Genomic DNA, 72,089 nt, shown 5'->3' with positions numbered 1-72,089 from the left:
AAATCATAAATGGTTTGAAACTGTAACAGATTTTAGATTCATGCTACAGAGATTACTTTTATTGTCCAACTGATCATTGAAGCTGTTTTCTTTCTACACATCTGTTTTTATTCTGTTCATAATTTTGTTAATATGTAGTGCCATGTTTAGTAATCTTTTACTCTACAGTTTCTAATCTACACCATTGTTATTGTTTTAATTTCAGATATTACAGTTTTTATGAGCAGAAATTCCTTTTGGTTATCTTCTATATTTTTCATTTCTCATCTCTTTGTTCATGTCTTTGTATAAATAAATGTTTATAGTAATAATGACAGTTTTAATTTTTGTGTCTTCTGATTCTGTCACATGTATAATTTCTAAGTCTGATTCTATTTTTTTCAGTATTTTATTTTTTGAAAGTAATCTCTCAATCCACCATGGGGCTTGAATTTACAACCCCGAGATAAAGAGTCACATGCTGTACTGATGGAGCTAGCCAGATACACCTAAGCGTGTTTTTTAAAAATTGTTTTTATTCTTTTTTTTTTTTTATTTCTAAGAGAGAGAGAGACAGCGTGAGCAGGGGAGGGTCAGAGAGAGAGGGAGACACAGACTCCGAAATAGGCTCCACGCTCTGAGCTGGCAGTCAGCACAGAGCCTGACGCGGGGCTCGAACCCACAAACTGCGAGATCATGACCTAAGCAAAAGTCGGACTCTCAACCGACTAAGCCACCCAAGCGCCCCAAAATTGTTTTTATTCTTATTACAGATCACATTTTCCTGCTTCTTTGCATACCTACTACCTTTTTACTTGATGATGGGCATTGTGTAATTGACACTGTTAAATATTTTGATTTTGGTACTTTTCTTTAAAGAGTATTTGGTTTTTATCTGAATAAGCAATAAAATTAGCTTACACTTAAGTTTTCTAGATTTGTCTTGTCTTAAAAAGGTTTATTTGGAAAGTTCTAGAATAGTTTTTACTCTAGATAGTTGAGCTCCTATACTAGTATTTGACACTTATTTAATCTCTAATGAATACTTTGATATTGAGCACACTCTTGCTTATGGTTACTTGCAAAATTACCAACTATTTGTGAATTCTTGGGTTTGGTTAGCTCATAGCTCCCCGCTTATGTTTTACTCAGTCTTAGTAATTTTTTCTATATGTATGCACATCGCTATACTCTACAAAGACTCAAAAGTAGCCTTAAGCAAATTTCTGGAGCCATTATTATTATTATTTGATTGATTTATATTGATTGCTGGCATTGTTCCTTCCTCTCTGAGTTTCTGCCTTGCAACTTCTGTATTTCTCAGACTTCTTTCTAGTCTATCAAATCTAAAATCAATTTCATCCCTTGCAGCCAAAGCAACTGCTGTGCTCTGTTTGGGATTTTCAACTCTGCTCAGACATCCATAATGTGCCTCCAGGCAGAAGGAATGGAGTATCACAGGATTATATCATTTGTTTCACTCTCTCACGGGCCATAGTACTACGCTGTCTGTTGTACAATGATAAAAGCATTATTTCATACCTTTTGTGTAGTTTACTCACTGTTCAAAAAAATAAGTAATTCTGCAATAGTTCAAAACTTGGCAATCTTTTTAGAAATCAATTTTGAACAACAAATTTTTTTTTCACTAAAATGTATACATAAAAAGGAAGATGACTAGTTTGTCAAAGATAGAATTTAGCTTATTTATTTAAAGAAAATGTTTTTGGATATTTAGATTATGTAATATTGATTCGAAGGACATCTATTTAATCTAATATCTCCCATGAATACTTCACAGCTTTGGCAAAGGCTGAGATTAGTAATTAACTTTTGCCTCTTACTGGAGAAAACATCATCATAAAGGCTCAGAATCTTCATAAGTATAGTATAGAGGAAAAGGATTACATGTGGACAATTTTTATAGTCTTGATATGGTTTTCAAACTAGAGTAAAATAGGGGCATCTGGGTGGCTCAGTTGGTTAATCATCCAACTTCAGCTCAGGTCATGGGATCTCCACAGTCCGTGGGTTTGATCCCTGCACTGGCTCTGCACTGACAGACAGCTTAGAGCCTGGAGCCTGTTTCAGATTCTGTGTCTACCTCTCTCTCTGCCCCTCCCCCACTTGCACTTTGTCTCTGTCTCTCCCTCTCTCAAAAATAAATAAACGCTAATTTTTTTTAAACTAGAACCAAGAAAGATTCTTGGATGCTGAGAACAAATTGAGGGCTTGGGGTGGGGAGTGGGGAAGGGGGGTGATGAGCATAGATGAGGGCACTTGTTGGGATGAGCACTGGGTGTTATATGTAAACCAGCTTGACAATAAACTATTTAAGGAAAAAAACTAGATCAAGATACAGGAAGGAAAGAATAAGCTTATACTTGGGATTTTTAAATTCAACTTATTTGATATATCTTGAGAAAAACAGTAGCATAAAATATGTACAGTCACCACAAAAATGTCAGAATCTAGCTTATTGAAATATGTTAGGAGATATTTAAGAAAGACAAAACACATCAATTAAGCCAGTTTCATGTTTTAAACTTCCTGACACGACAAAGTTAGGAGAAAGGAATGTTATTACACACTCAGAACAATTTTCTGACCAAGCAAGAGAAAGCTTACTATCTGTTTGAAGTAAGACATAAAATTATTCCTATTGTGAATTTAGAAAAAAGAATTTCTACAAATGAATGTGCTGTATTTTATTATAAGAAGTATTTTATGTTATTATATTTTATATAATATATAAATATATTTAATAATATGTAACTATATTATATTCATATATTTAATTATATATAATATATAATCTTTTATATAATATATTTTAATATCTAAAATATATTTTACAAGAAACTATATGCTTAATTAATTTTAATGAGTGGGAGTTTTTAATCCTTGTAATAGCTACCTTAAAGAACAAAGAAGCAATTATATATTTAAGATTTGTCCAAAGTGTAGGTTGGTGATTCTGGAACTCAAAGGGAATAACTGGAATGTGCTCTATTGAAGCAACACATTTACTATTTTAGATCTTACAGGCTAGTGTCATGCAATTGTCCCATTTTGACACCATAGAAAAAAAGACTGAAGGCAAAAGGGAAATGAGGAGAAGTTTTATTCAAATTTATCTTGAAAGTCGGTGCTGATCTATTTATATAGGGCTTCAATATGATCCTACTCTCAACAGTGGCTGCAAGTCATGATACAATACACTCGGTCAAAATTTTTTGCTGACAATCATGACTGGAAACTAAAGAAATACCATTACGTTCTGGGCTCCCAGAAATCAAATTCTTTGTAGAGAACTTCCACTCCATCGACTTCAGATTCCTTAAAATCTTAGATTATAGGGTATGTATTGTAGTATTACTATGATATTTAACTGTATAATTTGTTCTCTTAACACACACTGGGGTCTGTTAACAGAAACTTTTGAGGGAATTCAGTCAGATATATTTGGAAAGGGCTGTATAACTCAGTGATTTCTATAAAATCCATATTGATTTTCATGTCGCTCACTTGGAAAGAAGTATAACTGTAATTATCAAAACTTATGATGAGTATTAATTATTATTGAAAAATTCCTGGCTATAAAATTAGTTTAGAAATGAGACAGAGTAACTATAACTTTAGACAATCTCCTTAATCTTGGAAATTTTTTCCAAGTAGGGAAACCCAGTGCTTGGAGTCCCTGTGATGTCACCTTCTGTGATCCACATCAGACAAAGATGTATGTCTCAGATTCTGTAAATCAGCTTCTTCATTCACTTCACTACAAACATACATTCTGGAGAAGACTTTTTAAATTATACAATATAAGCAATTTCTGCTTTTCTTTTCTGAAGGTATCCTGAGATGGATTTCTATAGTAATTCTACTTTATTTATGTATATATATTTAATTATAATAAAGTTGTATAAATGATAATTGCTAATGTGATAACATGAATAACATATCATTTGTATATTTCAGTAATAGCTGGAAATTCTCTTTTGAAAAGGGTAAAAGAATTGATAATTTGAATAAATTTTGTGTTAAAGAAGCTTCTTAAAACTAATCTTAGAATTTTTGATATGCTACTGTGTGATAGAGTTCAAAGAAGGGTTGTAGTTTACTAATTACTTGAACATATTTGAAACATAAGTATTTCACTAACCAACTAAAATCCTTCAGGATATTCATTTTCATTAACAGGGATTGGCAAAATGGGGCCAAGGTTATTTTTGTTTTTTAATTTAATTTAATTTTTATAGATTTTATTTATTTACTATAATGTTTATTTTTTAGAGAGAGGGAGAGACAGAGTGTGATGAAGAAGGGAGCAGAGAGAGGGGGAGACACAGAATCTGAAGCAGGCTCCAGGCTCTGAGCTGTCAGCACAGAGCCCAACTTGGGGCTTAAACCCATGAACTAAAAGATCATGACCTGAGCCAAACTCTGGCGCTTAAGAGATTGAGCCGTCCAGGCACCCCAAGGTTATTTTTGTAAATAAAGTTTTATTAGAACATAGTTACACACATTTTTATTAAGTGCATTATTTTCTGTGGCTGTTTTTGTACTATAACACAGTTGCTATGGAAACTGTATGCCTCACAAAATAGAATATATAAACCATTTGACCATTTACAGAAAAAGTAAATTAATGATCCCTATTTATGTGAACAGTTTGGGTCATCATATTTATATGAACTTTTTAAAATACTTCAAATTATTAAATGATTATATAATCTGAATAAGACTATTAGCATATGTGACCTTGGGGAAGGCTTGAGAGGTACTTGAAAATTAGCATTCATTGACTATGGGTTATTTGTATATACTCTACTATTCAGTTAATTTTTATGAATCTGGGCCACATTCTTTTTTTAATGGAGTCGTTTTTAATGTTTATTTATTTTTTAGAGAGAAGGACAAAGAGCACAAGCAAGAGAAGGTCAGAAAGAGAGGGACAGAGGTTCTGAAGCAGTCTCTGCACTGCCAGTAGAAAGCCTGATGCGGGGCTCGACCTCACAAACTGAGAAATCACGACCTGAGCCAAAGTCAGAGCCTTCACCAAAGGAGTCCTCAGGCACCCTCTGGACTCTATTTTTATCTTCTTGGTATTATAGAGAAGAAAAAAGGTAGTTGATACTTTTTCTTCTAGTATCAACTACCTTTTTTCTTCTCTAAAAAAAATTTAATTCAGTAGGACTGAAAAGTGCTGCATTATTTGCATAAAATCATGTAATAAATGAGTCCGAATGGAGGGTTCATTTCTTTTCAAAGACCACTTAAAGCTTGCATATTCCATTAAAATGGGATAGATTAGATAGTTACTTTTGTCACTTTTCTTTTTTGTGAGACATATATAGATTCTAAGCACAATGGGCTTTAATAATCAAATTCTTTGATCTATCTGCAGGCAAACTATAGACAGAATCATGCTATTCAGCTTCCTATAGATCTCACTCACTATTTTAATTAAATACCCATGTCTATAAACCGCATTCCATTTGACTGGGAAGGAAAGACAGTAATAAAATAAAATATGTTAAGACTGAACATGTCCAGTCCAAGCTCTGACTTGTATGCTGATGAAGTACATTTCTCTGCTACCAAGTTTTACACATAAGTCGGTTTATAAAACATTTTATTTCAAATGCTTTGAGATCATTCCCTTCAGGGGCTCAGAATAAAGTATTTATTTAGAAGTAAGCAATGATTTTAACGTAGTAACTATTTGGGGTTAGCTTGCCTTTTAAATTCTGCCTACACCATTAATTTGAAAACATTTATCAGTGCCCTTCCTTTAGGCATTAAACTTTGGAAGTTTTTTTTTTTTTCTCCCTTTGACCTGTCTTGCCACTCAGGGAAATTATTCTGAAATAATTATCCCAACAGAACTTAGTGATCAGTACATCAGCAGACTTGTTTGTCTTGGGAGCAAAATCAGCAAATTAAAAGGGCATTTTATGAAGAACAGGTCATTTAGGCTAGTTCAACTCCTGAACCTGCAAGAAAAACAATAACACAGAGATATTTTCTTAATGTCCTTGAGTATACTAGAACAAACTCTTCTCAAGTGTTTTACACCAAGAGCTCTGTTCATAAGAAATTAGGTCAAACTATTAAACTTACCTCTGTTTGATGTAAAATAAAACTGCTTATTGCAGATCTAACAAAACACTTGGTGTCCTATTAGGTTGCCTTCAAAGAATGTCCCAGATAACCTTACGGTAACTTAAAGCACAAGCTAACTTCAATCCGTCTTGTAGACTCTAGGTCTCCAGCACATTAGAATATACTTGAAAATGCAATCTTGCAAAAACAAAATAATTTCTTGCTGATTATAGGTTTCTTTTCAACTGGTCACCTCTGCTTTAATTTCTCTGTATTTCACATATAACAAAGAACATTAAGAAAATTAAAGGCAAGATAGAAGAACTAGGTTAACTAGTCTTAAAATGATGAGGCTCTGAAATATGGATAACTTTGTATAAAAACTCATTTCCTTTTTGTGTGATATAAACAACTCCTTCCAATCTTCCTCCTCATTCTTCCCTTCACTTGACAGTGTATTATAATATGGTGTACATTATGTAGAAACTATATTTTCCCCTTTCATTTCCTAAACTTATAGAATAGGGCAACTTTAATCTCTATTTTATACCAAAAATCTTATGAATACTCTATTTTAAGTCTTTAATAATCAGAGCTAAACTTATGGTGTTTAGTTGCACCTTCAAACAAGATCATTTGAGAATATATGTGTGTTGATTCGGTATACTGTACTCTACATTTCTTTGTCTATAAGACAGGTAAAGATACATTAAGCGAACTAGAACACTTCTGTGCTTTCCATAGAAAAGCCGCAACAGCCTTTTACATATATTTTAGAAATACCTATAAACTATTAATCGGTATGTTTCTATTAAAATATCTGACAACCTAACAGTGCCTGTTAAGTTTTGCTGTATGACAAAAAAACCCAGATATATTGGTTTGCATGTTATTTTCATTTGTGAATGATCTGGATAGTTTTTTTCTTCTTGGTCAAGTTCAGTTAATTTCTGCGGGGCTCACTCATGGACTTTTTACAGTTGGCAGGTTAGCTGGAGATTAACATGTATAGAATGGCCTAATTTGCGTGTTTGGTATTTCCCGGATTTGGGCTGGGGTAATAGAGGCTAAGGTTGTCATCAGGCAGGAGGCTATCCTGGACTTGTTCACATGGCAGGTAGATTCAAACAGCAGTAAGAGGGTAGGCCTCACAGTCCTTAAACTTGAAACATTTTGTTTGTGTTAAAGTGGCTACTTTCCTACCAGCCAAAGTAAATGACAAGGCTTTCCCACATTCAAGGGCTGGAAAAGTTTCCTCATTTTGATAAAAAGCACTATAAATCTCATTGCAAGATTAAAAATATATGAAACCAAAGAATTCGTGGCCATTTGCATATTCTATTAAAATAGAATGCTATATTTGAAATATTTTCTTTATTTGAAAATCAAAACCAACGGTTAGGAATTAAAAAGGAATTAAAACTGTAACTCAAATTATGATTTATATTACAGATATCACAGAGTGTCATGTTAAGTAGACGAAATAATTTTGTTCAGTCAATTTTGATTAATTGTCAAATAGCCAATTATTGAGAGTTAGAGCTGCAATAATCAAATAGTCATTGCTGTTAATTAGAGTTTGATATTTCTCTTTCTTTAGTTGTGCTTTTTCATTTCCATAAATACAAAGAACTGACATAAGTGGACTTAAATTTCTAATAGATAAAAATAAACTTAAATGAAAGAAACAGAATTCTTGATATTTTATCACAACTCATCTCCAAGGATGTCTCTTCCTTCCCCACCCCACTCCCCATCTCAGTAATTACCACACCTGTGCTTCTTAGATATTCAAGCCAAATACTCAGAACTATACTTGAGCCCATACTTTTTCTCTTGACATCCAAACCTTTAGCAAGTCTTATTATCTGTATTGACAAAACATATTGAGTTCAACCACTTCTTTTCGTCTTCTCAAAGAATTTTTTAGTGAAAACCGTCATCTCTTACCTAAAGTGCTAAAAGCCATTCTGAAAAATCTTCTTGCATGTACTTTAACCTTCTTAATATGTCACCTATTTAGCACCTAGAAAGCTTCATTAAACATAATAACGCAAATCACATTTTTGTTTTGTTTTTGTTTTTCAATTTAAAACAATTCTATTTATTTTTGAGAGAGAGAGAGACAGAGACAGAGACAGAAACAGAGTGCAAGGGGGGAGTTCCGAAGGAGAGGGAATCACAGAACTCCAAGTAGGTTCCAGGCTCTAACCTGTTAACACAGCACCCAACACAGGGCTCGAACCCACGAGCGTGAGATCATGATCTGAAGTCATACGTTTAACTGACTGAGAGACCCAGGTCCCCCAACAAATCATGTTATCTTATATCTCAACAGCTCCCATTATCTTCCTATCATGTGTAAAATAAAAATCTAAATTCTTTATTCAGGCCTCAGAAACCTGCTTAGTCTGGCTTTGTTGGCTGCTATAAACCCAGGTTTCCTTGTTCATGGTTCTTTTCGTACCACTCTCACCAGGCTCTTGTCTTCTTCAAGGTCTTTCCTTGCCCTGGTTTCGATGTTCATACAACTAGCTTTACCTCATTATTTATACCTTAGATCATAGACTAGACTGCCTTAAAAAAAAATGAATAAACGTCTTCTCAGACCAAGCTAGAGAACCTAAGGACTCAGCTCTCAGATATTTACTCTCTTATATGTTATTTTTTTATTCCTTTGCTGCACTTATCAGTAGTTTAAATTGTGTTATCTAGCTATTGGTTTATTATTCAATTTATGTCTTTTTATGACAGTATAGAGACAAGTTGTGTGCTGTAATTCTACTTAGTGCCTAGAGTAGTGCTTGACAAATCCATAAAAAGTTCTGTATACTTCTTGAGTGATAACTGGTGAATGAAAAGAAAATAATGACTTTTTCTTTTCTTTTTGGGAACAGATTGGCTAAATTTCCCTTAAATCACTTTTTTAGAGGGTTGCCATGCAAAAACACTTAGGTCTAAAGACATTTGTGTAAATATTTTTTATATGGAGAAAGAATGAGCTCTGAAATTCTCTTTGCTTAGAGCTGAAAGAATAATCTTACCTTGAAAATACAGTATATATAACATTCATCTGACACTTCACACTTATATTTTCAATTTTTCTTCAGTAAATGACCAATACCTAATCAGTCCTTACTAATAGCTTTCTGATCAACACCATACAGTATTTCCCATAGTAATTTTAGCTGTCAAGAGATGTTTGTATGCACATAAACCAATAATAAATTAATTTTAGTTCATTTTCCAAGTATATTTATATATTCTTTTAAATGGAGAAAATTATAGAAAATAGACGTTTTTGCATATGAAAGTTTTCAAGTAATAGCCTAATGATAAAATGATTATGTTTTCAAGCACCTGGGTGGCTCAGTCGGCTAAGCTTCTGACTTTAGCTCAGGTCGTGATCTCACAGTTCATGGGTTCAAGCTCTGCATTGAGTTTTGTGTTGACAGCTCAGAGCCTGGAGCCTATTTCATATTCTTTGTCTCCCTCTCAGCCCCTCCCCTGCTCGCACTCTGTCTCCTTCTGTCTCAAAAATAAACATTAAAAAATAAAAATAAATAAAAATAAAATAATCATGTTTTGAAAATTTCCTGTGTCTCAGGTGATACCATGAAAAAGAATAGAAATATTGCTTAACTAGTTTAAGGTCAGTGTTGTTTAATACATTAAATGATATAATCCCAATTTAATGTTTAATGAGATGGTAATGGTTCATGATTAATGGTCAGAATTGTCAAACAATTAATGTCAAACATTTTAAGGGTCAAACTGTTAAATGAATTTTTATAGTTTGACATAATATAAAGAAATTCTGTTTATTTATGAAACAGCTTTTTCAGCTTCCAATTGTTGGTGACCTTAGGAAAGTCACAATATTTCTGAATTTAATTTCCATGTTGCTGAAATGGGGGTACAAATTATGTTTTTTTATAGCTATCTTCATGCCTACCATTTTGTTTTTAATTTATGATACCTCTTCTCCTGCATTATTTATTTTTGCCCTTCATATGATAAATTTTTTCTTCTGGCACTGACAATTGTGCTCCAGCTATCTGTGTCATACATTTAATAGGGGGTTTGAATTTTTATTTTGTCTGTATTCCTTGCATAGATTTTCATCACAGCTTGCATGTCCTGACATTTTCTTTTTTTTTAAGTTTATTTATTTATTTTGAAAGAGAAGGGGTAGGGAGGGGCAGAGAGAGAGGGTGAGTGAGAATCCCAAGCAGGTTCTGGGCTGACAGCACAGAGCCTGATGCAGGGCTTGAACTCACAAAGCGTGAGATCATGAGTTGAGCCATAACGAAGAGTCAAATGCTTTACCGACTGAGCCACCCAGATGCCTCGCAAACTTCTCTCATCATTCAGCATGGAACACTGAAGTTTCATAAAATGAAAGTGTTTTGCTTTATGTTATCATGTACTTATTATTTGAAATAAGAATATAAAATTATCACTATTTGGAATGTTGGGAAATCAGAAAAAATAGTTTTTATGTTAACATATTAGAATTATCCTAAAAATTCTAAACATGAGAGAAAAATCTACCTACATTTTTTATGAAATACATAAATACATGTTTGTTTGTTTTCCTAAAATTATGACAATAAATGCTTCTGCAAATAAAAATAGTTTCAAAAAATATTTTAAGGTATTTTTTAAGCAAATTCAGTTATTTCCCCTAAGGTTATCAGTTGCTTTTGTTTTCGTTTTTCAATCAGGATTTCAAAGAAGTAGCTGCACTCTCATGTTCATTTCAGTATTATTCACAGTAGCCAAGATATGGAAACAACCAAATGTTTATCAACAGAAGAATTGATAAATAAAATTAGCTATATACATACAATAGAATATTAACCTTTAAAAAGAAGAAAATCCTGCATTTGTCATGACATGGATGAACCCATAGGACATTATGCTAAGTCAATAAGTCGGTCGCACAAGGACAAACACTGCATGATTCCACTTACAGGAGGTAATCTGAAGTAGACTTCTAAAAGCAGAGAGTAGAATACTGGTTCCCAGAGACTGAGAGGAGGAGGGAATTGGGAATTGTTGCTTAGAGGATATAGTTTCTGCTATGCGAGAAATTCTAGAGATTTGCTGTACAACATAGAGCCTATAAATAACGATATGGTCTTACACACTTTAATAAATGTTAAGAGAGTAGATCTCAGGTTAAAGGTTCTTATCCCAAACAAGCAAACCACAAAAGAACATAAAACATTTTTTGCAAGTGATTGGTATATTTAGTGTTTTAATTGTTGTGATGGTGTCATGGATGTTTGTCTAGGTCCAGACTCATCAAGATGTATACGTTAAGTGTGCTCAAGGTTTTATATGCCAATTATACCTCAATAATGCTAAGAAAATGAGTTCTCAGGGCATACTATAAATATTCTTAGCTAATACTCAGTTACAAGGTAAACTCTTGACTATGTGAAAGTGCTTATGGATGAAATATTAACATTCCCTAGGTTTCTAATAAGGATTTAATTCTGTGTTTATAAATAATCAGTATCTAACTTCAGCTTAAAAACATTCAATTACTCCTCAGCTTTGAAGTTTTCTCTTTATTCTTCCATTATTTGAGAGACGTGGGACACAATTTCATTAAAGTGTGTGCTCATTCAAACTATACTTGAAAGCCATACACTTGTAGTCAAAACTTAGTTGAAAGACATTGTTAAAATACAAATCATTATTAAAATTGAGGATTATTTAAAATTTTAATATTTCTCACATGCTTAAATTATACATGCTATCATACTACAGAACATTATAAATGATAGGACAAACAAAACAATTATATGTCTAAACTATAAATTATGTATGTGGATGCATTTTTCTTTAAAATTCAATTATAGAAATAACTCAATGCAGAATACTTAACTGATTAAAAACCTATCATCATTTAAAAATATATTAATAAATATAATTTTTAAATATTAAATGTTCATACCATTAAGAAGATACTTTTGGGGCAATACATATATAACTCCTTGTTAAAAGAGGGAGTTTTAATCCAGTTTTGTGTGTCATCTTAGAAAATTAGTTCTTGCTAAAAAGACACGCAATCAATACTTCTAAATCCTTGAAACACCATCACTCATTAAATTACAGACAAAGCAAGAGTACATTGCTGGTGTTGTTCACCATATCCACACACAGATCACTACCACCACCGTAGTGTGACCTTAAGAGTAGTCCATTTGCCCAATATTTAAAAGTTATATTGCAACTGCTAAAATTTTGATTTGATGCTTGTTATGACCACACTAGGAGGCAGAATCACATTAATGATGGTAAGCGATGGAAACAGTTTCTATTGTTTTACATCAAACACTGTATGTAATGTGATTTCCTTCATTATGCAGTACATCTGGGCATACTGATAAAATTGGCAAATAGAAAAATAATCTTACAAAAGAAATGTATTTGTAAGATTAAAATTAATGGCTGATTTAAGAAAAAGTTAAAACAAAATATAATGCTTGCCTAACTAAATCATTTTCTATTGGTTTTATAAAGAGTTTAGCTCTGGCCCTGTGAAAGTCTTCATTTATGTGAAAACTAATTTACAGTGGATTACTAAAAAGTCTCATTATTATATTTTTAATAAATCCATCTTATTTGGCTAAAAAGGACAGTAATGAATTTTGTTTGATAGTTTCCCAGTAAACATACATCTCACAAAAAGCTGGGGAAATAAATAGTAATTACATCATAATAGCCTCCATTTACAAATATAATTTACTTTTCTACTTAAAAAATTTATACCAAGCTTATGAATGTTTAGTGCTTCAGAGAGAGAATGCTATGACCTCATTTAGCAATTAGTTTTCTTTCTATGCTCCATAAAATTGAAGAGATTTACAAAGCAAGTGGAAATACTAACTTTTATAATGTGCCATATGGCATTCAGTTTACTATATTTATGCTTAGGAGAGAGTACAAAATTACAGTTCTTGCATTTTTTACTACACGAGGTTACTACCTCTATTATGCTTACAAATTAACAAGATGAGGATCAGAAAAAGCTTCTGGTTACTTTAAAAAAATAGAGTCTGCAGAAACTTTGTCCTTGAGCCATTTTGATTTATAATAGATATTAATATACTTATAAACACAAAATAGTATGCTTATTAAAAAAGATTGCCCAGGTGAAATCCATGATATGGTTGTTTGGCTTAGGAAACATTTTGCTTCTGGTCAAAATATGCTCTTTAACAGAGACAGGGACATTGACTGTGACCTCCTCCCTACTCTGTATTTCTTCAACTGAGTACACTCAGTTTGGAATGGATATATTTCTACTTGGTGATAGGTTAATCTATAATTCATTGTAAGGGATTGTATATGCCTATAATCAGATAAATTTTCATCTCCAGTTGACATGGAGAGGCAGAGTTATGAATATGAAATGTATTGGATTTAGCTAATAAAAGAATGAGAATTCTACTACACCACTTATTAACTATGTGGTTATGGTAAGCAATTTACATCTGCTTAGGATCAGCTCTTATATCTTAAAGGCGATGGTAAAGAATATAAGTTCTTTTTTCTAATTATGACAGGAAGCCCAAAGAATATTTTAAACAATAATTATTAACTTAGTTTACATAAAATTTGATCCCTTTCACCTCCTGTACATTGGCTGCAAAGGATCCAGAATAATGAAGTGATTCTGGGAGAGCAATGATCAAGTATGTTGGTAATAACACATAAAAAATAGGGCACGTCTCATTTCACCTCAAAAGAGGATGAGGATGGATCAAACTTCTTTTAATATTCAAACAGTCATCAGTTGAGTGGAAACTCATGTTATTGTATTGACACACCCACAGTTTTATTTTATATGTAAATAGACATAATTATTCTATTAACATAACCATGCCAACTTTCTGGGGATGACTAAAACATTTATCACAAGTATGTACATTTTAAAATAATCACCATAGCTTTTGTTTGTGCTGTCTCAGTTATGCATTCTCAATTTAAAAACCATCATATATGTCCTCATCTGAAACAGCAAAAAATAATGAAAAGTCTATAGGTAGAATTATCTTTTCTAGGAAACAGATAAAATATGTATACTAACTATACTTTTAACAGCAATTCAGTGCATTTTTACATTATTTTGGTGGCATACAATCAATATCTCATAATTAGAACCTGTTATTTTGAGTTACCATAGTTGCAAAGTGATACATTACTTCTGCAGTCTTCAGTTCCATGGCATTTTGAGTACTAAATCAAAGTATCATTTTACAACAAGAGTAGTGCTGAGCTCTGATGCTCATGGTCATTGCACTGAATTTAAGATTAAAGACATTATGCTAGGCTCAGAATAAAGAGTATAGACTATCTGGTATTTGCAGCAACACAGAAGGGAGCATAAACTAGGGAAACTTTCTAGTACTATTTTTTTTTCCTAAGTCAGAAAGATTAGCTTTGCTTGCATATAACAATGTGCTATCATTTTGTAATGCGAACAGAAAAGATTAAATCAAAAAATGTAAATGTAATCAGTTTTAAAGCCATCTGAAGACTCATCATCTAAGATATAAATTATAGGCTTTCTATGGCTGCTGAAAACTTAATAGCCTTTATTTCTAGAATACATACTATGTTGAAAGTGCTATGTTTTACATGGCTTAATGAAAATTCAAATCAGAGTATTTCTAAAAGGAAAGTATTGGTTCACACTAGGTCAACCATGATAAAAACCTGTTCCTGCAGCTATCTGAATTACTACACAAATCCATCCTCTTGTCAGTGGTAACTTGTTTCAATTGGCCCCTCATACCTTTTAGATAAAATGTAAATGGGCTGTTGAAGTCCATAAATGGATTAGGTCTTTCATACATAGATAGATCCTGTACATTTCATTTTCAAGAACCGCTATTGTAATGTCAGAATGATCAGACTCATTAACATAACTCACAAAGATCATTTCTAAACTTTTAGAACCCCTACTTGGAAGCATATAAGATTTTTCATTGACTTTGTGCTTTGCTTTATACCAGTTCTAAACTGGCAGTATGAATAACAGTGTAATCTGCCACTCCATTTCCCTCTGTCTTTCAGGAATCATAAAGGTGATCTAGTTTAAAAGATAGGCCTATTGATTCTTCTACTCAATTCATGAAGATAACCTTTCTCCTGCTTGAATTATTTGGAAACATTGCTAAGAAATGTGGCAGGAATGATAAAATATGATTAATACAATCTCAAACTTTAATTAAAATAAATTAATTTTACTTGAATTAGGAACAATCTATAGAAGATCACAGAGCAGCTGAGGGCTTGAGATTCATACTATTGACATTGTATGAATATATTTGTATCCAGTAAAGTTTGGATTCTCAGCATTAGTTTATAATCTGAATGGAAGACAAAAACAAGAAAAGATGTGGTTTGTATACTCTTAAAAATAGTCTTCATCATATGTGTCTACCACACTAGTGAAAACTATTTTTATATATTTAGATGAAAGAGTTCAGGATAAAATCTGGTGTGCAGAGTGAGATCAGGCTGAAAGTAATTTCTTGATAATCACACCTAATGGAATTTAAGGAGACAGGGGTCCCACTAGGGATGGAGAACAGATTCTGTCCAAGCATGAGATGTGTGGATGAGTGGAGATGATATGCATATGCATATCATAACACATTTTGGAAGTAAAGTGACTCATGGTGGAGGATGAGTTGAAGTGAGATGGGAAAAGTTATCTTTATGCGTTTTTTTAGACAATAAATGTTTCACTAAGCTAAAAGGTTTAGAGAAATGTATTGAGAACATACCATAAAGAAAGATATGACAGCACAACTGTATTTTGGCAAAGTCATTGTTTTTAAAGATTATTCTTGAGCAAATTAAATTGTTTATTTTTGTCACTGAGGACAGAAGAGTGTCTCTATACAGTATAACAGATAACTTCTTCGTTTTCAGTTCCTTCATATAAAGTGCTAAATTTTTCACGTATTTGCAGAGGAAGTTTTCTCAGATTTTAACATCAAACTATATAAAACTGTCCTTTATATTTTCAAAGATACTTAAACATCCTTTGATTGAATATTAATTTTAATTTAGTTTTCCGTACTGTAAATATATATTTTCATAGGTAAATAATTTTATGGTTAAAGCACCAGGTAATGTCTGCCGTGTTTCATTTCTTTCAGCTATAATCTATTCTCTCACTTCCAATTAAGCACCATCTTGTTGCTTAAACTGCATGCATGTATGAGGGCATGTATTTGTGTGTGTGTGTGGGGGGGAGATTTCTCATGTGTACACTGGTGCGTGTATTCATAGCACAGACACACAGGTGGGCAATGTGCTTCATCCTCTTCTCTTGATCTCTTCTCTCTGACCACACTTTCATAGTATATTTCTAAGGTCAACTCTAAGGTCAACTTCCTTTAGGTTCTCTTCACAGTGTAGTGAGTGTGTCACATATTTTTTTTTTTTTTACTGGAAACATCATCATGTATCTTCCATGTGTAAGATGATACACTTTCTACTGCTTTTAGTTTAAAATCCAAAGTTTTGAGCAAACCTGTGATACGTTATGTCTGTCATTTGAGCTCTGCTTACATCATCAACCTCCTCCGTCAGCACTCATTTCTCTTCCTTTCAGTACTCTCATAGAACTGTCTTCTAATAGTATAAATATAGAGCATTCTGTTCTGTTCATGACCATTATGTATAGTGTTCCCTCTCCCTATGACATTGTTCTTGAGGTTTATGTGTGGCTAACATCTACTGCACCCTTAGATCTCAAAGGGACTTGAGATCTTCCATTTTGCAGCCTCATAAAAATATTATCTGTTCTATCTCCTCATGGCTGATATGGCCATTTTTCCAGCCTGTTTTTCTCAGTAGCATGGCAGATGACTGAGGAGGGTAGAGACTTGCTATTTCTGTCCTTCACAACATTTCTAGGATTAGTTCATTGACTAGCACATTGTTAAACATTGCCTGAAGGAATAAACACATGACAGGAAGTTATACTTGGTTAGACATAAATTGCCACATTGAATCCCTTTCCCTCATTCTCCTGGTACTGCAATCCAAATGAAATGTTAAATATTGCTAAACTGTCACAGTATCCATGCTTCTGCCCAGTGGCTATTACTCTTAGAACTTCTTATATACTACTGTCTTGAAGTTACTGCCATTTAACTAAACATGCAACTTCAGTATTGCCACTTATTGTCCTTCTGTGGATAGTCCATGGTTTATAATGAGTTTAGCATCAGACTTACAGTTTACATCTTTAACCAGATTCCTGTTATTAGCCTAAGTATATTAATGTTCATCATTGTGGACAAAGTGATTACACACGCTCTTGGTTTTACTTTTTGTCCAGCTTGAATTCTATGATCCAGAATTGTCTTCACTCTTAGGAAATTTCTTCAAACCATTGATATTTTTCCTATTTGCTAAACCTCAATCCTAAATAAATTTATCCATTCTTTTGTGTTAAAGTAGCTTAAGGCCACTGAATAATATTTTATAATCTGGAATTTGTTACATGATAATATTAATAGCTTCACTTACTTTATGCCAAGAAAATAGAGAATCTGCACAATATCCTTTGGATAAATTTTTTTTATCACCATATTCAATGGAATTTTTAATTTCACTTTTTCATGTTGGTGCATTTCTGTATTGAATTCATGTATTCACTATTTGCTACAATGATTTGCATACTATTTTCTTTCATGGACTCCCTGAATCTAAACTCTGCCTCATTACTTTTAGTGGATGACCTCACCTTATCTTTCACTGACTGAATTAAAGCCCTCCAATGAACTCTTTTTCTTATTGCCACAATCCTTCTCTAGCAACTCTGGAGGTACTCCCACCGTCACAGTGACAGAACATCCCCCCTGTCACAGTGACAGAATTATCTCTCTGCCCATCAGGGAAAATTTATATGACCATGTATGTTGGACCCCAGCTTCTTCTTTACATACAACTGGCTTTCTATAGGATATTGTTCAATTTCTTATTTCTCTTTATTTTATTTTATTTATTTTATTTATTTTATTTTAGTGTATTTATTTACTTTTTAAACTAACAACAGATTTTTAATGGGTACCAATGGTATACTGCCTGTGTTCTGCACACTGATTGGGTACTATAGGATGGGATTCAAATTTACAACTGGTATAACTCTTTATATATTTCTCAGGTGCTCATGTTTCTTTGGGATTGAGTTGTTCAGATCAGCTTCTGTTCTGTCTGAAAGATACCTTCACTCTTTTATTCACTATCACACTGCATCCACAGTCTCTCTTCCAGAAATGTGTTGAGATCTTCTTCAGTTATCATGAAATCAATTCCAATTTCTTTGCTGAGATGTGTCAATTCTTTTTTGCACTTCTCGACTTCAATTTCAGTGGGGCATCTGTGTGAGGGACATAATTTCATAATATTTTCCTTCCATTCAGGCAGATAGGCCAGGCTGGTAGTCACTTCCTTCTAGATAGCCCAGGCCAGGCCTCAAAGCCAGATTCTTCTGCACTTGGTGGGAGAACATCTTCACCCACAGTTTCATTTTGTCAACATTGTCTGTGGGCAAGTTGGTCTGGTTCCTATATTCAGTGAGGAGGCAGATGAATGGCTCCCAGCGAAAGGCCTCTGTAGTTGTACATACATTTCTCTTTTACACAGTTATCTTCTTCCTCCCTACTGGTCCTTGTAATCCCTCTTCATTGCTCAAAGGTGTTGATGGCTCCCATCTTCAAAAAAAGAAAGAAAAAGAGGATTTTTAGACACCATGTCTTGGGGCACCTACATGGCTCAGTTGGTTAAGCATCCGACGTCAGCTCAGGTCATGATCTCACAGTTCATGAGTTCAAGACGGCATCAGGCTCTGTGCTGACAGCTCAGAGCCTAGAGCCTCCTCCAGATTCTGTGTCTCCTTCTCTGTCCTTCCCCTGTTCTCTCTCTCTCTCTCTCTCTCTCTCTCAAAAACAAATAAACATTTAAAAAAATGTAGACACTGTTTTCTTCAGATCCCTTCCATTCACAGTAACTTCAAAGAGGTATTGCTTATACCCATAATTTCTATTTCTTCATCTCCTATTTCTTAGTCACTACTATTATATATCAAATCTTCCCAAGGCCTTCACTCTTCACTCTACACTATTTACCTAGATGATTTAATCTCCTCATAAGTTGTCAAAAATAATAAAATTTATTCTATTGACTCTGTGCATTTCTCTAATGTGTTAACATCAAAAAAAGTAATTCACCTGTTAGTTCATTGCATGTCATATTTCTACTGGCAATTTTAATTTTTTTATGAATGGTACAAAAAATATTGATGCACCCACATTCTATCATATCTTCTATGTGAAAAAAGGCAGAATTGGCCTTGACATATATTGATTCTCTTCTCAATTCCAAAGCTGCATCGAGTAATGGAAGTTATATGCAACTTTTTCTCAACATTTGTACTTGGATTTTTCTCAAGCATCTTGTTCACCATATTAAAACAAAACAAAACAAAACAAAAGTTTGTGTGTACTTTAGCCATATATGCCGCAACTTCAGTTTTTATTATTTGAAAAACCTCAATTTTCAGAAACTTGGAAGTCGTTGTCAATATTTGCCTTAAACCCACCTTCAGTCATTTAGTAAATTCTACCCCTAATATAATTGTTCATTTAACATTTAGTAAAAAGTATTCATGTACTAACACTTTAGATTTATTCGCATCCATTATCTTAGGTTTATTAGAAAGCAAAACAAAATCAAAAACTGAGTTTGGAACCAGTATTATCCTCAATTTACCCATGAGGGAACTGCAGCAGAAACTTACAAAGTCATCCAGCTTACTAAGTGGGAACCCAAAATTTGATTTAAACTATTCAGGACCTATGCTTTGTTAAGTTTTCTTTTCCTCACACCTTTCATCGAATTCATCTCACACCTTTCATCCAACTCTTAATTCCTTCTATTAATTCTGTACACTGCACATAAGTGATCTTTTAAAAAGATAAATTGAATTATTGATGCTTCTCCTGCTTAAATAATTTAATTGGTTCCCATTCGTGATATAACCTAAAATTCTTCTCAAAATCCATGATACCCTTCTTTAGAGTCTGCAATTTTAAGTTAATTACATGGTATTATGGAATTATAGGCAGAATAACTTCCCCCAAAGGTTCTATGTCCTAATTCCAAAAATCTGTGACTGTTAGGTTGCATGATGAAGAAGTGAATTAAAGATGCAGATGGAATTAAGGCTGCCAATCCAGTGACTTTAAAATAAAGAAATTATCCTGTATTAATCTAGTTGGTCCCATTGTAATCACAAGGGTCTTTAAAAGTGGAGGAAGGAATTGGAAAAAAAAATAAAACAAAAATAAACAAACAAACAAAAGCAAAGAAATAACAGCATGAAAAAGACTGGCATTGCCACTATTGAAGAAATGGTACCATGAACCGAGGAATAGAAGCAGCCTCTGAATGCTGGAAAAGAAAGGAAACAGGTTCTTCTACAGAAAGTCTCCTAAGCATGTAGATATACAGACATCTTAATTTTACCCCAGTATGATTCACTTCAGACCTTCAGAAAAGGAAGATCAACTTTTTTTCTTTTCTTTTTTCTTTTTTTTTTTTTTTAGTTTCTGGGGGCTCCTGGGAGGCTCAATCAGTTAAATATCCGACTTCAGCTCAGGTCATGATCTCACGGTTCATGGGTTCAAGCCCTGAATGGAGCTCCGTGCTGACAATAGAGCCTGGAGCCTGCTTCAGATTCTGTGTCCAATCCCCTCTCTGCCCCTCCCCCTCTTGTACATGCCTGCTCTCTTTCTTTCTGTCTCTCAAAAATAAATAAGATTGTAAATAAATATTACAAAAAACATAATGGGTAAATGTTCCAAGTCTTCATTTAGAACAATGTACAGTATATATTTATAACAAGGAGTAACAGGCACATTTAAGCCAATCTATATTTTCTTGTATTTTAATAATTTTTATAATAATCAATTGTGAGTGTGGGAGGAAACAATGTGTCATCATTATATAAACTTGTATGAGTGTGTTTCCCTTGATAATTGAAGTTAGCAGTTGAAATGGTGAGAGCTATAATAACTAAAGTGAATTTTTTACATTCCTCCCTCTTTACTGTTTTCTTTTTAGAGTATAATCAGTAGCTAGCAAGGAACATAATTTTTCCTAAATTATTTCTTATTAAAAGATAACAATATGAATATTTTGAGATGAGGAAAAAATAAAGGCATCACCTCTAATTTTATCTCAAACTATGCAATATGTGAAGCAATTCCATTCTTACAAGAGATAAAATTGAATAAAAACAGCTTTAAACATGAACAAAGTAAAACTGAGTAATGCTGCAAAATTATATAATGCTTTTCTGATATGTTTAATAAGGAAACTAGGGTAAGGGAAACTAAGCTATTTCCCCTAGAATGTTAAATTAATGACGGGTTTATTTGTGCATACTAAAGGAAAAGAAATGAACTATAAAAATTTTTATATTGTTAACAAAAAACACTTACTGTTTAATATTAGTATTTTTTGGCTACCACAGTGATTTAGCCACATTGATAATCAAATATGAATTTTTATCATTGTAATTAAACTGATGGAATTATATAGATTAAAATGATGCATTCTGTTTTTTATGGTTATCTTTGACAAAACTAAATGCTTATTCTTAAATGTAATATTTCATAATTTTGAAAAATTTTCTCTATTCTATGTTATTCTCATTTCACCTATATATTATTCTACAACTTACTTGCTACTATTTATAATTTTGTCTAAAAATGAGATTATACTTCATACAAATTGTGCATTTCAATTGCTTGTATATAGTGTGAACTCGATAAATTATAGAAGTAATAGCAATAATAGCAAGACTGATACGAGTGGTAATAGTAGAAGTACTTTGGGTACTTGCCATCATTATTTCTATAAATAGCTTTATGATAGCTAGTGAGGTTACACATGAGAGCACATTATGGTGATTATGACTGTGAACTCCAAATTGTTAAAGTTGTAAAGGAAATGATTACATGGTATGAATATTAGATTAAGACTACTGTTTTCAGAGTCACAGATTAAAGTCAAATATATTCTTTTTTGTAGGTTTTTTAAGTTTATCTATTTATTTTGAGAGAGGGACTGTAAGCCGGGGAATGGCAGAGAGAGAGGGGGAGAGAGAAAATGCTAAGCAGGCTCTGTGCTGTCATCGCAGAGCCTGATGTAGGGCTTGAACCCATGAACCTTGAGATCACGACCTGAGCAGAAATCAAGAGTCAGATACTTACGTGACTGAGCCACCCAGGGACCCCTCAAACGTAATTCTAATGTCACCTGATATTCTTACTATATGCATGTTATTGTGCTAAATGCTAATTAAGCAAACTGCCAATTTTAGGCAAATGAACTGATTAACATGAAGCCAAACATCTCAGGGTTCAGTTGAGGAAACAAAATAAGTCATTGGATCCTTCCTCCACCTGAAGTCCCTATTAAAATTCTGATTCCACAACTTGGGAAAAAATTAGATGCCTCATAATTCCTTCTTTCCCATAACAAGTTATATTCCAGTTTGTTTGTTTCCAGGAGAAAAAACTCAAGCTCTCATTTTCATTTCTCCACAGTAGAATATGGTATAGATAGTTTTATACTTTTCACTATTTTCTAAGATTGGGATTATTTTAGTCTGACATTGGGTGGGTTTTTTTGTTGTTTTAATTTTGCTTCTGTTTTAACTTTCCATTTTTTTCTTTTTTTAACTTTTTTCACAGATATTTTAGGATATAATTGACATATGTTAACTCTCATATTGTGTTTTTGATGAAGAAATGAGAGATATAATTGCTACATAAGGGAAACATCTTTAAAGACAATACTACATTTTATTTCGTATTATATCCATGACTTCCAGACCTGAGCACCTAGTAGTGTTCAGTAAATGTCTGTTCAATGAACAAATAAGTGAATATCCACTGATTCCAAATGGGACTCTAGGAAGAAGACATACCTCTTAGTTGGGAAACAGTTAAACACAATGACACATCCAAACTTCAGGATTATCAGTATGTGACATGATGTATTGTTGGTTTTTGAAATCAATTTAGTGGATTGCAGACTACATTTTTTAAAAGTAGAATAATATCAGGTAAATAAATAATGGAATACACTTATTTCATGTTGGGTTACTTCTTACACATTTGTTTCAGTTATATATTGTTAATATCTTCCTTGGGTCATGATGTTGCAAGGGAAAAATTCAAATAGAAATAGCACAAACTGTGCCCCCTTGCTTCAGGAAGTTTCTAGTTCTCCAACCAGTTCCTTCATTACAAGATGTGTCTTACAGTTCATTAGCAACAGATCCAATGTACACTGCTACACATTTCTTGACTTAGAAATATGTGCATGTGTGTATACATGTGGAAAGTATATGAATGAATATTATATTTGTTAATACAAGTGGATTCCTAGTGCCTTGTGTAAGGCAAAAAAAAAAAAAAAACAGTTTGTTCTATATAGAAGTTAAGTTTTCCACTTAGGAAATTTCCTTGTATGTGACTGTAGAATTATCAAATATTATAAGCATTTGCCTTCAGAAAGTTTATGTTCATTCATGAGGCCTTTAAGAGACATACTGCTTGTGTAAACAAACACATCTAATGACTAGTAGTAAAAGGAACATTACACTGGAAATGACCTAAAGTTGATAGAAACTTACATTGAAGTGGGCTTAAATTATCCCCATTTCATCTATCACAGGGTTTAGTGATTTCATGTGACTGATGGTACCTTTCAGGTCACAAAGTAATTTACAATGTATTTTCTTTCTTTTGAGACAAGCTATATAGTAGGTTGGGGGGGTTATAGCTCTTTATATCATTTGAAAGAAACTAATATTATTGCATATTAAGCATTTTAGCTGGGTCAAGTGCTATACTAAGATAATTAGCTTATTTAATCCTCACCAAACCGTATCAGATGGATTCTTTCTTTTAGTCATTTTCCAATGCAGTTGAGGGAGATTAAGTCACTAGCCCAAGGTAACACATTTAGGAAGATGTAGAGTTTGTATTTATACTCAATTCTCTATAACCACAGAGTCTACCATTTTTACTACTATTTGCTATTCTTTTAATAGGTATCTCTTATCTGTCAAGTAGCTTTTATGAGCCTGATCTTATTCAATATTCAGAAAAAATATGTGAGGGGATATTTGCTTTCAACAGAAAAATTATTTTGTCTGATTATAGAAATCCTCATTATAAAATGTCATATAAATACAGGAATAATATTTTTAAAAGTCACCTGAAATATCACCATTTAAATAAATTCAATACAAATTCTTTAAAGCCCACAGCTCTTCCACTGTGATTTTAAATTATACAAACATGTTTTTCCCTTGCCTGAGATATTTGTCTCAAACTTCTGTCTTTTTTAGTAGGCTTCCAGTATTTTCATTAATGAAATGTTCTTTTAAATATTATTGAGAAAGCAAAGAGTCATCTATATCTCATTTTAAAGTTGTCAGAAGTAAATTTACTTCCAAGGTAGCTAGCTGCTTGAACATTTATAAAATTAAGGCTCTTCCATTTTTAATATGAAAAATCTTTTCACCTAAGTATTCTTCAAAGGCCCACCAACCCTCTGAATGCTTTATTACTTTTTACTAAAATGCTCTCTTTGTCATCTGTTTAGCAGAATTTCTTCCAGATATAAAATGTATTGTAAGAATTAGATGTATATCTTGTTTACATTATCAAGACAGTGTTTTATTATTGTCTGTATATTCTGTTCCTATCTACAAGACCATTAGTTAATAAGCGTGGTAGTTCATTTTATGTGTCAACTTGACTGGGCAAAGGAGTGGCCAAAGAGCTAGGGAAACATTATTTCTGGATGTGTCTGTGAAGGTGTTTCTGGAAGAGACTAGCATCTGGATGGAAAGATGAAGTAAAGAAGATTGCCCTCACCAATGCAGGAGGGAATCATCCTACCCACAGGGGGCCTGAATAGAACATAAAGGTGGAGGAAGGATAAACTTACATTCCATTTGAGCTGGGACATCCATCTTCATCTGCCCTCAGACATCAGTGCTCCTGATTCTCAGGGCTTTGGGTTTCCCTAGTTCTCCAGGTTGCAGATGTAAGCTTATGGGACTTCTCAACATCCATAATCCCCTGAGCCAAATCTTCATAATGAATTTCTTTCTCTATAGTTACATATATTCCATTGGTTCTTTTCCATTGGAGAACATGACCAATATAATAGGGCAGGGAGCTGTCTATATTTGTATTGTCATCATGTCATATTTTTTTTTAAATTCTTTTAATGTTTATTTATTTTTGAGAGAGGGAGAGAAAGTGTGAGTGAGGCACTGGCAGGGAGAGAGAGAGAGAGAGAGAGAGAGAGAGAGAGAATCTGAAACAGGCTCCAGACTCTGACCCCTCAGCACAGAGCCCAAGGCAGGCTCAAACCCATGAACAATGAAATCATGACCCGAACTGAAGTCAGACGCTTAAGTGACTGAACCATGCAGATGCCCTGATTTAGTTATTTTAATAATTGTAAGTAATATCAAAGAGAAAAAAATAGAGAATTTAACAAGCTCAGGAAAACCCACTTGTGCTACATCTAGTAAATATAAATCTTTTACATACATGACTATGATTAGTTTGGGAGAAAGAAAGCATTATAGATTGTATTGAAGATCTACACTTCTTTCCAAATACAGCCATTCTAGTCCCCTCCTTCACTTCATGGAAGTAGCATATATCTTAATGTGTTTGAACATCTCCTCCACTCTGGTATATATAATTGTATTAATGATGCAAATGACCATCAAGAATGTAGCATACTTTTAAAGTTCACATAAATGGAATAATACTTTTTTAAATTTTCATTCAAAGTAGACTCACGATATTTCTCCACATTGTTGATTTCCATTTTTTTATTTCATTGGCACTTTAGTATACTATTCATGTCATGTGTGAAGGGAAAAGAATGTGAAATATAATAGCATATTACATTAGAAACCATTGGTTAAGGCATTTTAAGGCATTTTTTCATTCTAGAATTGACATTTTATTGGGAATGTATTTTGCTGAACTATCAAAATAAGAACAAAGAAACTACTTTTGTTTAAATGAAATGACCATAAATGAAATTTAATTGGAACCTTTTCTGTTAGAGTTACACTAAAGTAAAGGCTTAATTGGAGCAGCACTATAGAATTATTTGGTTCTCACACACTTTAAACATTGTATTTGTCCCTCTGTGGGGACAAAACCTGATTGTGAGTCTGTCAAACAGAATAATCCATGCTGTGGGGAACCAGTGGGATATGATAAGTTCTTCACAACGTTGAAAGAATGCCATGATTCAGAAATATGAAAAATATATGAGAATTCTACTGAATGGGACTACTGATTAATTAACCCATTATTTTTATGTGCATAACTCTGAGAATGTCTTTATTTTGTAAATATATGCTGTAGAAGAAAATGCAGTGATTACAGGCTCTAACAAGTAATGACTTTCCTTTTATAATCATCTAGAGGGGGAAATTGGGAAGTCAGAGATTTCTCTGTTCTGTCTTTAGTCTCTTCTTTTGCATCTTCTACCATTTATTTGTATTTGCCATGGCATTCACTCATTCAACCAGTAGTTGTTGAATGACTACCATATAGTAATTATAGAACTCTTCAAATTGTTGGCAACCTAGTGAGCAAGGAGACCTACTGATGTCTTCCTCTGCATTGATTCAAGAGTAATCTTCTTCAAAATATTGAATGTGAACTTTATGGATTTATCTTGGTTGCTAGAATACATACTGTGGTTTCTTCAGGAGAAATGGAAGATCCAGGTAAGACAACTCCGTCTCCAAGACTTGTACCTCTGCTCTGAGGAACTCAGGGTTTCTGCCTGCAATCCTCTTCCTTGGAAGACCTGTCCCGCTCTGGACCCTATAAAATACTCACCACTACCGAGATTTCCTGTGGTTCTCTCCACTAATCTCATCAAGCTCTGCCCCCTCCTCGCCCCCCGCTATTTTATATCAGTTTCTTAAAAAGTCCAGATTCATCCCTGGAACTATTAGCTCCATAGTGTTTCAAAACATATTACTCTTACTTCTGTCCCACAGTCCATAGAATACAGTGTGTACCATGAAGAAAAGGTACTGGAGGATGGACATTGACTCTGTGTTCTAGTCTGGTTTTATAGTTCTCAGTGTGACATTTGAATCTTGTTTGACTTGGTTTCTAATTGCAAAATGAAGATAATCCCTTCCTGTTCAGTGGGTTACTATAAGGTAAAAATTACATAATCAATATTGATTTGTTTGAAAATTCTTAATCATTATACAAAGATGTAATCATATATAGTATATTGATAAGTATTAATATAATTTTTTTTATTTTTAACCTATAATCAGGTATAATTAGTGCTTATAAGGAATAGTATTAATATAATTTTAGATGATAGACTATGTTATTAATATTAGATTCAAATCTGTAAGTAATAATCTCTTTGTATACATAACACAAAATCTTCACAGGATATGCCTTTTAAATTAAAATGCAAGTTTTCGAAGCATGAGTCAGAGATACAATGTGATCGTTAATGGAGCTGTTATAGACTTTTTAATTGGAAAATGAAATAGTCCTAGCCCTAGAGTAAACTTGACACCTTGTTTCTTATCTGAGACTTGATTTTGTGCTATAATTACTTTAGGATCCTATTAAAGTTTCAGGCTAACCAAATGATTGAGCTATACCTGTGAATAAACCTGAACTACGTACAAAGCGAATTCTTTGATAAATATATCCTGCTGATTTGGTTTCAAGGGAATCTGCACTAATTTCAGGTCCTTTTTCATTGAACACCTAAGAGGCAGTCACTTGGAAAGAAGCATCAAAACATGTGCCTTGAGATAAGAAAACAGACTTTCAAAGTGCTAATTTATGACTTGTAATTAGCAGCAATGCTGTTTACTCTGTGTGTTTTCATCCCAGTAAAGTTTGAAACTCTTTCCAGTAACTCAAGATCATTAAATATCAATTCAGTGTCTGGGATAAGTGTTGTGGGAGAAAAAAGGAAAGGAAGAATGTGACCTCTGATTGCAAGGTTTCTAGTCAACCAGGAAGGAAAAAGACATTAATTGAGCCCCAATTATTTTCTAGGAAATAGGAAAAGGACTATTTTATCTAATTTAATCCTTATAATCAAGTTTAGAGGAGGATACTGTGGAGGATACCCTCTCATTTAATTATCTTAAGCTAGTCTAGGAAAAGAACATTTTAATTTCCTTTTGGGGATAAACAAATTCAGTTGAATGGTTCATAAAACGACCCTTTTGAGCATTCAGTCCAAAATCATACAATTTTTATGTGTCAGAACTGATAGCTTCTATCATGCTGTCTCTTAAAATAAGGGTTAAAATGTGTATATGTGGGGGTTCCTGGGTGGCTCAGTCCGTTAAGCTGCTGACTCTTGATCTCAGCTCCTGTCTTGATCTTAGTGTTGTGAGTTCAAGCCCCATGTTAGCCAGCATGGACCCTTCTTCTTTTTTTTTTTTTAATGTTTATTTATTTTTGAGACAGACAGAGCATGAGGGGGGAGAGGCAGAGAGAAGGAGACAGAATCTAAAGCAGACTCCAGGCTCTGAGCTGTCAGCACAGTGGGACTCAAACTCACAGACTGTGATATCATGACCTGAGCCAAAGCCAGACGCTTAACCAACTGAGGTGCCCAGGTACTCCATGTGGATGCTACTTAAAAAAATGTGTGAATGTATATATACATATGTATGTGTATTTATTAATGAATTGAAAGTAATGCATATTATATATGCATATATATATCTATATATAGATATATATCAATACTTGTAGCAACTGAAAGATATAGCAATGAACAAAGGAGGCAAATCCTTGCCCACATAGACTTACTTTTTAGAGAGAGAGAGAATTACAATATAGTGTAATAAATATATAATACAATTTCAGTTAGCATTTCATTGATGCTTTCAAGAAAAATAAAGCAAAGGGATTAAGATTGATGGGGACAGGCATTTTAGAGTATCTGGATAAGGTCTAACTGAAAAAATGACATTTGCCTAGAAACTAGAACAAAACGTAGGAGAGAATCTTAGAAGTAAATCCGAGCCAGAAAAAGCAGCAAGTGAAAATGCTTCAAATTTGGACAAAACATGAAATATGTAAAGAATAGAAAGATGGTTGATTTGGACCAAGCAAACAAGAAAAATGGTGCAAATTGTAGCATAATCGTTATTAAATTTTATACCCCCAATCCATGGTGAATAATTTGAATTTTATTCTATGTGTGTTGGAAAGCTTTTAAAATCTTTTGAGCATAATTTTGACCTGATTCAATTCAAATGAAAATAAAACAAAACAAAACTAAACAAACAAGGAAGAAAACCAAGGAGATTGGCTTCAGGCACTGAGGAGATTAGGACTCCAGTGTTGGTTGCTGTTAGCAGGAGACAGGTACAGTGTTATGAAGGTGGTCTAGGTGAGAGGTTACAACTGCTTGGACTAGAGTCGTGACAGGAGGTAAAGAGAAAATGATTGAATTCAGAATACATTTTGCCATTTGCAATGGTGTGGATGAAGCTAGAAAGTATTGTGTTAGCAAAATAGACCTCAGAGAAAGACACCATATGATTTCATTTCTATGTGGAATTTAAGAAACAAAACAAAGGAGCATAAGAAAAATAAGAGAGAGAGGTAAGGGGTGCCTGGGTGGCTCAGTTAAGTGTCTGACTTTGGCTCAGGTCATGATTTTACTGCTCATGAGTTCAAGCCCCACATTGGGCTTTGTGCTGATAGCTCAGAGCCTGGAGCCTGCTTCTGATTCTGTGTCTCTCTCTCTGCCCCTTCTTCACTTGTGCTCCGTGTCTTTCTCTCTCTCAAAATTAAATAATCATAAAAAAACTATATAAAAATTTAAAAACAAGAGCGAGAGGTAAACCGAGAAACAGACTCTTAACCAAGGAGAACAAACTGATGGTTACCAGAGGGAGGTGGGTGGGTGGAGGGATGGGTGAAATAAGTGATGGGGATTAAGGAGGGCACTCTCTGGGATGAGTACCTGGTGATGTATGGAAGTGCTGACTCATTAAATTGTACACCTGAAACTAATATTAAACTATATGTTAACTAACTGCAATTTAAATTTAAAAAAAAAACAATGTATTTTGAAGATAACCATGATATTCTTGTGTACATTAAATTAGATAATGAATGTAAGAGTTTTATCAAGCTTTTGGTATCAAGATGGTAGGCAACTATTAAAGACTGGAAAAAAATCATGGAATTAAAAGCATTATATCTTAAAGCCAATATAGAAAATTCTTTAAATTTCTACTCAAAATTAAAGATACAGTAGTCAGCAAATTTATTTTTATTGTTAATCTTTTTATTAATAAAATATATTGAAAATTGGATATAGTTCTTAATTTTTTGTTTTATATTTTCTTTGTGCATTTAAAATGGGAATGCCTTATTGTTTAAATATGGAAGTGTCCAGAAATTAATATCATCTTTTTAGAATATGCTTATATAGTGTGTTGGTGCCTTAAAATGTGTATCAGTCACACATATAATTTCATTTTATACTGAATTCTAGTGTGTGTGTGTGTGTGTGTGTGTGTATGTGTGTGTTGGGTATAGGACTATGTTGTTTGAGCCTTTGGGGTTATTTAGTATTCTCAGGGTATGATACCCATGTAAATAATTACAGAATTAGAAATTTCTCAGAGTAAACCCACATGGGACCACTGTTCAAACCTGCCTGTCAGAACAAATGATATATAATTTGTGCAGATCAAAGTAGTAAATTTTAATTAGTGATGGTGCAGTTAATAATAAACTGGGAGCATGTTATATTAGACTGATACTGAATTGGGTCAAACAAACAAACAAAACTGTGGTTAACAAGCAAAGTGAAAGAAAAGCAAAAGACCTGTAGGCTTCTGCTTCTCACATAGTAAACTGGCTCAGCTCATCTCTATCATAGGGCAGAACCTGTTTATCAGGAGGTAGCCAGATGCTCACCTTCCAATGTTGGTGATCTCCTTCAAGACTTCACTAGTTTTCTTCAACTGTTAAATAGAACTACAAAAACTTGCTTTTGGAGGGAGGTGAAAATTGAGAAGTGCAACTTATGTTTAAGTCATTACCCTGTAGCCTATTAAGCTTCAGAGTAAGACACTGGAATTATTTTGGGTCACTAGGGTTATATGTATGTTGTAGTATAATAAAAGAATGTTCATATATTATGCAGTTTTCATAGAGAAATAAATGTTTTAAAGGAAATTTTAAATTTTCCTTCCAAAAAATGCCTCACACATTTGAATTAGAGAACCTAAGGAATAAAAGTTGGGAGAGACCTTTAGCATAGTGCTTCTCAAATTTTAATGTGCATACAAATCACTCAGGGGTTTATGTTAACATGCAAATTCTGACTCAGGAATTTTGGGAAAGTACCTAAGATTCTGTTTTTCTAATAAGCTCCCAGGTGATGGTGTTGCTGTTGATTCAGGAATCACACTTTGACTAGCAAGGTTGTAGATAACTAAAAAAGACAAGAAAAAATCATAACACTTAAGTGATTCTTGTTTAGGTTGATATAGTAAGTTTCTTTAAAATTCTACTCAACATTGAAGAGCTACTGATAATTAGCTCTATTAGAAAATAGATAATGCATATGGAAGTGTTTAGAAAAGATTATACAACACGCTAATCAACAGACATTCTCAGAACCTAGGAAAAAATTTCATAAGAAGCTCTCAATGTTTCCCCTGAACAAATCTTGGAAATTTCTGTTTAGTCTAGGAGGATACAGTTTAATCATTAGATGATCTCGGAAAACTAAGGTCCATTCACTGACTCTGTTTCTATAATCACTGACCTTATTTATCTTTGCATTTTTCTTGTCCCGTGTCTTGCCTAAGCTGTGAAAACAATGTTTAGCTAAATGACTCTCTATAAATTAATGAATTTCTTTTCTTCTTTTAAATAATTTTTTAATGTTTTATTTATTTCTAGGAGAGAAAGAGAGAGACAGCGCGAGCAGGGGAGGGTCAGAGAGAGAGGGAGTCACAGACTGAAACAGGCTCCAGGCTCTGAGCTGGCAGTCAGCACAGAGCCCGACGCGGGGCTCGAACCCACGAACCGCGAGATCGAAGTGAAAGTCGGATGCTTAATTGACTAAGCCACCCAGGCGCCCCGAATTTATTTTCTTCTAAGAGAAAACAAATACATGAAAATCTCACATTGGTTAATACTTTTAAAAGCATGATCCTGTGGTATGTATCTTCTCACCACGTCTTTGTTTAGGGAAAACAAAGCATTTGCATTTAGTTTCCTCCCAACACCTTTAACCTAAATTCTGTAATAAACCCTTCTTTGTCCAGAATTAGTTTTATAATATAGCAAATGCCACAAGAAACACAGAGTAAAGATTTGAGAGTGATAGCTTCCCAAGTTTTTAAATTCAGCAAGCAAGCATACATAAGGAGAGATTCTCAACTGCCTTCTTGGCCATGAGGGCTGAGACCACTTGAACTGAGATCAACTTGCAGTGGATATACTAAGGTAGAGAACAAGTACTCATGCTGCTATGAACCCAGCCTGAATTGCAAACAACATCCTTTTTTTTCTTAGTCTGTCAACATCTTCTTTCTATCACAAGACAGAAAATTGAGCCTAGGCTCCAATAACTACTCTCTTTTTAACTTACTTAATAGAGATATAATTTGATGTGCCTATAAAAATTTAATGGAAGTGGAATACTATGGTTTTCCTTGCAGAATTTTAAAGATAAAGAATGTCTAAGTCATTTTTTTTCTTTTGGTTGGGAGACAGTTAAAGAATACTTTCTGAAAGAATTGGTAACTGAATTTGATTTCAATTCATGTGTAGGCTTTAGCCAGGCAAACATTTTGTTTTGCAGAGAAGTTCAGGGATGGCAGAGAAGGTAGCATACATAAAACCAAGCAAGAACAGAATGATGAGTTATTTTTTTAACTACGCACAACTTCGATATTTTGAGATACAGAGTTTAAGGTCATATATACCAGAACGACAAAGACATCCAATTATGGAAGATTTTCTATCATTTATTAAATATAAAATCATATTTATATTTTTGATTCAGACACATTCTTGTTGTTTATTTATTTTTTAAACATTTTTATGTTTATTTTTATTTTTGAGAGAGAGAGAGACTGAGCACAAGTGGGGGAGGGGCAGACAGAGAGGGAGACAGAATCCAAAGCAGGTGCCAGGCTCTGAGCTGTCAGCACAGAGCCTGATGCAGAACTCGAACCCATAGAATGTGAGATCATGATGGGAGCCAAAGTTGGACACTCAACCGACTGAGTCACCCAGGAGCCTCACTTGTTGTTTACTTAGATGATTCATTTGAGAATGCCAAGTTAACATTTATTTGGATATTTCTCATAGACAAATGATAGAATTCTTATTAACTCCATGTTTAGAGATATCACACAGAAAAAATGATAATAAAATTATGGGAAAATGATGGAAGAGAGATGAGAATAATTCTACAAATGTGGACTTAAATAATGGAGGTTTAAAAATTAAAGTTTATAATCTCAACGTTGTTTGGAAATATGTATATATTTCTTATTTTAAAACTGATAGTTGTCTTCTCAGTTGTATTAATAAAAAAGTGATAAAAATTTCTTCATGAATGTTGTAATAACTATATTCTATCTTGATATTTAAAAAAATAATTCATTTACATTTTCTGAAAGAGAGTGCTCTTTTATATCAAAAGATTTTGTGTTCTCATATTTAATGATGCCCTTTTTGCAAGCCAAAAACATTAATACAATCAATAAATGAGAAAACACTCAACGTTTATTGAAAATTAGTTTTTAGGAGTCATGCTACATTTGAAAATAACCTTTATTCAAACAATGAAAATATGTGACCGCTATTTATGGAGAAATAAAATCTAATATTGGGTTGCCTATTTCACTGACAGATTAATTATTTATGTTTTATATGCATAATAAAATTATTTCTATAAGACAATAGATTTATATTCATTATTTTAAAAATCACGGTTTTCTATTAATGGGTATATTGTTGTTTGATCAAAAAGACTAAATTTTATTAGCATTCTAATGTGGGTTATAATTATAAAAGAGGGGTTAGTTAAGTAAGAATGAAAGGGAGGATAAGAAAAAGGTAAAAATAATTTAAGCAGTTCTTTGTTGTATTCTATGAGCAATCATTCCTAATTCTTATTTTAGTATGACTCACAAGATAATAAAAATCCAACACAGAGTCCAAAACTAAGTTACTATTGTTTCCAGTCAATTCCAGTCACCAGCTGGCTGGAGAAACAAAATGTAGAGGGTTCATAGGAGGGTTAACTGAAGGCAGGGTTAAAGGCATCAAATAAAATTCCCTTGGTTTTGCCTTTCTCCATCTACAATTTTCAGACTTATCCATGGATGCTAAATGTCCATATATCCCAGAATTCAGAAATGCACAATAGTCCATCCAGGGGAGAAATCTCCTTTATTCAAATTAGGAAGGAAGGAAGGAAGGAAGGAAGGAAGGAAGGAAGGAAGGAAGGAAGGAAGGAAAGAAGGAAGGAAGGAAGGAAGGAAGGAAGGAAGGAAGGAAGGAAGGAAGGAAGGAAGGAAAGAAGGAAGGAAGGAAGGAAGGAAGGAAGGAAGGAAGGAAGGAAGGAAGGAAGGAAGGAAAGAGAGAGAGAAAAAGAAAGAAAGGGGGAAAATTCTCAGTTCTCTTATTGGTCCTCCCTGGATCACTTTCAGACCACTGATTTTTCAGGTCACTCCCAGCAACTGTGTATGAGAAATAAGTTTTGCTCAGCTGGCTGCTACACTATTTGGGAGGACCTGAGTGGTGATGCAGAAACAATTAACAAAATGTGATACATTCTTAAACATCTTAAACTTATATCCAGAAAGAGAAGATAATACATGCATAGACTATGGTCAAAATATAAGGAGGAAAATATATTTTGTGCTTTAAAAAATGTTTTGTTTGTTTGTTTTACATTAGAGAAAATCATGCATTAGTTTGGGATTTTCTCTGAGCCACTGACTTTGAAATCAACTCAAGTACTTGTTGCAATGCAGATTTTTTTTTTCTGCCAATGACTGGCAACATTTAATCAGCTAACAAAGGACTCAGAACACTGCACTTTAAATAAGTTACCAAGGGAATTTTCAGGCACACTTAATTTTCAGAAATACTAAAATTAATTTAAATAAATTTGAATGTAAGGAAGATGCACCCTTTGTTTGCATTCTTGTATTACAGTGATTCACATCATTTTTGGTATGTACTGTGTTTGCTGTGTACATTTATAAAATGAGTGTACAAATGAACATGGTCTGTGGTTCATTGAGAAATAAAAGTCTATCACTTAGAATAGGCCAGAATGTGGCCTGAGTAAAGAATGAGAGGCCTCTAGGACACGGTGCATTGGACACTAACTCTGTAAACCATTAAAAGCCCTGGTCCTTTAAAAATCTCTAGTCATTTGAAATTTACACTATTAAATTCTTCTTCTCTACCTATTTGTTCATAATTACAGTCCATCAACTTCTAAACACCTCATTAATTGAAAATTTTGATGCCAAATATGCCATAATCCAACATGCATGACCCATGAGTGTCATATCTGATAAATGGCTCTTTGGATTTTTCACCTTTTCATTCCCAATCACTACATTTTTTTTCTTCATGGATATGTCTTGGATATTTACTTTCCTTGCTGCTTTCCTACAGTCCAAGATACTCTCAACTTTTCTTAGATTGTCTTAAAAATTGGCATCCGATTTTATTCTCCTCCAAACAGTTCTCCAAATTGCAGACATACTATTTTCCCTGTTAATCTGACTTTTTCATGCTTAAAGTCTTCTAATTGATTTCCCATCTCTTAAGAAAAAAATTAAAAATACTATTAGAAATTGCCTTAGGAAGTCTGCATGTTTTACCTGTGCAATCTTAAACTTTACTCATCTCTGGCCTCTAATACAACCGTACCTCTTTCAGAATTTTAAATAAACCATGTTTATCTGCCATTGCAGCCACTTTCCACCTGTTACTCTCTGTGACTAGAATATACTCAGCCATTCTTCTTTATATTGCTGGATTCTATAAGTATCTCTCAATTCCATTTTCTATTCCTTAAAAGAGCTTTCTTAAACTCCCATACAATGCCAGGCTCATATAGCGCTGTTCACACTTATTTTATACTACATAATACTGTTTATAATTAAAGAGTACCATTAATTATTAATGTCTTATTACTCCCTCCACACAGTAAGCTCCGTGAGGACAGAGGTTGCTTCTGCCCTGATTTACTACTTAATACCAAGTGCCTACCAAGATACCTAGCACATAAAAAGTTCTTATTAAATATTTTTAAATGAACAAATTAATGCTGTGCTTCTGAACTTCAGTTTTCTTATTTATGATGCCGGAGTAGTAGCTATCACAGAGCTTTCTTCTGAGGAATATATTCATTCAAATACCTTTCATGGTGCCTCACATAAAACATCAGCTCAAAAAACTGTCTTACTTTGTTTTTCTTTTCTTCTTAAAACATTGACATTTAATGATAGCATGCATCAGATGAGATAATCATAGAATTGAGATTGCATTTGGATTTATTTGAAACTGAATCCAGATTTATACATATTGCCTTGTGAAACTTATGTGCTTATGATGTTCTGCTATTTTGTTTGCCTATAGGAATTTTTGTTAATTTCACTCATTTGGAATCTTAATTTTTTTTTTAAGGAAATAACCAAGCCTTTGTTGATTCTTCACTACATGTGATGCATTAAAAGCAAGACCAGAGAGACATTTGGAACTACACTCTGTGATGAAAATAAATAAACTACTCTAGTGTTTGAGATACTGTAGCTATTAAAGAAACCTCTGAAGATCTCTTGATTTTATTATCATCTCACCTTTAAAGTTCACATGAGATGTTTTTATTAAGAGACACCCATGAAGATGAGAAACTATATTTTTCAAAGTAGTATTTTTATTGTAATATCAAAAATTGTATGTTGGAAAAGATGGTTTGTGGAGACTAAAATATTCTGTGGACTTTTTAAAAAAATTTAACATTTATTCATTTTTGAAAGACAGAGAGAATAGAGCATGAGCTGGGGAGAGGCAGAGAGAGAGAAGGAGACAGAATCCAAAACAGGCTCTGAGCTGTCAGCAGAGAGCCCGATGTGTGGCTCGAACTCACAGAGTGTGAGATCATGACCTGAGCCGAAGTTGGATGCTCAAATGACTGAGCCATCCCGGCACCCCTCTGTTGAAATTTTTAATTGTTAAATTGAGAATGGATTTACAAAGGATGACTTGAACCAATATAAGTCATACAAGATGAGAAAATTCACCCTCAATGCAAGGATAAGAATGTAGATTTTAAGATAAGACTGCAGATAAGTTGTCTAATCAAGAATCAGAAATTACAGGGAGAAGAGGAAAGAGAGAATATCAGAAGGAAGAGAGGAAAATTATCAAAAATCATGGTGAGGGAGAAAAAAGACTTTAAAAGGAGAATGGTATATTAAGTTGTAATTTGCTCTGGTTGGCTGTAACACCTCCACCTTTAAGAAATTGCCACTCAAGTTTGAGTCCCAATGGGAACCATAGTATGAGAGTCAACTTAAAAAATAGTAGCAGTGGTGGAGTGTTTGAGTGGCTCAATCAGTTAAGAACCCGATTTCAGCTCAGGTCATGATCTCATGATTCTTGAGTTCAAGCCTTATGTTGGACTGTGTTGACAGCTCAGAGCTTGGAGCCTAATTTGGATTCTGTGTCTCCCTCTCTCTCTGCTCCTCCCCCGTTCACACTCTGACTCTCTCTAAAAAATAAATAAAAACGTTAAAAACTTTTGATAGTAGTAATAGTAATTTTTGAGTTTTGAGTTAGTTCTATTGGAACAATTGTTCACTAGGCTATTCTCTTGGCTGCCTCTCAAAAATGAAATATCAGTTTAACTTCACGTCTTCAGACAATCTCTATCTAATTATTTCCCTTTATTCTTTATTACAGCATCTTGTTATTTTTGTTAAAAGCACTATCACAACCCACAATTAACTATTTATGTATTTGTTCATTTGATATTTATTCTCTTAACGGCTTTAATGTAAATGACGAAGGCAAGGACTTTCTCTGTCTTGTTACGTCACTGTATCAACAGTAACTATCACCAAATGTGAAAATATTTGTTATATTAAAACATGAAGGAATTGGGGTACCTGGATGACTCAGTTGGTTAAGCGTCCAATTCGGCTTGGGTCATGATCTCAGTTTGTGCATTTGAGCCCCACATGGGGCTCTGTGCTGACAGCTCAGAGTCTGGAGCCTGCTTCAGCTTCCATGTCTCCCTCTCTCTCTACCTCTTCCCAGCTCATGTTCTCTCTCTCTCTCTTTATCTCTCTCTCTCTCTCTCTCTCTCAAAAATAAACATTAATGAAAAAATAAAGAGGGGCGCCTGGGTGGCTTAGTCAGTTAAGCATCCGACTTTCGCTTAGGTCATGATCTCTCGGTTTGTGGGTTCGAGCCCTGCGTCGGGCTCTGTGCTGACTGCCGGCTCAGAGCCTGGAGCCTGTTTCAGAGTCTGTGTCTCCCTCTCTCTCTGACCCTCCCCTGCTCACGCTGTCTCTCTCTCTCTCTCTCTCCTAGAAATAAATTTAAAAAATATAAAAAAATATAAAGAAAGAAAAACATGAAGGAATTAAAGAATGATACTCTGAAAGATCACCTTTTTTTGTCAATTTTAATGCAGATTAAAAAGCACTGTTTTAAAATTTCTAGGTACAGTACAAGATCTCTAATAACAAGCAACACTGGGAAAAAAATGTCTCTGAAAATTCAGACTTTCTCAGGAGTGGTAGTCAGTTTCAATCCAATCACGTATGTGGTATACGTACATTTGCATACACATAAACAATCATAAATGTGTTCTATATAAAAGGCGACATATATTCTTGGAAGGGTTTTAAGACCTTATGTGTATTAACCATTTATTTATCATAATAAATACATTATTAGACTACCAGATCTATTATAGTATCTATGATATTATCTCCTTTTCTACAGATGCTAAAACAAAGGTAGAGAAAAAATAATTTGCCCTTGTTTTGGGAGAGAAAATCTGCTGTAAGATGACTGACAGTGATAGGGAAAATCTCTTGTAAGATGGCTGGAAAGACTAACAAGAAAACACCTGTCCCTGATTAATGAGGAATGTGGAAGTAACAGGCTGTACATTGTTCCCTCTGCTAATGCTCTGTGCTCAAGACCTCTGGAGAATGATCTCTTCTGAGCCCACTGATGTAAAATAAACCTCCTGCCTTCCAAGATCTCCGGGTGCCTCTTGGCTCTTCTGCCAGATGATCCAGACTAGATACCATAACAGTTTAAAACAGCTATTAATGGATAGAGTTAGGACTGAAACACAGATAATCCAGACCCCAAGTCCATTACATCAAGCTATCCTCTGAAGCAAAAGATGAATAAAACAAAACTGGAAATTAGAAGCTGTTGTGAAAATTTTCTTTCTTGAAATTATAGGACACGACTTTATAAGTAAAAAACTTAAAATTTTAGTAAAAAAAACAAAAAAAGGCATCAGGCACTAGAGAACATAAAAGTCTCGTGTTCATGTAAAGCAAAATATAATCCAAACTTTTTACTTAAAGACCCTCATATTAGATTTTGCCAGAATTTGCTCTATTCTTTTTTCCTGAATTTCAAAATAGCTTTTCTTGAGCATTTGCTGTTGTTATAACTCACAAAAATATTTACTTAATAGACAAATAAAAACTCTGCAGTTCAAAACTGGAGAAGGCTGGCCAGTCTGCTAAAGTGAATCTGGAGCCAAAAGGGCACTCTGTAACAAGCAAGAACAAATTTAGAGCCGTACATGGGATAAAGATCACAGTGTAACTCAATTTTAATTTTCAGGATGTGAATTTTGTGGTCCATTGGCACAGATCACTCTTCTCTTTTCACTACCCTAAAAATGGGCAAAGAAAGAGGCGCCTGTTGTGACTAATGTACTCTGATGCTACAGACCTAGGAGAACTAAATAAAAGTCACATTGAAAATAGCTTCTTGTCCAATGAAATATAAGGAAAATTTATTTCTTTAATCTTTTCTCTTACTCTGTGTTTGAATTTCCATTGGCTCATAGCCTTTGTATATATGTACATTTAGAATCATTTCACAACCATGGGAGTTACAGTATTGGTCTTGGGTAAAAGAGTAAATTGATGCATACAACTTAAAATATTACATACAGCAGATCTGCTAGTTGAAAGATCATCCTAGACATGGCATGCCAAAACAATGGATTGACTGATTTTGATCAAAGGGAAAATTAAGGGTCAAAGTGATGATGAACAATTGCAGTGACAAAATTAGCAGAGATAAAAGCTGAAACCACACACGGTGAAGCAGGTTTAAGGCCTTATCAATTAGTCAGTTAATAACAAATGAGAATATACTACAGAGTCTGTATCATATTAGTAACAAATACAAAAAGTGCTAAAACTCCCTGCCCTTTGTGAGCTAACAATCATCTCATATTGTACATTAATAGACATTAAATGTCATTATATAATTACATTTAAATGTAGTGCTTATTGTAATCACTTATTTTTTGGTGCTAATAAAATGCTCTTCCTTTTTCCCTTGTGGGAATTCTAACATTTCCTGTAGAATTGTTATGTTTATCCAATGTGAATGTGAGGTGAATTATTGTTTTATAAACTGTTTTCAAACTCCCTTTGAAAATATGTGGAAGTGTTGATACACTGTATTGTACATGAAACTAATATTACATTGTATGTTCACTAAGTGGAATTTAAGTAAAAGTTAAGATATATACATGCATATCCTATATATATATTTATACATATATGTATACATATAATTATTCAGGAAACAGGAAGATAAGTGGTAAGCCTTGAAATTTGGTAGGGAAATAAGATTTAATTTTGGAAGTGGGGAACAACATGGAAGGGAATGGAAATAATTATCAATATTCTTGTAAAACAGAGAAGTGAGCATAAAATAACAAGGAAAAGGAGAAGTAAACTTGGAGGCCAGGCAGGTAATGAAGAGTCATGCATATCAGAAAACTGCAAATTGAACTTGATAAAGACTAGAAAGTCATTAAACCTGTATGATTCTGGAATATATGTGATGAAGTGTATGTTCAAGATGTAATTTTAGAAAGCTCATGAGGAGTCAAATTGAGAAAAGTAAAAAAAAAAAAGAAGAAACAGTGATAATTACAAATATGGATAACAATGCCATACAAAAATCATTTTTAATAACTAAATTTGGTATTATATATTTTTTGTTACAGACCATGACATTCAGTCTCACCAAATGGATTATTTTTTTCTCTTTATTTTTTTAACATTTATTTATTTTTGAGAGAGAAAGAGAGAGAGAGAGAGCCAGAGGGCACAAGTGGTGGAAAGGCAAAGAGAAAGGGAAACAGAATCTTAAACAGGCTCAACAGAATCAGCTCCCAAACAAGGGACTCAAACTCATGAGTCCTGAGATTATGACCTGAGCTGAAACTGAGAGTCAGGCACTGACTGAGCCAACTGAGCCACCAGGCACCTGGGTATTTTAAAGGAACAGTGTTAAAAAATGGAGAAAGATCAGTTTTATGGCATTGTTTTAAAGAATAATACAATAATATAAACACTTGGTTAATTATGAGTTTGAAGGGAAAAGTCGGTTATACTCATTTTGTCTATGATGCATGCACATAAATATATAAGCACAAGCTAATGCTTAGTTGTTAAATGGGGTGTTCACGGAATGAACTTTTTATGTATTGATGTATCATGATAGCACAAATGCTAATTAACTTATTAACATTTTTGCTGCAATATGTAAAAAGACAAAATTATGTTCTAATATTTACACTTCTATATTTTCTAATTTTAAGATGAAGACATCATTTGATTATAAAAATATGTCTGTATTAAAGGCATTAAAATAAGAAAGCTTTAATGAGCTTATAGATTTTGTTCATATATGTATATGAGAAACCAATTACTTTTGATCACTTTTGAGTTAGCTGATTAAAAAAATGACTAAAAGTATGGAGCGGGATAATTGCAAGCAAATAGTCATATAAATCAACCTATTTGGGGAGAAAATCATTGATGGAGCTAGAGAAAGAAATATCATGAGCTCATGATACTGCTTTCCATTGGCCAATCCAACAGCAGTAAAAAGGCAAGGACTGCCCTTCTCCCAGCCCACAGAAGTAAGCCCCTAGGGACACAGGGTGGCATGGGAGAAGAGTGGAGAATGGAGATGGATGAGCCAATGGAAAATAGTCACAGTATATTGTGTATTTCATAATTTAGATGCTGTAAATTTTCTTTAATGCATTTCTACTACATATAGAGATATGTCTGTGTGTACTGTTTCTCAAATAGTTACAAACCAATATGATGCATTTTTATACTGATTTTTAATAAAAACAGAATAGAAACAAAATCAAGATAGCTTCCACAGGACTGTGAAGTTGTCATGAACATTAACCACAAGAATGAGAGACAATAGACTTTGGTCATCCACACATTTATGTTTAGCATAAAGACAACAATTTTATGAAAATTAAACTTATGTTGCTCCTTAAGTTATTTATTTTTCTTATTAAAATACAAGGTATAACTTTTCTTTTCAAATCAAGTGGTAGAAAAATACAATCGTAAAATGTATATTTCTTTAATATTAGAAAATATGGGTGTTACATGTACTTATGGGTTCGATCTTTATGAAGTTTACTATATGTGAAAACTTGTCTGTAAGATATAGAAAATGCCATGATCTGATTTTTTTATGAGACTAGTCTTATCTGGAATCCTTTAAATTTATATTGACTAGATAATATGAAATTATCTATAAAACTGAACTGTACCCTTGAATGTTATTTTGTTTCTTTGTGGTTAAAATAAAAATTGTTTACTTAGGCTGTTGTTCATTAAAGTACTTCCCTATAAGAATCTCTAAAAATATAATCTCTCACCAACCACAACCCACCCACCTCTCACTACCTCCAGGACCCAGTACACTCCCTAAATACATAATCTGACTAAGCTACTCACTGGTGTTTTATCAACAGCATACTTTTAATTACCAATGATGAGCTAGATAATTATTTCATAATATACTTTCATCTTTCACTTCATAAAAGTCAAGAGAGTGATCTATGAAGGCATGCTATTAATTTAACCTGTTGCTAGTCATTGGAGATATAAAGATAATTAGTCAATCATAATAATCCTCAAGAAATTCACTGTCTTGATGCAGATCTATAAACAGCTGATGATTCATCAGGCTGCTTGCTGTTATAAAAGTATCAATGCAATGTGTTCTGTGAATTTGCAAAGAAATAATAAACATCTGGGAAAAGTGGAGAGAGGTCATCAAGAATGCTGAAGATTAATAACATTTTTGAGAAGAAGAGAAGGACTTAGAAAAGGGAATTTTATGCCTCTGACAGTCCAGGGACTCTTGACATCTACTGTATGAGAATATAAGGAGATTTGAAGTAGGTCAAAATGTGAAGGGCTTGCTAGTTTCAAAGGTAGAATATGGCCAGAAAGTGAAATTTCTTGCATTCTATGCAAAGGAGTGTTTTTAATCTTCATCATTTCCTTTACCAAGAATTGACACAGGTTGAACATAAAAGCATATTGTTTTATACTTCTTGTATTCAGGATTTTAAATTTTTACTATTTTAATTTATATTTATAGCAATTATTAAAAATAATAATAATGGTATATCTTGAATACCTAAGAAGTAAGAAACATTATGGAGAGAAACATCCTATTTAATCATTTTTAAAATTTAATTCTCAATCCAATTCCACGAATTAGGTATAGTTATCACTACTTCATAAACTTAAGCAGGTTAACTAGCTTACCCAAGTTTTCAGAATTGTACAGAAAACTATATAAAAATAAAACCCATAGCTAGCTACATTTGAAGGCATTACATCTTTATGGCCAGTCTGTTTTAACTCTTAAATACAAAAATTTATGATATTTTACTGAAATATATTTGACATGCAACATTGTGTAAATTTAAGGTGTACAACATTAATTTGGTACACATATTTTAATATACATATGATTGCCATGGTGATAATAATTAACACTTTATATTGTGTTACCTAATTATCATTTCATTTTAGTGTCTGGAATAATTATGTGGTAGTTTCTTAGCAAGTTTGATGATTATAATACAATATTGTTGTGTTTAATCACTATACTGTGCATTAGATCTCTAGGTTTATCTACCACTTGTTGCAAATTTGTACACTTAAGTAACATCTAACCTATTCCTCTTTCCCCATTCCCTGGTAACCACCATTTTATCCTCTGATTTTACTAGTTTAGGTATTTTAGATTCCACGTATAAGTGATACCATATTGTACTTGTCTTTCTCACTTAGCTTAACGTGCTCAAAGTCCATCCATGTTGTTGCAAATGACAGGTGAAAGAATAAAGGTGATGTGGTATTTTATATACACACACACACACACACACACACACTGGAATACCATTCAGTCCTGAGAAAAATCTAGAATGTTTACTGAGACATAGATTTGAACAGTAACTTTCATTATACTACTACTTGAAGTATATGTTTTTTCTTTTTCTTTTTTTAATGTTTTATTTATTTCTAGGAGAGAGAGAGCGCGAGCAGGGGAGGGTCAGAGAGAGAGACACAGAATCTGAAGCAGGCTCCAGGCTCCGAGCCGGCAGTCAGCACAGAGCCCGACGCGGGGCTCGAACCCAAGAACCGCGAGATCATGACCTAAGCGAAAGTCGGACGCTTAACCGACTAAGCCACCCAGGCGCCCCAGTATATGTTTTTTCTGATCAGCAATTTACTTACTGACCTAATTCAATAACAATTTTTAGAGGATTATAAAAAGAAAAAGAAAATTAAAATCTGTTGGTGTCATAGGTTTGTTTTCAATTCAAACTAAAAGCCAGACAACTGTGACACCATTTATCTTTTTTCATGAAAAATTTAAAATTTTTAAGTTTCAAGTTTTCCGTTAGTAAGAAGAAAATGTTTAATAACTTCACATGAAAAAAAAGGTGAATATTTTCAACTCATCAGAGTGAATGAAACTGAATTGGCCATATTGAAATCAAAGTTGGTGTTTTGCTGAGGGACACAATGTTTCAAAGCAACACTGGCATCACTAAGCTATATTATCAGGTGTATTTAGAAAGACACAAGTAACTTATGCTTTTTATTTTTTTATATTTTTAAATGTTTAATTATTTATTTTTGAAAGAGAGAGAGAGCATGCACCCACATACAAGGGAGGGGCTGAAAGAGAGGGAGACAGAGAATCTCAAGGAGGCTCTGAGCTGATGGCTTAACTGACTAAGCCACCAAGGTGTCCCAACTTATCCTTTTTAAATAAACCTACTCTTAGTTTAGATTGTCTACAAAAGGTAGAAAAATATTTCCAAAATTATCAGGACTGGTAACTTATAGCTTAAGAGGAATGAGTGAGTTTTATTCTTGGCCAACAAATTAAGCTACAGTCAAAGAAATTTCTAGTCCATACTTACTTAGAGCTATATTAAAACCAACTATCTTAAAAGGCCATGTTGACTGGTAACACTGTGCTTTAAATGTTATTTTTTTTTTTTTTTTGGAAAAGACTTTCACTTGATGATAAGGGTAAATATATGGATATAGAAAAATTACAGATGAAAGCAGTTAATACAGAGTGGACAAAGAATTAATTAGGTTTATCAATTATAATCTACTTAATTTTATAATTTTGACAGTAGTCCACAGGCTGTACATAAGCTAGTCATGGCTATTTTTAATCTATTGTCAATCTTATTCATTCCCAGGATGCCTAGGGCATTCTAGAAGGCATCACCGGAAAACAAAAATGCCAAATTTCATCATATGGACTGAATTTAATTGAAGCAAGGTGCAGAAATAACATTTTTTCACTACTATCTGGTATAAAGTTTACTCTTTAGGAGAAAATGATCCATATTTAAGAAATAACATGAAAAGTTTTACAGAAATAGAATTATGGGGATTTCAAAATAGGTGTTATCATACTGTAGTTTAGCTGACATTACAAAATACCATAGACAGGTGGCTTAAGTGACAGAAATTTATTTCTCACAGTTCTGGAGGATGAAAGTCCGAGATCAAAGTTATGGCCAACTTTCTCACTGTGTCCACCCATGACCATTCCTCAGTGTGTACAAATGGAGGGAGATAGAGCTCTTTGTCTTTTTCTTATAAAGCTACCAATCCTATCAGCTAAGAACCCCACCCTTATGACTTACCTAATCCCGATAACATCCTAAAAGCCTGATCTTCAAATACAGTTACACTGGGAGTTAGAACATTAACATATGAGTTTGGGGAGGTGCAGAGACACAAGTCAGTCCATAGCAAGCCTTACAAAGAAAAACAAAGAGATAGCAAAGAAACTCTACAGAATATAGAGAAATTTAGAAATAAAAGCAAAAGGGGAAGAGAAGAGAAAGACAGGAGTTAAAGGGATAGGCAGTAGCGTGTGTGGTTGGACTCTGGAAGAGGAAGCATCAACATGACATTTCCGATGGTAGGGTGTGAAGAATATCAAAAGACAGGTTTGCATGTTACTAAAATCCAAGGTATCTTTGCTTTACATTTAGTCCTGTACCACACGTTTTCTCCAAAATTTATTGAAGTTTGGCATACACAGAATGGTCACATAAAATATTTTATTTTCTTCTCTGTCTCTGAAATGGAGAACAGTGATGTGTGTGCCGTGGCACACAATTATGGCACAGTGGGAAGAAAGGAGCTGTATGCAGGCAGTAAGAGGCAATGTATGTATGAAATTTGGAAGCAATAAGAAACAGTGTAAAATCTTAAGATTGTATGTTCTTGTGAATTGATATATTAGTTTTGATATTTTTCTATAGAAGGATTGAGGTAATTTCATGTCTCATAAAGGACAAGATCACATCAGCTGAGAGACATACATATTTTATGAGTTCAAAGGAGATATATGCTACCTGTGTGTGTGCTCATATATGAATATGTGCAGTATATATAATATATATGTAATGTACTGCATGTAATATATAGCATCTATAATATACACACATATGTATGCTATATTTAAGTCTAGTGGTAGCACATAAAATTAATCAATAAAATATATTGCCAGAATTGTAAGTCCTACTTGCTTTCATAGAAGTGGTCAAATTATTATAAACTCAGATGCAATATAATTTGCTGTAAGGGATGATTAAAAGGAGATAGGACTTGGATAAATAAAAGAAGGAGGGAAACATTATAAACAAAGTTTTCCAGGTAAAATGAATAAAATATGTTTCAAAGATGATTATAGAATAGGGATATTAGAAAATAAGGCTAAAGAAGTAAATAGGGATTGATTTGTGCAGGACCTTTAATGAAAATTTGAGTGTGAAATTTATTTTGAAGTCATGATTCTTTTTGTGTGTGTGTGTGTGATGTTGTAACCCATTAGAGTGTTTGGAAAAGGATGTGTTACTAATTCATTTTTAAAAAATTTTAATGGTTATTTATTTTTGAGAGAGAGAAAGACATAGTGTAAATGGGGGAGGGGCAGAGAGAGAGGGAGACAGAATCTGGAGCAGGCTCCAGGCTCTAAGCTGTGAGCACAGAGTCCAATGTGGGACTTGAACCCACAGACCACAAGGTCATGACCTGAGCCAAAGTCAGATGCTTAAATGAGCCACACAGGTGCCCCTAATTAATTTCTAATATAGACACGTAATTTTCAATAATTTTAATTACAACTCATTATAAATTAGAATGAGTTTCAATTTAGCCCCTTTGTAAGTCATAGTCCTTCCCTAGCATAATGATACACTTACATAGTGGGGAAAAAAATCAGTTGATTATTCGCTATTGCCATGAATTATACAACCATCCACATAAATCTTAACTATAATGTCATAGACATATTTGATTTTTTGTCATCGTTATTTTCAGACAAAATTAAAACAATTTTGAAGACTTCTGTTTTGAGCAAAGGAAAGCCATTAGAGATTTTTGTACAGGGTGTAGAAACTATAAGGTGGTAATTTTAGGAGAGTCAATTTTGCAGAAGTAGTGAGGATTTAAGGAAAAAGGAGACTAAAAAGCAAAAAAAAAAAGATTTAATCTATTGTAATATTCCAGGTTGTTCTTATCTCCCAGTTCTCCTACCAGCAACAAAAGATTATAACAGACTATTTTTTACTGCAATACAAATGTAGACAATATGTATATGCATATACACTCATACATATAGGTATATGTATTGCACATATCTATGCTTATATACATGCACATATATATTTATATATACCTATATTCACATTTGGATTATGAGTGACTACATAAAGCAGTATTTCTTTTAAACTCAGGATTGATATTACTCAAAGTCCATAAAAACACAATTTTAGAGTAAAATATAATAAGACTGTAGTCTTGCAAGTTCAATGTAGCTGAATAACCTATTGAGAAAATATATGGCAGTTTTCAATAGACAGACTCATTAGCCTGAATGAAAGAGAAATCAAATGCCATTTACATCTCCTCTCCAGGATGTACTCAAGTACTGTCTTTAGCCTCAATTTACTCCTGTAGATTAACTTGTGTGTGTGTGTGTGTGTGTGTGTGTGTGTGTGTGTGAATAAAAGAGGAAAGTAGGAACATTCCGAATGCAAACTCTAAATATTGCTTAATACTTTGAAAGAAGCTAAAGAAAACATTATTTTGAACTGTCTAAACAGAGAAGAAGGAGGATTTAAAGTCTAAAGTTTAAAAGACTGGGGGCGGGATGGTTCCTGGGTGGGTCAGTGGTTGAGCCTCAGATTCTTGAAATGAGCTCAGGTCATATTCTCACAGTTCGTGAGATCTAGCCCCATATCAGGCTCTGTGCTGACAGCTTGAAGTCTCCTTGAGAGTCTCTCTCTCCCTCTCCCCTGCCCCTCCCCACATGTGCTCTCTCTCTTTCTCTTTCTCTCAAAATAGGTAAATAAAGTTGGGATGCCTGGGTGGCTCAGTTGGTTAACAACCAACTTTGGTTCAGGTTATGGTCTCACTGTTCCTGAGTTCGAGCCCCACATCCGGCTCTCTGCTGACAACTCCCTCACTCATGCTCTGTCTCTTTCTCAAAAATAAACATAGAAATAAATAAATAAGCTTAAAACAAAAGATGGGAAATGAGGCAGCAGGTCTGACCAAGTGACGTTGGATTCCAGGAGACTAAGGTGTTCAAACCCGCATGCTCTTTAACATATACAGAAAAGTGAACATGTGAGGTGGTTTCGCATCAGAGGCTTTGGGGGATGCTGATGACGGCAGCCCAATGGAAGCCACAGCAGTGGGGAGTCTGGATGAACATCTCATAGAAAGGAAGAAGTGGGAGCACTGCCTAGCCACGTGCTTTCAAGGGGTCCCTCCAGGTTTTGGAAATTTGCAGACAGATGGCCAAGCACATTTCCTGCATTTTTTCATGGAAACAGTTTTCTTTGTTAGGAAGAAGGAAAGATCGACCTGGAAACACATTGAATCAGGATCACTGGCAAGTGTTATTATGGTGAAGGCTAACCTAAATTTCATTTAAAACAATAAAACATGACATTATTTGTACTCTAAGCATACTTAGCAGTTGATAAACTTGTGTCGTTAAACAGCTTACAGTAGTAGCAAATTCATACTACTTTCATGAAATTGAAAGACCCAGGAAGGACATTTCACTTAGCTTATAGTTATTTTCAGATTGAAAATAAGAGCAGAAACAAAGTTAGAATTATGCAATCTTTTGTGTATCATGAATTATATTTACATATTGTGACCCAATAAAATTATATAATGAATAGTGATTTTATACCCATAAAAATAGCTTCCATTTTATGTGTTCTTGATTTATGTCTACTCTCAAAGCCATAGAAAGAGTAGTAAGTGTATTTATGAGGAAAGGCTGTTTTTTTCCCCCAAACTAGAATACAATAAAAAATAAGAATGTCAATAGCATATTCCGTTTTGTATTCAAAAATAAGTGATCTTATTTGTAGTCTAAAATAATTTATAAAAATGAAAATAGGAATAAAAATGACACTCAAGGAACTATAGGAAAGATTATATTTTTAGATTATTACAAAATAAATGTAGAACACTCTGTTATTCTTACCCTACTAGCATTAATTATTGGGCCATTCCCTAAAATGACCCTTGTGATTGTTAGTATAGCCACAAGACAAGCCATGCCTTTGCTATTTCCCAAGGAAGATGATATTTTGATGAATTCTGCATTTGCAATTTAAACAAAAAGCATGAAAATAATTCTAATAAAATTAGTGAGATTAGTGCTAATGTAGTTTCTAGGTACTATAATTGTGTTTTGCATGTGGGAACACAGACTATCAAAGTCAGTTAAGGAATAATGCTGAAAATAGAATGCCTTCCTCTCTTGACAATTTCTTCAGAGAAAAGAAAGGCAAGGGAGACAGATTTTCAATTTATTTCTGTCCCTTAAATTAACACCTTTAAACCCAAATTATGTTGAAAGTGAAACTATATATGTATGAAGAATGCACACTGAGGTTTTCCAGATAGATCGATCCTCGAACAAAGTAAAACAAAGATAGATGTGCCAGAAAGGACAACAACAGCTAAGAAGTGAGTTGAAATAATTTCATTAGGAGAGACCATCCAATGACATCTTTTAGGTAAATAAACTTTTAATCTTCAATGTTACTTACAAGGCTTACAGTACTTAAAATAAGTATGGTTTCAAAAAATATGTTTCATCTGTAGGACTAAGTTAGACATGATATATAATGTTTAACTAAATTTGTCTGTAAGGCTGGTTGGTGAATCTATTCCAAATGTCTGTATAGAATAAATAATCAAGAATGAAGTTGTTTTTTGGTTGTTACCTACTGTTACAAATTTAGTTTATGTATTACATGAATAGAAATAGGGAAGCAATTTAGTAAAATAATGATGATTGCTTTAATATAGGTAAACAATGTACTATGTGACAGCAGAGGGAAAACGTGAGAAGGACAAATAAGACTATTTTATGATAAGCCACGTAATGTGCAAACAAAAGGTGGGAAATGCAGAGATATCAGTTAAAATTATTTTATGATAATACATACAATAAGAAATGGTAAAGCTGTTGGGCACTGCCTCCTTTTGGAGATTTTTTTTTAATATGCTTCTTACTTGTGCCTACTCTTAATCGGTATATTAAGTTTTTAGCAGAATTAGCTCCTTAAAAGAGTTTTTTTAATTGACCATACCAATGTGCTCAGAGGAAAAAAATGCATGTTAATGCTTATCTCCAGTTTTATCTTTTACATCCACCCCTTAATACTCTTCACTTCTTATTTCTCTATAATTTTTGTATTTACTCAGACTCTAACAATTCTAAATTATATACATGTTCCCCTCCTTACATTGTAACAGTTTCCTTTCCTGCATAGAAAAATGATTTGGAGCACCTGGGTGGCTCAGTTGGTTAAGCATACATGCAACTCTTGACTTTGGCTCAGGTCATGATCTCACTCACTCTTCATGAGATCTATCCTGGCATCGGGCTCTGCACTGAGAGTGTGGAGCCTGCTTGGGACTCTCTCTCGCACTCTCTCTCTATTCCTCTCTCTCTCTCAAAAATAAATAAATAAACTTAAAGAGAGAGAGAGAAACAATTTACTCTTCCAGACAAACTCCACACATCACTTCTGTGGACCACTCCTAAAATCTTGCTAATTCTCCTTGCTTCTTCAAGTAGGTTCACTACACACTCAATGCTTTGAAGGGAAGCACTATTCCTTTAGACCCTTACATAAAAGGAATTGTGCTGGAAACATATATTATTCAATTAATTTTTTAAATAAATTAAATTGAAGGATATTTTGTATAACTAATTGCTAACTTGATTGTGTATGGGGTTAGGGAGAAAGTAAAGTGAATTCAAAGATGAAGTTAAGTGAGTAAGCAGTCATAAGATATTCAATCTCTAGTATGTGATTTGGGGATGAAAAGGGATATAATTCAAGTGGAAAGTTATTAGTCATTGAGAGGGAGAAAAGGCATGCATATTATCTTAAATTGACTTTTTTAAGTTTATGTTTATTTATTTTGAGAGAGAGAGAGAGCAAGCAAACACAAGCAAGGGAGGGCAGAGAGAGAGGGAGAGAGAGCTTGATGTTGGGCTCCAACTCACAAACATTGAGGTCCTGACCAGAAGCTTAATCAACTGAGCCACTCAGGTTCCCAGTAACTTGACTTTTTCTCTGAGTTTTTACAATGTCAGTGCAAATGAAATACATAATACATAAAATAGGGAAGGATGGAGATAGGTACTTTGATTTTGATGAAATATCCTTTACCATCAGACCATATTACAGATGTAAAACACTTCAGTAATTATTTGGCCCTGTCAAAAATAAGTATTTGATATAATCTTTTCCAAGGGGAAGGAGAACATTTTTTTCATTATTTTCTCCAATAATTAATGAAAGCATTCATTTCCATATGTTTTATTGAGCTACAGGAACTAACTACTCCCATCTTTCTCCTCCTCATCATCTGTTCAACAATAAACTCATCGCAATCATGACAATATTATTCTTCATCATTTAACTAACATTTACGCATGATGTTCATCTTGATTTATATAAAATTAAATCATAAATGATGTTTATGACCCATCTTATCACGAGATCATTATTCAGATTAATTAGCATTAGTACGTAGCTTTTATTTTTGTCATGTAGATGCTGCATACTAATTCAGTTCCAAATAATGTGGTATGAGGAATGTCACACCAATAGATTTATGTGACATATGATCATGCTTACAAATAGCAATTCACATATCCAAGGAATTATACCTTTGCTGTTTCTTTGATCCAAATGTTTTCTTCTTTCTATAAGAGAGTTTAGAAGGTTGTTTTAATCATAAATGGTTTTTAAAATTATTACAAATAAACTGCACATATGCTTTTCAAGTTAATGAGTACATTAATACTAATATTAATAATATTAATATTATTATACTAATACTATTATAATATGTTATTATATATTATAATATATTATATGTAATATATAATATTATACTAATATTATTATAATAATAATCAACTTTTATTAATAGTTCAGTGACATCAATTTTATAAAAAGATGCATAAGAAATCATGTTTTCTTTGTGCCTGAGCTTTTCCAGTCTGAGCCCTCAGCAACACAACCTTACACTCAGACCTGTGGTGACAGTACAAATGAAGTGAGTGAAAGATTTGACCTTTTTGCAGAAAAGTCAGATTTTGTAGTTAATGGGTGCTTAATGAAGAAATGATAGAATTAATTATAATGAACAGATGAGTAGACTCATCTCTGTGAAATGTAATCATGTGAGGTGATTTTTTCATTATTTTCATAGTTTATTATTATTGAGAGAGAGAGAACAAGCAGAGGAAGAGCAAATAGAGAGGGAGACAGAATCCGAAATGGGTCCCAGGCTCTGAGCTGTCAGCACAGAGCCCAACACAGAACTTAGACTCACCAACCACTAAATCATGACCTGAACAAAAGTCAGACCTCCTGAGCCACCCAGGCATCCTGTGAGGTGATTTTTTTTTTTTTTAAACCTGCCTCAGGAATCCGAAGAACTGAATAGGATTTCACGTTTGACTCTTGTTTAATTCTATTATCTAAAACAAACAAACAAACAAAACAAAAAACAAAAGACCCCAAACTATTCATCTATTGTAAATTTTAGATTTGTCATCTACACAGTAAGGGTAATAATTATATATAGATAACAGGTTGCTATAAATAATAAAATAATATTTTATTTTATTATTTATAATAAATATGCTATAAATAATAAAAAGAGATATTTATAAATTAGTAACTACTATGTTTAAGAGATATTGCAGATAAAAAGTAAAATAAAACTGTGCATGAGAATATATGGATGGCCAAAGTTTCTTTAACTAAAGGTGTCAATATATTTCTCATATTTTGCCTAATATAAGAAACTATTATTAGTTATACGGCATCATTTAAAATCCTTAATTAATGGGGCATCTGGGTGGTTGGTTGGTTGAGCATCTACATGACTCTTGGTTTCGGCCCAGGTCATGATCTCACAGTTTTCAGATCAAACACCACATCAGGCTATTAACTGACAGGTTGGAGCCTGCTTAGGATTCTCCCAGTCCTCTCTCTCTCTGACCCTCCCTCATTCATGCTTTCTCTCTCTCTCTCAACAAATAAATAAATAAACTTCAAAAACAATCCTTAATTACTTCCTTTTCTCTGTACACTAGACAGGTACAGGTACTATGCACCAGACACTGAAGCAATTGTTCAGTGTAGGTGGTTCTTGTTCTCTTCAGGAGTACAATTAAAGCAGTGAAAACAGTTACTAAGCTATTAAAAGAACAAGTGGACAGATCATTTGTAGCAGGTATCACAACAAATACACAAATGTGGGATGCCGTATAAGGCATATGTATTTGAAACAGTGGGGGAGGGTCTTTCACAGGAGGTGACAAGATGGTTCCTGAATTAAGAGAAGGAGACATGGAGGGAAGGGTAAAAGGGACTGTTAGCAAGGTGGTACATGTGTGGAGAGCAGGCTGTCATAACAGAATAGCAGCATGTGCAGAAGTCTTGGAGCAAGAACGAAATTAATACCCTCAGAAGAATAAAAGCCTTCTGTAGCTGTGTCAAAACAATGGCACTAGATAAAACAAGAGAGATAAGCAGGGGGTAATCACCCAGGCTTTTGAAAACATGTGAAGACAATTGGAAGCCTTCAGCATATTAGAAGCAGAGGGCATTTTCACAATACCATCTGGTTGTTCTGTGGGGAATTGATTAAAGAAGTCAGAGAAGAAGTAGAGAGAGTGGCTGGCAGTAGTAAGGGGGAGAGATGGCTGTACTAGAGATTGTTTTTAGGTGGTGCAAAGAAATTAAGTTGCCGATGAATAGATTTTGAAAGTAAATGAGAAAGAAAAGTCATGGAAAATTCTGAGTATTTTGACTTTGGTAGAATTGACATTTACTGGCATGAGAAAGCTGGGAAGGAAATAAGTTTTGAGAGAAAACTGTTAAATTCGGGAAATGAGAAAGTAAAATGCATGTGAGATTTCAAAGAAGGAAAGCTTACAATTTATGACAATAGCAGTATTACGCTAAGTGAAAAAAGGCAGTCAGAAAGAGACAAATATCCTATGATTTTACATATGTGGAATTTAAGAAACAAAACAGATGAACATAGGGAAAGGGAAGGAAGAATAAAATAAGATAAAAACAGAGAGAGGCAAGCCATAATGGACTCTTAACTAAATAGAACAAACAGTGTTGCTGGACGGGAGGTGGGTGAGGGGATGAGCGAAATGGGTGACAGGAATTAAGGAGGGCACTTGTTGGAATGAGCACTGGGTGTTATATGTAAGTGATGAATCATTAAGTTCTACACCTGAAACCAATAATACACTGCATTTTAAAAACTTGCACTTAAATAAAAAAGAACAAATAAGAAGTAGAAATTAATGATGAAATTCTATGTACATACATTTGAGACTCATCAGCATATAGCCAGCAGACAGTCAAAAAATGGATATGATTATCTAGAGAAAGAATATAAACAAGAGAGAAGAGTTAAATTCAAGTTCCAAAGAGTTCTAGTCTTGAGATGCCAAATAGATGTGTGTTTAGCAAAAGTGCCCGTGAAGGAGCAACCATACCTGTCCTGGAAAATCAGAAGATGGTGGTGTTGCCGAAAGCAAGAAAAACATGCATTTTGTGAAGAAGATGCTTAATGACATCACCTCTACAATTGTTACATAGGAGAACTTTAAGAACAGAGTTGGAGTCATATGATTGCAGGAAGATAGGGAAATAGTTTTACATAGATCACATATATTCATTTACTATGGTTTGAGGAGAAGTGATAGAGAAAATGATGGGGCTAACATTTCCCCAAGGTCTCCCATGATACGGCCACTTTTCTTAAATTCTGCTTGTAATTCTAGATAAATAACGATATGCTGATATTTAGCAACAAGAATGGCATTGGGTGTATTGTCTAGACTGTAGACCAGTTTCAGAGTAAAGTTGGGAACACTAGCCAGGTTTGGGTAGATTGAACTACAACAAGGAGATGAGAAGTGAGGAAAAGAAATACTAGTGATTTTTAATAGAAGTTTATCCCTGAGACCTCTGATGAAGTCAATGGACAGTTTTTGCTTCTGTTTTTAAAGCATTGAATTTTGAGACATTTTTGTTTGGGTGAACTCTCTCATCTACCTTATAATTTAAAGGCCATTTTTCTATTATCTTGTTTCATGCTTACAGCAATTCCATGAACCAGATAAATGAAGTATTATTGTTTACATTTTATCAAGGGGGCAAATAAGAGTCAGAGAAGTGGGGTTACTTGTCTAAAGTTACTTCTGAAAAGCAAAACAGAAAATAAGCAACTCAATTTTTGGTGCATAAGGTGGATTTATCATTTGTATCAGTCAGGATTTGTTTTCAGTTCACCACAACTATTACAAAGTAATAGTCACAGACTGTTTGAGACTTGTATTTGGTAAGACTAGTTTGGCCTGACTTGTTATTTTGATTCAGAAAAATAAGCACTGATAAACAAGGGTAACTTTCACAGTCTTTATCAAAGAAAAATCGAAACCAAGATGCAAATATATTCTGAACTCATGTTTTTCTATTTCATGTATTTATCCTTTTTTAATATGAGTTTGGTGGTTATGCTGCATAATTAAACACACTGATACTTACAATGGAAAAAAAAAACAGAGAATTACTGCATATTTCACACACCACCAAACTATGAATTACACTGAAGATGGTTAGTAAGAAAAAAATTAACATAATTTATATCACAGCTGTTGATATTGAAGATCTGAACCATCATAAGATCCTTAATTTTACTCAGAGTTCATAATTAAAGTTATAAGAACATACATATAGATAATGTAGTTAGATAATATACTGAATTGTTTGGGAAGAAAATTTGTTATTTAATAGCTATGCCTTATATATAATGCATAAAAATAACTCTCATAGAATTAAAATAAATGATAAATAATACCCCAGTTCATTATTATCCTGGGCAAAGATCCATTTTTTAAAATTTAGGTTATGAGAATTTTCATGAGTAGTATCAAACTAACACATCTTGACTTTAGATGCATGGCTTTTAATGATTTTGACCCTGTGTGCTTCTCTGCATCTTTCTTCTTCAGAGGCAAGTTGTTTGGATTGTTTGTCTCTAAAAAGGTCTCTCAAGTTCATGTCTTCAGCTTTGTCCTTTCTTCTGAGTAGACATGTTTCTTCTCAGTGTGAACACATTCGTTATTGAATATTATGCTACCATTTTAAATACAACATTTAAAGGGTATAAAATATTTAACAATAAGATTGTTTTCCTGCTTATCTCACATATATGCCAAAGAAATTGCATTTCCTGTAGTCATGTAGGCCTAAAACCACAGAGATACATTTGTCTTCTAGTGCTTTATTTCTCTTCCAAGTTCTATTACTTTTCCTCTGTAAAATTTCACATGTTTGACTATTTTGCTATATTTCCAAAATGCTACATTGATTGTAGTCATTTTTCACAACTACTGCATTTTCTTCTATCAGGTTTTGTGCCTGCAAAAATCTACTCTGCAAAATATCTTATGTTAGAATATCTTCCTAAAGATCCCTCTCCCTTCTCCTGAACAATGGCTCCTTATCTTTAGAATGCATTCAGACCCTTTGTTGTGGCATGCAAGCCCATAAATGATCTGTCCAGAGATTGTCATATCAATTCATCATTCACTTATAAAAATGTTTCACTCCAGCTAAATTTATAAATTATATTTACTCCAAAGATATCCCATTCCCTCTTCCCTCAGTGTCTCATCTTTTCATAGATGCTCTGCCTCTTCCTCAGCTAATTTTAAGTTCCAGCCCTCAATTCTATGTCTGGCTCATGCTCATGGAATTTTTCTTACCTTTGAATCTTAACAGTGTTTATTATCCCATTGTTTGCCACGGCGACACCATACCCTCTCTCTACTTCCTCTCCCCACAGATAATTTTTAATATGGTATTATTTATATAAGTACACTCTCAAAACCATGAGAAAACAAATAACAGCAAGTTATTGAGGGTGCTTGTCAGTCCTAGACTGTCCAACATATAAACCCCGTTAATATATTTCCAGAATGTTCTAGTATGTGGGGCTTATTGGGAGAAGAGCTTCCCTCCAACTATAGAAGATGAAATGGTTTTCCTAGCCATTCAGAATGCCAAGCTATAGACACAGTATCTAGACTTCGCTACCAATTTCCTGGAACAAAAATTAGAATCTGTAGCTATGCAGTTAAAAAATGAATCATCAAGAGCAGTCAGCCCAATTTCAAAAGGCAGGAGTGTATGCTTCCAAAGTTGAGTGGCTGCACCATTCTGGGAGGGACAGGGTGACAGCATTCAGTAGCAGCCACAGCTGTACCCTTACTTTACTATTAGGACACCTGATATAGTCTCTGATTCTGGTTAACTAGAGTTCCCTATATTGTCTCTGATTCTGAGTTCTAGAGTTCCCTGATATTGTCTCTGATTCTGGTTTTCTAGAGTTCTAGTTCTAGAGTTGTCCTTTCTCTGTGCATGTTTTCTTGAAACTTCCTGACAGTCCTTAAAGTACTCAGTATCCTTTCAGCGAATTCTCTGTTGCACAATATTAGTATTTTTCAATCTGCAAATGAGAATCTAACAAATGTACTTGCCTATAGGAAAGCAAAGCAAAATATTTTAAATGTGAGGTTTAGGAGTCGAATTGTTTGCCTCCCCCCGTATATATGTAGAAGTCCTAACCCTGGTATCTCAGAATGTGACCTAATTTAGGGACTCCTGGGTGACTCAGTGTTGAGCATCTGACTTTGGCTCAGGTCATGATCACATGGTCTGTGGGCTCGAGCCCCACATCGGGCTCTGTGCTGACAGCCAGCTCAGAGCCTGGAGCCTGTTTCAGATTCTGTATCTCCCTCTCTGTCTGACCCTCCCTGCTCATGCTGTCTCTCTCTCTCTCTCTCTCTCTCTCTCTCTCTCTCTCTCAGAAATAAATTTTAAAAATTTATAAAATAAAATAAAATTTGTTAAAGAATGTGACCTAATTTAGAAATAGAATTATTGCAGATATAGTTAAAATGAGGCCACACCAAAGTAAAGTGGACCTCTACTCCACTGTGACTGGTGTCCTCTCAAAAAAGGGGAAATTTGGAGACATGTACACACAAAAAGAACACCATAGGAAGATAATTCTCCAGTCCATGTTGCATGCAATCCAGTTAGCAAGTCCATAAGCATCACAATAGAATAATACCGTTAAACTCATTATATGCACTAGAGATGAAATAGACAAAACTCCGACTTGGTAAAAGGTGAACATTTTGTTACAAGGGGAAATTTGTTACTCCAGATGATAAAGTTTAACAGAAATTTAAAGGGTAAGGCAAGAAACTACTCTGTAGAAAAGTTCTTTTGAGTGGGAGGACACCATCTTTCAGCTTCCAAGAAGTACATTGTATCTCTAATGCTCTGAGGGCACCTCCAGTCTTATGATCAGGATAGGAAACAGAAAGAGAAATAGGAGAAAAAGAGCAGGGAATAGACATATTTTTAAATTGAGGGCATGGCTCAATTAAGAAGAAAAACAGTTCTGAATGTCAGAGATGGGGCAAGGGTAGAGTTTTGCTGAGGCTAAAAAGCAAAAAGCCAAAGAAGAACAAATTTAAATTTTATGGAGAGTTTAAGTGACCATTCCAGTTAATGAAAATGTATAGTCTGGAGTGAGATGATTTGAACTCTATGAGACTCTCGTTGGTTCCTGCACATTAGCATTTACCCATACTGAATGATTTCATGGCTTTAAAAACTATTGTTTTTGGTGTTCTTTCACCCAAATGAAAACTTTTAACTTATTAGCTAAATAAGCAGCCAGCAAAGGTGATTTTCACTCTGAGAGTTTTTTATTTTATTTTATTTTATTTTATTTTATATTTTATTTTATTTTATTTTATTTTATTTATTTTATTTTATTTTATATTTTGAGAGAGAGAGCGTGAGAGGGAAGGGGAAGGACAGAGGGAGCGGGAGAGAATATTAAGTAGGCTCATGCTCAGTGCAGAGCCAACACAGCCCTCAACCCAAGACGCTGGGATCATGACCTGTGCTAAAATCAAGAATCAGATACTTATCCAGCTGAGACATCCAGGCATCACATACTGAGAGTTTTTTTTAACCAAATATTTTTTTAAATAGTTTAATGTCAATTTGGTTTCCATATAATACCCAGTGCTCATCCCCACAAGGGCCCTCCTCCATGCCCATCATCCCTCTCTGCCCTCAGTTTGTTCTCGGCATTCAAGAGTCTCTCATGGTTTGCCTCCCTCCCTCTCCCCCACTATTTTTCCCCTTCTTCTCCCCCATGGTCCTCCCTTAATTTTCTCGTATTCCTCCTAATCCTCCTTTACATGCATTTAACCAAATTTTATAACTGACTATTTGATTCTAGAGTTAATGCTGGTCTCTGTATTAATCTTCAGTGATTCAGAAGGCAAGCTCATGGGACTCTAAGATTGACCTTTATGTTAGAGCAAGAAAGTTCAGCTTTTTTTTTTTTTCAATTTTTTAGTGTTTTTTTTTAAATTTATTTCAGAGAGAGATAGAGAGAGAGAGAGACAGCATGAGCAGAGGAGGGTCAGAGAGAGGAGATACAGAATCCAAAACAGGCTCCAGGCTCTGAGCTAGGTGTCAGCACAGAGCCCGATGCAGGGCTTGAACCCTTGAACCATGAGATCATGACCTGAGCCGAAGTCGGAAGCCTAACTGACTGAGCCACCCAGGCGCCCCGAGTTCAGCTTCTTTGAAATGGAAAACCTACATGGTTCCATTCTCATCTTTTAAAAATAAAAATGATAAGTATCCAAAGCTTGTATAGTAAAGATGATAGAGCCAATGTTAAAAATAAAATGGCAGTTATTTTACTGCCCAAATGAGATTTTTTTGGAAATAGCAGAAGAACTGAAACGTGGACAAGCTGAACTTTGGTAAACCATTGGCAATCTCAAGGACACAAAAGGAAGAATAGGTTTTATTAGGTTTTAGGAGGATATGGGGGAGGGTTGTTTTGGACGAAAGTCCGCTGGAGAAGAACATGAGTGTGAGGTTGTGATGGTGTTTCTTGGGCAGCAAACAGTTGTTCATGTTGTGCTGCTGGGGGCACAGAGGGATCTTCCCTTTTCCCCTGTAACCAGGAAATAAAATTCGTATGTAATAACATACTTCCTTGTCAAAATAATTCTGCTCTTTCTGCTGGTTATGTGACTGCATAGAGTGGTTCCCATGTGAGATCTCCTTCCCAGCTTCCCTGCTCCATTTTAATGAGCTTTTCCTTACTTGTTTTCACAATACCTGTTTAAGAAAGGGCACCCAAAATGGTGACATTTCAGTTTGAATAAAATATCCTATGTTTTATAGTTCACAATGCATAGGTTGTTTTTCCTTTGATGCTTAGAGTAATCCCCTAACTCCCACAAAGCAAAGATCATTATCTGTGTTTTATGATAGAGAGAAAAAGAGACTCAAAATGTAAACTGGTTTACTGAGGAGTAAAACACTGTTGGTGTCAAAGGAAAGCAAACTTTAGGATTTGGGCTCTCCCAGAGTTCAGTCTATGTGATATGAAAAGTTCAATTTGAAAGGTCGGGCAACCCAAGACATGACTTTGAATGGAGGATCTTTTTTTTGGAATAAGTACTGTTATGCCTTCAACAACATGGGGATTAGGGAACTGGACCCCAGCATAGTAAAAAAAAAAAAAAAAAAAAAAGTCTACGAATAGCTTTTGAACCCCAAAAATGTAACTACTAGTAGCCTACTGTTGACTCAAAGCCTTACCTTATGTTATAATAATATAAACAGTAGATTAACATGTATTTTATATATGCATTACATACTACATTCTTAGGGTAACCTAGAGAAGAGAAATGTTATTAAGAAAATCATCAAGGTGCCCCTGGGTGGCTCAGTCAGTTAAGCAACTGACTTTGGCTCAGGTCATGATCTTGCAGTTTGCGGGTTCGAGACCTGCATCAGGATCTGTGCTGACAGCTCAGAGCCTGGAGCCTGCTTCGGATTCTGTGTCTCCTTCTCTCTCTGCCCCTCCACCACTTGTGCTCTGTCTATCTCTGTCTCTCAAAAATAAATAAATGTAAAAAAAATTAAAAAAAAGAAAATCAGGTGAGAAAATACATTTACAGTACTGTATTTATCAGAAAAATATGCATATAAGTAGATCTGTGTGGTTCAAATTGTGTTGTTCAAGGGTCAAGTATGTATTTATGATTGTAAAACCAAGCCAAACAAAATGTGTTTGCAATTAGTTTGATATGGTTGGTTAAGCGACCAGCTCTTGGTTTCAACTCAGGTCATGATCTCAGAGGTTGTGAATTTTGAGCCCCACATCGGGCTCTGTACTGACAGTGCAGAGCCTGCTTGGGATACTCTTTCTCTCTCCTTCTCTTTCTGCCCCTCCTCTGCTTATGTTCTCTCTCTATTTTTTTTTTTTTTGTTTTGTTTTACAATAAATAAATAAACTTTAAAAAGATTAAAAGTACTTGACCAAAATGATTCAGGATAAGTCTGGATTGTTCCAAAATGATTAGTTTCAATTTGTTTACAATATATAAAATAGGAAAATAATATAAATTAAAATACTTTCTGATTTAAAAATATATGCAAGAAAAAATATTCAGATAGGTGAAGTCCCTGAATATGAGAAAGAAAAAAATATTTAAAGAAATACTATAACTTTGAGGAGTAAAATTTAAAAAGATGTCTCTTTGGGTCAAAAAGAAAAGATTCAAACTGCTATCTCTCTGTACCAGAGAAAATAAATTAAAATGTTTTTGTTTTTTTTGTTTGTTTGTTTTGTTTTTTTTTAAATATTTTTTATTTATTTCTAGGAGAGAGAGAGAGAGAGACAGCGTGAGCAGGGGAGGGTCAGAGAGAGAGGGAGATACAGACTCTGAAACAGGCTCCAGGCTCTGAACTGACAGTCAGCACAGAGCCGGATGCGGGGCTCGAACCCACGAACCGCTAGATCATGACCTAAGCGAAAATCGGACGCTTAACCGACTAAGTCACCCAGGCGCCCCAAAATGTTTTTAATTTTAAAGATTAAGAATTAAAAAACGAAAATCTTACAGCAAGACTGATTCTATAGCCTCAAAAAAGTATCACTTTCCTAAACTTCAAGCAAAATCAGTCTAGCTTCATCTTAATTATATGACAGCAAGCTTCTCTCTTTTTAAAAACTTTTATCAAATTCTTTACAAAATAAAGTTATATTTTATGATGATATAAAATTTCGTGCTTTTAAAAAGGATTTCTTTTAACCCTTGGAATATGTTATTTTCTTTTTTTTAATATTTTATTTATTTCTGAGAGAGAGAGTGACAGCATGAGCAGAGGAGGGTCAGAGAGAGAAGGAGATATAGAATCTGAAGCAGGATCCAGCCTCAGAGCTAGCTGTCAGCACAGAGCCCAATGCGGGGCTCGAACCCATGAACCGTGAGATCATGACCAGAGCCGAAGTCGGACACTCAACCGACTTAGCCACCCAGGCGCCCCTCTTTGGAATATGTCATTTTCATTATACTGTATTCTCTAGTCTAGTGTTACTTCTCCCTGTGTTACTTGAAAAAAAATTTTTTAGGAAAACCCTTATGGTGAAGGTTAAAAAACAAAGAGGGCTTAAGCGGACATATTTCTGGTTAAATTTTATTTTTCTCTATTTACCTTCTATTCTGTCCTGCAGGGATGATCACAGTTAATAAATCTGCAAGCATTTTAAACCATCCTTACAAGACTGGAACCATTTTGAGTCATCAATAGTAAGTTGAGGAAAGCCATATATAGGTAATAAATGTAATATGAAGGGACTTTGCAAGTTGCTAATCTCTTTTATATACATTATCTCATGCAATCCTTGCAATATCCCTGGAGGAAGGCATTGTGATTCCTGCTTTATCAGGGAAGAAATTCAGGTCTCAAAAATTTTATGACTTGCCCAAGGTTACATCAAGTGTTAAGAGGCAGAGCTAGGAAATAACTTCAGGTTTTCTAGTTCTCAGTTTGTGTTTCTATAAGCAGAGCAATCATGAAATGTGCCTTAATATTGTCAGTAATTGCTTTGGGTCCCCATGTGGCTTCTTTATTTTCTTTTTCATTTTTCTCTTCTCAAATACAAAACAACTCTGGACTTGGTTAAGGAGAGACTTTCTTCGAAACATTATTGCAGGAGGGAAGAAAGGACTATGACAATAGGAGAAGCTGAGAGAAGGGGCTGTTAGGATAGGAGGAATCTGAAAGCATTGTAAAGGTTAGGTCAACGGGGATGCGCGCTCACACACACACACACACACATGCTAGACATGTGGTCATGGGGAAGTAGGATGAGCAAGGGTGGCATAATTGAACAGGGGATGAATGTTTTACCCTGAGGTCAGTCTCTTTGGCAGAGAAATCTTTACAAAGGTGTTGTGTGCTTCCTCAGGCAAGGCTGGGTCACAGTTCAGGGGTCTGGGGAAGGAGAGAATTTTAACCAAAATTTAGTTAGCAAGCACTTTTGTTTCAATTGATCAGCTGGGATAAGCAATTCAGCAAATCATTTAGGAAGCAAAAAATGGGAATTTAGAGAGTCCGTGTCTGGTCTTGTCATAGGAAAACACAGGAGCATCTGTGAACCCAATCTAAGTCATATAGGGAAGGACCTTTTTTTTTAACATAAATGTTAAAAACCAAAATTTATCTGAGTAAACATAAGGATCAAACTGGCTTTATTTGATGACTATGACTTGGTCAGCATCCCATCTAGCAAACAGAAAGGAGCTCCAAGGGCTATAGAAGGGGAAAGGTTTTTAAAGTCAAAGAGGGAGGAGAGAAAACGAAATTACTAACAAAAAATGCACTGTTTTAGGCAAGGTCATGCTCCTAAGGTAAATAGAAAGGGTGTATCAGCGGATTACCTCTTAGTGCTGTGCAGGAATTTCCATGTCTAGCTGGTTAAAGGTCACATTTCTGGGAGAAACCGAAGCTGCATTTAGGTCAAGTATTGCATCTTGGTGGGGTTTAGCACAAGTGACTCCATTTTGGACCCTCTGTCTCCTTTATAACATGGGCCAAAATGTACAAACTTTCAGTTATAAAATAGGTCATAGGATGTAATATCCAGCATGGTGACTGTAGTTAATAATACTGCATTGTATATTTGAAATTTGATGAGAGAAGCGACCTTGAAAGTCCTTATCACAAGAAAAAAAGTGGGGCATCTGGGTGGCTCAGTCGGTTGCACATCTGACTTCAGCTCAGGTAATGAACTCAAGGTTCGTGGGTTCGAGCCTCACGTCGGGCTCTGTGCTGACAGCTAGCTCAGAGCCTGGAACCTGTTTCAGATTCTGTGTGTGTGTCTCTCTCTCTGGCCGTCCCCTGCTCACGCTGTCTCTCTCTCTCTCTCAGAAATAAATAAAACATTAAAAAAATTAAAAAAGAAAAAATGTAACTATGGACAGTGATAGATACTAATTAGTCTTACTATGGTGGTTATTTTGCAGTATTTACAAATAGTAAATCTTGCTGCAACCTGAAACAAATATAATGTCAATTATACCTCAATAAAAATAGTTCTTATAAAAAGTCGCTCTTGTCGTTTATAAACATTTTCCCTGAGAAGAAAATACATGGATGCCCCTAGACCCATGACAGTCTTTCCAGGACCTCTGACATCATGAGACTTTCCTATTATTTACTGTGTCACTCAAAGTGATATATCCACTCTTAAGGATTCTTAATGCACATCAAGGTGGGAGTAAATCTTGAAGAGACATGAAGTTATTAAGTCAAAAAGTGTTGAGTTCATTTGACTTTCCCGTTAAATTTTTCCCCATAAATTTTACTCTTGTGTTTTTATTTTCCCTTTGGCAAAAAAGGAAATTGCTCTCCACTTGTGGATATTTAATATATGCAGTGTTTGTAAAATATTATGCAATTATAAAATATCTTTAGTGCCTAAACTTGTAAATTGACTAAGGTACATTAACTTGATACAGTCTATGAGATCAAATGTTTTGTCAGTCTATAATATTTCAAGGTATATTCAAACATTGGTTACATGTCAGAATAAGGATAAGGTTGATATCTCAAAAATTCTCTTACCCTTCAATGTATTCCAAAATCCTTACTGCACTGCAAAATACCCAATAACTCTTCTCTCTGTGTTGCCTTTTTCCACAAACATACTTTTATTATTTTACTCATCACACAGTCTTGACGTTTATTTATTCACATACCTGACTCCTAGTTTTCCACAAGCACTTTGAGAAAGATGTGAGGAAAACAATTCAAACAATAAAACTTGACACGTAGAATTTTATTTATAAATACAGTATCATATATACTTTTATTATCTAGGATCATTGCAATGACTGGTACCTAGTAGTGCCAGATTCTCTCAGTTTCAGGTCTGTTTCCATTTATGTCCCAAGCTGTAAATGATGATGATGATGATGATGATGATGATGATGATGATGATATTGTGATAATGAAGTAAAAATTGTACTGCACATTGCATAACTTGTTTAATTATTACTGGAGTACTATGAAGTACGTGCCTTATTTATATCCAGTTTACAGATTAGGAAACAGACATAGAATAAGCAAAGTCACAAGGATAACTGTGTAACAGTAATTTGTAAAATTAGATTATACATCTAAGTTATATCACCAAAGGAAAACACTGATTTAGGCCAGAGAAAGGAGAAGTAAAATTACTTTTAAATATTTTTCTAAAATTCTCATTTTTTGGTTCTGAGCTTCCTAGGAAGACAAAATTAGGAAGATAAGGTTTAATTGTATTCCTTCACTGATATTACTTTTGGTTTTATTTCCTCATTTTCAGTTTATTGTTTCATATTCAGTCAGTATTTTATAATATGAATAAGGATCATTGAATTGCTAATATTTACGTAATAGTCACTGTGTGTGCTAGGTACTGTTCTAAGCATTTTATAGGTGTCAACTCATAATTCTTTCAACCTAAGTCATCTCCTCCTCTTTCCCAGTCTATGTGCTTAAACATGACACAATATACCCTGTATTAATAAATGGGTTACAGCTTTGTTTTGTTTTGTTTTCCAACGAGAAAGTATAAATGAAATCAACTATTACAAACAATTTTTAATAAAATGGTGGATATGTCCTTCCAGTCTTAATACACTGTCACCATAAAATATCTATATTTTATATTTTACTTACTTGAATCAATAAGTAGGGAAATGGGAAAATGGGAACATTAGTAACTTATGACTTTTATACTGATGTTGTTCAGAAACTCACATGCAAGTCCCTTTAAAAAATGAACTCATTTCTTATTTTATTCTGCAACTATTGAGTAAACAACTGCTACTAGTCAGGCCTGCCTTAGTTATTTTGGATACCAAATAAACATGATACACACTGTTGTCTCCTTCTTAAGTGGAGAGGAAGATAGAAAATGAAACAAATCTCGTATTTCTAGCTTGTGATTCTATAGAACAATAAAATGTTTCCTGATTGAGAAATTTCAGTCTAATGAAGAGCATTTTGTAGTTCCTTTGATAATATTATGCTTATATGATTTTGTTCAAAAAGACCCAGTTTTTATGGAAATCATAGAGACCTAGGGAACAATTTTTTGTTAAATATTCACCTTTCTCCTTATACAATAAATGATCACTGTGGGGGAAGGACACCGCTATTGCTGATAAATAGTTTGACAGCTTAAATGTGCATTGAATCAACATTGAAAGAACTTAATAATGCAAATTTTAAGCAATAAAAAATCATGTGCAAATGGCAAAATGCTGAGGAGAAAGTAAAAATTCAGAGTATGGTAGAATTTATTAGGAAAATATCCTAGAATGTTGGGCTGTTTTATCAGGAAGTTTAATGATATGAAATTACAGAGGAGATAGAAAATTGTTAAGAGAAAAAGAAAATGCCATGGACAAGAACTCTGAGGCAGAAATTTAGGATTTGTTATTGACAAATAAGAAGTTCTCCACTCTCTTGGGAATAAGAAGCCAATTTTTTCACATCTAGACTATAACAGAAAAAAAATCTTATATCAAACAATTAAATGTGTTGAATGGGGGATTATCACCTTATAGCATTATTGTTTTCTCATTTCTACCTTCAATAATGATTTACTGGCTCTTATTCCTCTTGACTTGACAATATCTTAGGTGAATCATTCATTATGGATTTGGGCACTGTGATATTGTTGACATTTCTGAAGATCTTAGCTCCTCTCAGTTTCCTGGACACATCATTATTCTGTGTCCTTGCTAAAATTTCATCTTTTGAAGGTCACTCTCTGATCAGCACCTCAGATCATCCCAGATCTCTCTGTCATACTTTGATCTCCTTGGGATTCCAGTCCATTGACATCACTGTATTTTTATACTTTCTTTCCTACTGTTATGTTATGGATTCTTCCATTTTCTGGTCAAATATCATGGTCAATAGGTATAAGATGGATTACAGTATCATGTAGATCATTAATAGTCTTTCTTCCAGTTCTAATTTTTCATTATTCTGAACTTTCATAGTTTAATTTAAATCAATAAAATCTCTGGATGCAGTGAGCTAATTTTCTGGAAGGAAATAGGGGAAGGCATTGATCAAGACAACAACTCACCTGCATTTATGGCTGCAAGAGTAAGTATTCCATTTTTTTTAATTTTTTAATGTTTTATTTATTTCTGAGAGAGAGAGAGACAGCCTGAACAAGGGAGGATCAGAGGTAGAGGGAGACACAGAATCTGAAACAGGCTTCAGGCTCTGAGCTGTCAGCACAGAGCCCGATGCGGGGCTCGAACCCATGAACCATGAGATCATGACCTGAGCCGAAGCCGGACGCTTAACCGACTGAGCCACCCAAGCATCCCAGTATTCCATTTACTTGAAAAGGACCAGTTTATAACAGGATAAGTTATACTTATATTGTTTACACCCAAGGCACAATTATTATCACTAATTGTGACTTCTATACGGGCTAAATGCATGTATTTCTTCAACGACATACACTGTAATATTCCTGAACTTTTATATAATGAAATAACACATCCATCAAAATGCTACCACCTAATTTGTGCCATTTCTTATTGCACTAGAGAGCTACATGTTTGCAAATATACTGTGTTTGCCTTAACACTGTGCAACTTTCAAAAATAAGCTTAGAGCTCTCAAGTGAGAAGGCTAACAGGAAATTGAATCTCTAGTTAGAGGACTCACACAGTGTAAAATACAGCAGCGACTCTTCCCCATGCCCTACTCACATTCCCAAGTCCTGGATAAAAGTGGTCAGCTCTGGGAGGGATGGAAGTTGATGCATCCATCTCACATAATTTTTCCTTTGTCTGACAGTGCTGCCAACCATGGAACCTATTAATGCCAATCATTATGGCAAATGTAGAAAATAGAGCCTTGTCCAGTAAAACTGGCCACAGACCACCACCTCATTTTACCAATGTAGAAAAGTTTTCAGGGGTTGAGATGTTTTTACCAATGTCTAAAGAAATAGGAATCATAGTTTGGCATCAAAATGAAAAATGAAAATGAAATGAATACCCTTATTAGCATTTGAAGCAGGACCCATGATTCTGCAGATCTAGATTTGTAATTTGTTATTGTTTTTGACATTATTGACAGGTCTTTAAAATATATTCCTTAGGATTTCTAATGCTATCATGTACCATATAAATCAGTTACATTAATATGAAAAGGGAGAGAGAATGCCACTGAAATCCATAAGATGAAAAGCCATTTGGGGCACCTGGGTGGCTCAGTCAGTTGAGCATCTTGATTTTGGCTCAGGTCATGATCTCAGGGTCGTGGAATTGAGCCATGTGTTGGATTCCATGCTGAACATGGAGCCTGCCCAAGATTCCCTTTCTCCCTCTGGCCCACTCATGATCTTTCTCTCTCTCTCTCTCAATATAAAAATAAAATAAAACCATTTTTTTATCTGGAAAGTGTGGACAATAAATGTGTGTTACCTAATAGAGATGAAGGAGCCTTATTACCAATACTTGACAATAATCTTCATTTATTTTTGGAATTTCACTGAAATTAATCTTGGAAAAGTTGTTAAAAATATAACACAACTTAAAATACTAATACAGAAGTATAGGAGTTTACAAGTTTCAGCTTTAATGTTGCTCACACACACTGGCATGCATGGAAGGAATTAAAAAACAATTTCAATGTTTTTATTTATTTCTGAGAGAGAAAGAGACAGTGTGAGCAGGGGAGGGTCAGAGACAGAGGGAGATACAGAATCTGAAGCTGACTTCAGGCTCTGAGCTAGCTGTCAGCATAGAGCCCAACACGGGGCTCGAACCCACGAACCGTGAGATCATGACATGAGCCGAAGTCTGACCTGAGCTGAAGTCGGACGCTTAACTACTGAGCCACTCAGGAACCCCAAGTAACTTTAAAAGTGTAATGATATATTTGTACAGCAACTAAATAATTTTCTCTTCTAGACATTCTATCTTACATACACCATTAGATATAATTAATAAAGTAGAATAACCAAAAAAGCCTGTAGACCTTTTTTTAAAAATAATACTTCCACATTGAGGAAATCTTGAATATGAAAACATGAGAGAGAAAAATATTTAAATACATAATCTTTTGGCATTAGTGCTTGCAAAAATTTTGCTATCTGTGAAGTCATTATTTTTCCACACATATGGGTCTCAGTGACAATAAACTTATGAAACAAAATAGAATACCCAGAATCCCAAGAATATAAATAAAATTATGTGCTCATGGGAATAATTAAAATATTTAAAGTGAAGTGAGACAAATAATTATACCAATGGGAGAAATACTACTGTACAATAAACTAAAAAGTAATATGCAAGCATTTTATAATACAAATTAAGGAACACTTTAAAAAAATTTTTTTAACGTTTTATTTATTTCTGAGAGAGAGAGAGACAGCGTGAGCAGGGGAGGGTCAGAGAGAGAGGGAGTCACAGAATCTGAAGCAGGCTCCAGGCTCTGAGCTGCTGTCAGCACAGAGCCCAACAAGGGGCTTGAACCCACGAACCATGAAATCATGACTGGAGCGGAAGTCAGACTCCCAACTGAATGAGCCACCCAGACGCCCCAAGTAACATTTTTAAAACTTTATACAAAACATATGTTAATATTTCTATATAATTCCAGTAATGATTTTTTGGAGTATATCACTGCCAATATTTGAGATATACTAAAAAATATCCTTGCTGAATTAATAGTGATTTTTGAATTTGATCTATTTCAATTTGAATTTCCTAGGTTTTGAGTGAAATTACCTGTGTAATTTATATACATAAAAGATTTATTATATGTATTTATTATATTTATTATATATATAAGGGGATTTTTATTAAGGTATGATATGTTTTTTAAGCCTTTAGTCATTAATATTCTTATGTTGCATTTATAGATAACTGATAGAATAGAAATGGAAATTTTTGTTGTTTTTCCTTAAACTTTCTCGTTCTCTTTTTTTTAAGGTTTATTTATCTTTGAGAGAGAGAGAGAGAGAGAGAGCAAGCAGGGTAAAGGCAGGGAGAGAGGGAAACACAGAATCGGAAGAGGGCTCCAGGCTCTGAGCTGTCAGCACAGAGCTCTACCCAGGGCTTGAACCC

The 72,089-nt window shown here is 34.2% G+C and overlaps 1 long non-coding RNA gene across 1 annotated transcript; it reads right to left on the bottom strand.

Moving 5' to 3' along the window:
* Positions 1 to 18,353: 18,353 nt before the first annotated feature.
* LOC120223892 lies at positions 18,354 to 56,080 on the bottom strand. The gene is made up of 4 exons (XR_005526398.1): positions 56,022 to 56,080; positions 55,850 to 55,904; positions 53,157 to 53,192; positions 18,354 to 18,845 (listed from the first exon to the last, which is right to left on the bottom strand). It is a non-coding gene; the product is annotated as an uncharacterized LOC120223892 (long non-coding RNA).
* Between the last annotated feature and the right edge of the window lie 16,009 nt (positions 56,081 to 72,089).

This window comes from Hyaena hyaena, unplaced genomic scaffold, assembly GCF_003009895.1.
Source record: "Hyaena hyaena isolate Hyena2069 unplaced genomic scaffold, ASM300989v1 scaffold_1059, whole genome shotgun sequence".
NCBI classification, from domain to species: domain Eukaryota; kingdom Metazoa; phylum Chordata; class Mammalia; order Carnivora; family Hyaenidae; genus Hyaena; species Hyaena hyaena.
The sequence above is the reverse complement of the archived record's forward strand: the minus strand, read 5'-3'. Positions and strand labels throughout refer to the sequence as shown.